At 40.2% G+C, this 72,089-nt stretch overlaps 2 protein-coding genes and 3 long non-coding RNA genes across 11 annotated transcripts; 2 read left to right on the top strand and 3 right to left on the bottom strand.

Annotated features, from left to right (window-relative positions):
- Positions 1-1,675: 1,675 nt before the first annotated feature.
- Positions 1,676-10,643, top strand: gins3 (GINS complex subunit 3). Its single transcript, XM_079685563.1, has 3 exons — positions 1,676-4,416; positions 5,373-5,606; positions 10,138-10,643. The coding sequence occupies exons 1-3, from the start codon at positions 4,246-4,248 to the stop codon at positions 10,366-10,368; spliced, it is 636 nt and encodes a 211-aa protein (XP_079541689.1). The 5' UTR covers positions 1,676-4,245; the 3' UTR covers positions 10,369-10,643.
- On the bottom strand, positions 5,618-10,264 carry LOC307041949. The gene is made up of 3 exons (XR_013808950.1): positions 10,127-10,264; positions 7,123-7,250; positions 5,618-6,884 (listed from the first exon to the last, which is right to left on the bottom strand). It is a non-coding gene; the product is annotated as an uncharacterized lncRNA (long non-coding RNA).
- An 8,722-nt stretch (positions 10,644-19,365) lies between the features above and the next one.
- On the bottom strand, positions 19,366-32,053 carry LOC307039431 (uncharacterized protein). 7 transcript variants are annotated; one of them, XR_013808224.1, is made up of 14 exons: positions 27,216-32,053; positions 26,462-26,596; positions 26,125-26,259; positions 25,689-25,757; positions 25,490-25,584; positions 25,076-25,202; positions 24,463-24,580; positions 24,252-24,328; positions 23,216-23,817; positions 22,132-22,177; positions 21,856-21,950; positions 20,854-20,964; positions 20,325-20,601; positions 19,366-19,482 (listed from the first exon to the last, which is right to left on the bottom strand). XR_013808224.1 is itself a non-coding variant. In XM_079681518.1 (8 exons), the coding sequence occupies exons 1-8, from the start codon at positions 28,164-28,166 to the stop codon at positions 24,225-24,227; spliced, it is 1,734 nt and encodes a 577-aa protein (XP_079537644.1). In that variant the 5' UTR covers positions 28,167-32,053; the 3' UTR covers positions 24,087-24,224. The 7 variants fall into 7 exon arrangements, 1 of the variants encoding a protein (XP_079537644.1); XR_013808223.1 differs by lacking the exon at positions 22,132-22,177; XR_013808226.1 differs by having other exon boundaries at positions 22,132-23,817.
- A 4,825-nt stretch (positions 32,054-36,878) lies between these two features.
- Positions 36,879-39,172, bottom strand: LOC307041969. Its single transcript, XR_013808956.1, has 2 exons — positions 38,074-39,172; positions 36,879-37,853 (listed from the first exon to the last, which is right to left on the bottom strand). It is a non-coding gene; the product is annotated as an uncharacterized lncRNA (long non-coding RNA).
- A 19,359-nt stretch (positions 39,173-58,531) lies between these two features.
- LOC307041554 lies at positions 58,532-61,366 on the top strand. Its single transcript, XR_013808788.1, has 2 exons — positions 58,532-59,016; positions 59,720-61,366. It is a non-coding gene; the product is annotated as an uncharacterized lncRNA (long non-coding RNA).
- The last annotated feature ends 10,723 nt before the right edge of the window (positions 61,367-72,089 follow it).

Consider the following 72,089-nt stretch of genomic DNA (forward strand, 5'->3'; position numbering starts at 1 on the left):
AAGCTAGCCCGGCTACGATCTATCAAGATGTGCTCTGAAGCGAGAAGAGGTGTTTGAATGACGCATGCGACGTAGCGCAAGCTACTTATAGGGGGTGGATTCCCTGATGCTGATGTCAAGATCACCAGCCAATCAGGATTGGCGTAATGAGATTGATGCTTCTGTTTGCTCCGCGATGAGGCGCATCCCATAGTGAGACATCGAACGGAGTGTTATGAATGAGAACATCTCCAGTATCAGCAATACAGGTGGAAATGGGAGAAATGCCTTTAAGGATAAGAAGAGTGAAGTTAATGTTGGCATTAACAACATTGCGTAAACCTTCAGGGGCATAGTGATAGTCATCCTGCGAAAAGTATTTTAAAAGACTGCTGGGAGCACAATGAGTCACATAAGTTTTGGATGGATTGGCGATGTTAAAGCAGCAAGTATAGGTTTGAATCAAATACAGTATTGCCCCACAGTTCCAATCTCGTCCATTCCACCCTGGTTATTCCATTTGCCAAGGGTAGACCTCAATATACAAAAAGAGTTGAAGGAAAAGAAAGAACTACCAGTATGGGGCATAGTCCAGAATTATTTTTGCAAGATATCACTCAGACTCAACGATCATATTTACAGATGGCTCCAAAGATCCAGAGACTGGGCGTGCAGGGGCAGCAGTTTATATCCCAGTGAGTAATACACATATAAAGAAAAAGGTAACAGACCATGTGTCAGTATGCACCACAGAGTTGTTGGCATTGGTGTTGTCATTGAAATGGATAGAGGAGAAAGAAATACATAATAGTGTAATTGCATCTGACAGCTTTTCAGCATTATCGAGTATACGATCAGGCAGATCTTCATTTAGAATGGACATAATAAATGAAATATTTCAAATTTGATATAAAATGCAAATCAAAGGCATAGCTACTCGTTTCATCTGGGTTCCTGCTCATGTTGGTGTGGAGGGTAATGAACAGGTGGATATTTTGACCAAACAAACGAAATGGGTCTGGATGCAGACCGCAGGCAGGGGGCGGTTCATATAAGGGGAGGATCCTATAGGGGGCGTTTCCTAAAGGGTTATGAGCCCCGCCCCCACGTATTTCTTAAAGGTATATAACGCTCTGTTTCTCATTTATTTTAATGCTTTGAATGAATCATAAAGGAAAAATAATAATTATAATTAATTTGCATAAAGAATGAAGAGTATACAACCCACAGAGATTAATGAAATGAATTGACCTATTGACAGATCATAATGAATACAGAGTCAATTTGATAGTTTATCATAACATAGGATACATTAAACTCATAAATTGTAGGGATATCATTTTTTACTGTTTGTGCAGTGGTAGTAATTATTATTCAAATCAATGACGTTTTATGGAAGATATTGCTGTATATAATTTAACAACATGAGTAGAGGTTTCTGTACACCTAAAATACTGAAGTTGAAGTTACTGTCCTGATTTGTATCATTCATTTGTTTATGTTGTGTCTGGTGGTAAGATTAATTAATGAATTAACGTATTTATTATTTTTGAAACATTACAATACACATCAAATACTAAACATGAAATGTATAGTACATACCAATACATTGTACAAAAGAAAATATATACAGTAGCCTACATACAAAGACGAAAGTCTTCATTAAACATAAACATTTTATTGGGTATAATTTGCATTAAAGATATGCCATAAGCTTCAGGATAAAAGGAATTGGGTAAGTGAATTATTAATTATTAGAAAGGCAATCCCTAAAAAATGGCTCCTGCTTCGAAATAATAGAAGCAAAACCCAAAGCTTACATTGACAATGTACACATGGCTCTGACAGGATGTAATTGTAAAACAATATACAAGCAGACATCATACTGTACATACAGACATACTGGGAAGCTGTGCTTCATAGTCCTGTTCAGTAAAGCAAGCTCACACCCTACATAAGAGAATGGAGACACTTGAGTCCTACTATTGTTGAATCCCACATCAACTAGTTCATTTATGAGCATTAATGAGTTCTTATAACTATAATTATACAGTGTTATAAGCTGATTATAATACATTATAAGAATGTTCATAATGCATCAGACATTGGGTGCATCACAAGTATTAGTGTATTACCACTTCATTTATTATGCTCTGATTCTTCCTCTGAATAAGATTGCATTGACAATGTATACATGGTTCTGACAGGATGTAATTGTAAAACAATATAAGCAGACATCATACATACAGACTTACTGGGAAGCTGTGATTGACAAACAGCAAGTCAAATAATGTATGGCAGCTACAGACAATTTCTCCAGAGGGTCAATTGCCAGAATTCAATTTTCAAATATTACATGACATTCTTCCAAATATGTAAAACTGGTACAAATGAAAGCTTGTCCCTACTCCTCTATGTGCTGTTTGTTTGGTCACAGAGGAGACAGACAATTATGTTTGTTTCATGTCAACTCAAGTTGCTGCCCTTATCTTGTCTCTGTTCAAAGTGGAATTTACACAGAAATAGCCAAATATCATTCTGGGTCTTAAAAAACCCCATAGTGAAATATATAGCCTAGTGTAAACCTTATACTAATAATAGCAAAATTGTCCATCTACAAAACTTGGATGATATTCAAAGATGACCAACAAAAGTTGTATAAGGCAGACAGTGTTTTTTTCTTTCTGAGTTCATGTTAAATATCAAAATTGATCTTTTGGTTGATGAAGTCAGAGATAATGAAATCTTGGCACATATTTTGTGGTTGCTGAATTAGAACACCCAATAAAATGTTTATGTTTAATGAAGACTTTCCTCTTTGTATGTACTATATATATTTTCCTTTGTACAATGTATTGGTATGTACTATACATTTCATGTTTAGTATTTGATGTGTATTGTAATGTTTCAAAAATAATAAATACGTTAATTAATTAATTACTGTAATCTTACCGCCAGACACAACATGAACAAATGAATGATAAACATCAGGACAGTAACTTCAACTTCAGTATTTTAGGTGTACATAAACCTCTACTCATGTTGTTAAATGATATACAGCAATATCTTCCATAAAACGTAGTTGATTGATTTGAATAATAATTACTACCACTGCACAAACAGTAAAAAATGATATGCCTACAATTGATGAGTTTAATGTATCCTATGTTATGATAGACTATCAAATTGACTCTGTATTCATTATGATCTGTCAATAGGTCAATTAATTTGTCTTCTCTGTGGGTTGTATACTCTTCATTCTTTACGCAAATTAATTATAATTATTATTTTTCAAAGTTCCTTTATGATTCATTCAAAGCATTAAAATAAATGAATAAACCCTTTAGGAAACGCCACCTATAGGATCCACCCCCTTTAGGATCCTCCTTGCTGTGGTCTGCATACAGACTCTATTGAAACAAACACTCAGAATATGAACACAGACATATAAGTTCCACTTAGCAAAGCGGAGGTTAAAACATTCATACAGAAATATGCAACATGGCAAGAACATTGGGACCTTACTTAGTAATACAGGAAGACATATTTATACAATTCAAAGGTATGTGGGGGATGAAAGGAATGTGGGGTTTAAAAGAAGGGAAGAAAATGTAATTTCTCGGATGAGAATAAGTCATACAGGTCTCGATCATACATTAAATATAATTGGAAAGCATCCAACCGGAAAGTGTATACACTGTAGCAAGCCAGAAACTGTTGAACATGTTTTTTACTGCATTGCAGGAAACATAGTACTCAGAGAAAAGACCAGACACCAGACACTCAAGAAAGCAAAACATCATGAGTTTTCGCAATCAGGGCTGTTAGGGAAAACATCAGGCAATATGTATTGTGAGATTATTGTGTTTCTAAGAGAAATCGATACATTTAAAATAATAGAGTTTTGGTTGTTTTCTTTCTTTTGTTTATTGTTTTCTGCATAGTTTCTTGTCCACACTCCAGTCCAGTTGGTGGCGGTGGCACCTACAAGTTGGTTTGCCAACCGCCAATAAACACAAAAGAAGAAGAAGAAGAAGAAGAAGAAGAAGAAGAAGAAGAAGAAGAAGAAGAAGAAGAAGAAGAAGAAGAAGATTGAATCGATTGCTCTCGTCTGGCTGTCACAGCGTCGCTCTCTGATTGGTCCACATTCCATGGCGCCAAAACAGCGAAGAGGAAGAGTTGAAAACACAACAGGAGAGACCTCTGCTCAATATTTTGATTATATAATTTGGCATAAAGCTACTTTTGGCCTAATTTGAGCACAAAATGGACACACAGTCATATTTACCAGTAAAACCTGGGGTGGGTATGGAGGAGAACTTTTTGTCTCTCGACGATATTTTGCTCTCACATGAGAGACTTCCTATCCGAACAGAATGCAGCTTCCCCCGGCTGGGATTCCTGGAGAAGTCGAGTGACTCGCACGACATACCGGAGGTGAGTAAAGCTCTGAGGAAAATGTTGCCCTGATCGTTTTTAATGTTCATTCAAGGTATTTAGAAATAACTAAGTAGCCCCAATAGAGGTGTGTGTGTGTGTGTGTGTGTGTGTGTGTGTGTGTGTGTGTGTGTGTGTGTGTGTGTGTGTGTGTGTGTGTGTGTGTGTGTGTGTGTGTGTGTGTGTGTGTGTGTGTGTGTGTGTGTGTGTGTGTGTGTGTGTGTGTGTGTGTGTGTGTGTGTGTGTGTGTGTGTGTGTGTGTGTGTGTGTGTGTGTGTGTGTGTGTGACTGAGTGACTTTTGGTACTTTAAGTATATTTTGATTCTAATACTTGTACTTTTACTTGAGTAACATTTGTATTGCAGGACTTTTACTTGTAACAGAGTATTCCTACACTCTGGTACTTCTACTTTTATTTGAGTACAAGTTCTGAGTACTTCTTCCACCTCTGGAAAGAATGTAATGCCTTTAAAGCAGGCATGACTGTCATTACACACGTCCCATGATTACACTCACAATAAACAACAACAATCAATAGCGAGGACACAAATCAGGAAACTAAGATAGAAAAGGCTAAAACTTGAAATGAAAACTAATAACGCTTCACGTTGTCATTGTCATGACAACTTTAGTGGTTACATCACAGTTCATCGAGGAGTCCAGCGGTGACATTACAAATAATTGAGCATAATGAAATGTGTTTGGTGGTCCTTATCTGTTGGCTGAACTGATTCAGAACACTTTACACTACAGAGGAGGCCCCCTTCATAAGGCTGGTCATTATATATAAATTGATATTATATTGGTACCAGGATATGAGATTAGATATCGTTAAGTGTCTTTTCCTGGTTTTAAAGTCGGCATCACAAAACAGACGTAACCTATACAGCTGCACCCCAGGGAGAAGGGGTCTTCACAATGACTCCCCCCTCTGAGGACTCTTTCTGATGTCTCAGGGTACAAAGATGGAGCTTCCTCTGTGGCTGTCGAAGGGTCTGTACGAGAAGAAGAGGAGGGTGCTGTCCGTGGAGCTGCCCAAGGTGTACAGAGAGGGCTGGAGGACCGTGTTCAACGCTGACCCCAACGTGGTGGATCTGCACAAGATGGGGCCCTACTACTACGGCCTGGGCTCCCAGATGCTGCACTTTGACAGCCCAGAGAATCCTGAGATCGCACAGACGCTACTGCAGGTGAAACACTCACACTCACACTCACACACACACACACACACACACACACACACACACACACACACACACACACACACACACACACACACACACACACACACACACACACACACACACACACACACACACACACACGGCCTGTCACGATAAATAATTTTGTAGGACGATAAATGTTCCTGGAAATTATTGCGATAAACGATAATATTGTCGGCACCATTGTAAGACCATTTTAGACCACTGACATACTGATAATATATCATAATAATTCTAGTACATCCTTTCAAACAGAACATTTATTGAATATTCAACATTGCAAATGAAATGTGAAATAATATTAAAATATATAAATGATATATAATAAATAAAACAAATTAATTAAATTATAATAAATTAATTAAATCACACACAACCAAAACAATAAATTAAATAGACTCAGGCTGGAAAACAGAGCTCTCAATCCATCTATCTATCCATCTCTATATAGATGGATAGATAAATATATATAAATATATATATAAATAAAACAATATGAGCACACATTGTCTGACAAGCAAAAAAAATCTCCTTAAAACAACAGTCATGTGTACAGTCCACTGTCCATACAAAGGCCCAGATGCCTCAACAGGCCATATCCAAATCTGTTTTTCGAAGTTTTCGAGCAAGGAACACCAACATGTTTGCATTGCCGGGCAAATGCATCTTTGATTGTAAACTGTCGGGAAGGTGGGGGCTCTCCATCTCCAGCTGCCGTGTTTGCTATCAGCTGGGAAAACGGAATGGAGTGGTTGTGTTTTAGGTGTAGTTTAAAATGCGTGGTATTGCCTGCTTTTGTCGCTACCTTTTTTGAAGAAATGCGACACACCGCCCGGCTCATTCAAGTCCGTAGGTTGGCCTCGTTGATTTGGCTTGAATCCAAAATACTGCCACACCGGAGAATCGAGATGTGTAGGTTTTGTAACCAATTCCATTTCACTTTAAATTCCCCGCGAGTAAGTCACACGTTGTCTCCCGCTTGTCGCTATATTATTAATTTCGCTGCTACGCTGCTGTACGTGCACACAGAGTGTACTGACCTGGCTGTGTGTCAGCCCCGCCCCTCACAGTGCGCATGGACGGCAGCCACAGCTCGTCTGGCAGCCACAGCGCTCCTAGCTAAAATGCTGGTCACATCCTTATGTAAACAAACACGCATGTAAACGGCAATTTATCGAGCTCAGAAAAGTCATCGAGTCCATTTTTATCGTACGATAAGTCAATTTATCGATTATCGCGACAGGCCTACACACACACACACACACACACACACACACACACACACACACACACACACACACACACACACACACACACACACACACACACACACACAACCCGGTATTCGGTATGAAGTGGTATACCGCCCAGCACTACTACTTAATATTAGTTTGTTATGCTTTGTATGAATGAGCTTCATTGCTCAGTCTGACAGCCGTAGAAAGGAGGACAATGCGCTTACAGAGATAAGTCGCACACTCACCGGCAGCAACATCCAGGGTCCGTCCGGCCAATCCGCTGAAAGCAATTCACTTCTCTGTGTTTGTTATTATAGAAACGGCCAAAACAAGCTTCTTATCCAATTTGCACAGGAACTTCAACAGCTCTTTTCTGAAAAGTAAAAAAAAAAGTGAAACTTGAATGAAAGGCAGGGACATTATTTGGTAATGGTGGAACACTTGCCGATATCATGTTCATGCATCGATAAACAAACGATATGCGGTAGGCAGGCAGACAGAGCTATTGTTTAATTGTGTTTTATTAAACATGAAGTCAATTGAAACAGGAAGAATGTGCTACACAGAAAGTGGATAATCTTCCTTTCTTTTTTGTGAGCTACATGTGCATGACTGTATGTCAGAGGGCTTCACACTTTCACAAATCCTTTCATACCTTACTCAGGGGGGATTAACAGCATTACAACAGTCAAGGTACAGTCCAGATTAAAGGCAAAACTTACAAAGAATACACAAGCACACATTTATAAGTCCACTTCCCAAAAGAAAAGCAGCATTTTAAAATAAGAAATCCAATAAAAGTCTTGAAGGAGCAATTATTACCTTTCCAACGTTGCAAATAAGCAGTGGCTGTGATGCACACAGTAGGGTTTCCGGCATATAACAACATTCATTTTTACTTAGTTTTTTCCTGAGAGATAAACAATAACATGCTTTACAAACTTGCAACACCCTACACCCGTTTTCAGTTTCTCATTCACAATGTTTTGCAAAAGAAGTCAGATTCACAACTGAACAGCCAGTGTCATTCCAAACGTCACAGCTAGAGGGAGCAATCGGATCAGAAACATGGCGGCCTGCTGGGTGTCTGCTGCAGCTGTTACAGGCAGATGTTCTCTAATCTCACACACACTATACGACTTCTCCCAACAAGGTCATCACACACTTAAAGTGGAAAAAGTGTCTGTCTGGTGTTAAAAAACAATCATTAAAGTAACCAGCTGGATATCGGATCCCCATTTCCATGTGATTTATTATTAAAAAAGAACCAAATCAGTAGAAACTGCAGAAACTTCTAAAACATCCCAAAAGTAATCATTCCAAACATTTGCTGGTGCGAACTATGATTTCCATTTGAATGCAGGTTTATCGACTATATGCCAGCTGTACTTGTCAAATGTTAGAACTAGCTGAACACAACTTTGATGTTTTAATATTTGTAGGAATATTTTGAGAGCTGGTTTTCCCTGAAGGCGAGTAACCTGAAGTTATACCTATCTGAAGTTTGACATATCAAAGGTTTTCCAAACTAGGTCAGTCAGAAGAGCGCCAGCAGGCCTCATGTACCTTCATTAACTCATCGCGATCACTTTCACTGGTACTGCACTTGCATTGGAGACATTGATCATCTTTGCATCAAATCTATATTAAAAGGTTTGTAGTGTTCTCTTGAGGTTCTATATGTAAAGTTAAGTCTGTAGACCAGGGGTGCCCAACCTTTTTTGAACCGAGAGCTACTTTTAAAGTTGCCAGTCTGCCGAGATCTACCAGTCCAAATAGAGAGTCGTAGCCATTACTGACAGCCTACTACCAGGTAAATACACACTTCTACTTGTATAAAACTGACCTTTGTACGATGAATACTTCATAAAATACTGCAGATCCTTTATCTTACCTCTTTCTAATCTACACACATACAAGTATTTAACTGAAGTTACACAACAATGTTGTTGATACAGAGTTGGACTTTATTCACACGTCACATACTACAGTGGGTAATGTTTTCAAGAAACATTGAACATGCTGCCACATATGACACAGGAAAAAAAGAAAAGACTCTGAACCTTTTCTTTGCCATTATTTAAAAATAGTGTTGCTACAAAAGTATAAATTAGGCTTACTAATAAGACAACTCAGATCTGAAGCTACACAGGAAAAGTGCAATAAAAAAGACAAATTAATAGAATCAAACCCTTTTTTTGTTGCATTTTATTAGAGTATAAAAAGAAATGCCTTTTTAAAATAGGATGCAAGCAACACTAGTTTCTTAACCTGAATTGATAATAGACTATAATCAATTTAAGTTTGCATTCTTATACAATTTTTTACAATAATTATAATGAATAATTTCAAACAAACTAAAACTTACAGCTGATTTAATAACGGTATCTATCTTGATTTTTTATTATATCAAAAACCTGTTGAAATGCTACTGTTATTTTTACTGTCCCCCAAAAGCGCGTCGGCAGCCTCCATGCTTCTTTCACAACTTCGCCGTCTTTGAAAGGCTTCATGTGTTTGTTGGGAGCGTAGGGAAGAATTAGGAGGACATTCCGTCTCGTAGCGTTTGTGCACTGTTTTGAAATGCCGCTCCTAAATTACCCTTCTTCGATAAAGCCACGCTCGCATTGCAGATGAGACAGATGGACTTTGAATTGGAATAGATACAAAAATAATCATCCTCCCACTCGGAGTGAACATTATATATTTTAGGCTTTTTTGCTTCTGCCATAATTGGGGTCTTGTGTGTGTGCTTACTGTCACTCCTGTTGACACGGACAACGTCAGGGAAATAGTGCCCACTGCCCACCAGCCACGCCCCGACACATGGGGTCACGCCGGCCAATCACAAAGCTTTGATGCGTTCAAGTGCATTATTCTGGCACAGGAAGATTATGTTATAGGACATTAACGATAAAACAGAATATTGTTGTTCTATTTTTAGACACATCTCGCGATCGACTGGGAATCTCCCCGCAATCGACTGGTCAAACGTGATCGACTGGTTGGGCACCCCTGCTGTAGAATATGATTCGAAGACTAGAATATCTCTGTTTCTCCACAATTCTTAATTCAATATGGTGTTTTAACAGATATTTAAAACAAAAGATGCTTCCTGCAGTTTAAAACATGCACTAGTCCATATTTTGATTTCAATTAAAATGTGAATTGTTCAGCCCTAACCTGAATACTCCCTCAGTACCCTGTATGTGTGTGTGTTTCCTCCCTCTAACTTGTGTGTGTCCTTGCCTTTGGTCCAGACGTTCATCGGGCGCTTCAGGCGGAACATGGACTCGTCTCAGAACGCGTACAACGAGGACACGTCGGCGCTGGTGGAGCGTCTGGACTGCCTGGAGAAGGCTCTGTTCTCGTCAGGGCAGAGTGGCCTCAACAGCTTCCAGAGCTGGGAGAAGGGCCGGGCCTCGCAGCTCACCGCCTCCAGCCTGGTGCTCAACTACCGCAAGAGGAAGATCAACGACCTGCAGCCCTGACCCGTTTCAGTCCTCTCTGGCGCCTCCTGTCATTTCCTCTCCCACAGACAATCCCCCTCCCCCATCTGACCCCTGCTCTCCAGGGTGGGACGCCCTCCCCCTTTGTAGAGTATACATAATATTTATTTTGTCACATTGTACACGTCATCTTGACCATGGCTGCACCACTTGGAAAAACTGCGATTATGACTGGTCGCAAATCCTGACAATATTTTTAGAGATTTAACTATTTTGCATCGTTACTCTCAATGTTATTAAAACATATATTAAAATGATCAAGGTGTTATTATTTTTGGCAGGAAATCTCTGCAGCTCCTCAATACCTCATACTACTGCTGATAAAACTGCTAAAAATAGAATTCTAGAACATCCTTAGCCAGTGTTTCCCCAACCATTGTCTTGGGGGGGCGTTATTGATCATACATGGATTTAAGTGGAAAAAGCCTAACAAACATGATGAAGGGGTGACGGGCGGGGTAGCTGCCTGCTGAAGTGTTAAATGTGGGTCAGAGGGTAGACAGCGAGAATACAGAGGTCACTGCTGATGTAAATATTGACCACGTCTCTGAGCTGTGTATTGATCCTGATATGGGATTTCATGACACACAGAGGCACACATGTGTTTACTTTTAGAAACAACAATGAATATTTACCCTCGTAAGTACTGGGGATAATTTTTTATCAGCAGCAAGAAAGAGGTTCACCTGTGAAAGCCAAAGTCAATCTGCTGCACATAAATGCATTTTTTGCACTGTTTTAGATCAGAATCAGAACACTTTATTAATCCTGGGGTTATTGGGTTTATTGACAGTTGCTACAGTTTAAATTGAAATTAATAAAAGGTAAACAAAAATACAAATACTTTCAAAAACATTAGATGTTAAGTCAAAATGTGTAGATTATGAGTATTAAGAGTTCAACCTTGAATCATTTTGACATACATTTATATCAAACATGTTTTAACAGTTGTGACCTCTGAGGGAGTGCAGAGCTCCCTGCTGCTTGTGGTGGCCGACAGGTGCAAACGCACTACAACAACCCAAAGCTTCGGAAAACGATGCAAATATAAAAACACATGCAATTACCGAACATCTAAACCAACTTGACAATACGTTTGCAGTGTTTACAAACAAATTAAAAAGGGATTCAAATTGCTGGGGCCGAGACCGGAGCGCTGTCCCCGTTTCCTTTTCCTGGAGAATATTGGCTTGGAAATCACTCAAATTAGAAGCGTGGCTGCTTCTGGAACGTCCACTAGTTTGAGAGCATGGAGGGAAACTTGAAGCCGACCTGCTGCAGTGTTTCCTCTTACAACGTGAACCATGAGAGCCTTGGGATCTTGATGCTGCCTTCTGCTGTGGTATTTCAAAACCATAGTAATTGGGGGCCGTCTATGTCTTTTGGTTCTAGCCACTAAGTCATAACTAATTGGCTTTGTAGGGGGTTTGGCTAATACTTCCAGAGATAATGATGACAGAATTTAGTGCTCTCGATGAGAATTGGCAATATGGGTTCAGGTGAAATGCTAGGCTCTGTTTGATGAGGAGGTGTGGATGGCCTAGGGCAGTGGTACCCAACCTTTTTTCCCAAGAGCCCCCCCAAATGACTCCTGTTGGAAGTTGCCCCCCCCCCCCCCCCCCACACGCAACAGCGGTAATTAAAGTTTGAAAGTCTCAAAATGCTACAACTACTGTCACAAACTGGATGAATGTGAAGTATTTTGTTAAAGGAGGATGAAAGCCTAATTAGAGCACTATTGGAGTGACTTTGATGGTTATTGGACTCAGGATTAATTCATTTGGATTCCCGCTGTATGATTAAATTGAAGGACGGCGCAAGTGGAAACAATTCACAAAGGGATTAAACTGTTTAAAACACATGCTCAAAGTAAGCCGGATTTTGCCGATGTGTTTATGTGGATTCAAAAGTCGTAAATAATCTAGAAAATGGAGGAGACCGATCTGATCGGAGCAACTGTCCTCCCCTGTGATCTTTGGCGCCCCCCCAAGGGGGGAGCGCCCCCCAGGTTGGGAACCACTGGCCTAGGGGATGTTGGAGACAATCCCTGGTTAGCCTCATCTAAGTAGAGCTGGGTTTAGTCTGTAACTCATTGGGAGTCATCCAGGTTCTCACTAAAACGAGCCTGACCTCCATTGTTGGGTCTGCACGCCATCAGTCGCTGAATCAGCCATAGTGTGGCTCAGTCTCCGGCTCGAAGGGCCATTTTGTTGGGGATGAAGTGTTCAAACTGGAGTCACAGACAACCAGGAGACAAGAGTTGCAATTTTCCTTGCGGAATTATTCCGGATAATTCAGTTGTCAAGATGGTTGCTTTTGCCAATGGTTTTAGTAAAAAGTTGAAAACAAACTAATTACAGCATTTGCACATTTAAATAATACTTATATTATTTGCCATAACTGATATGATGCCATAGAGAGGCGAAGTCCCGCCCATCTACTTCCGACCCATGGGACCCCGGAAGCGGAAAATTATACATTGACGTCAATGGAGAGAGAAAAGTCATCTTTCGATCCCGTTTGAATTGTGCCACGAATGACACATATGATGTTTGTCAAATTAAAAGAACATTTTGCAAGTCAAAAAAATAAAAATGTGTCCTAAAACTGTGAAGTTACAATTTTTTTTTTGTGAAACCGCTCAGTGAACTACAGGTCTCTGGTCTCGCACAATACGCATCACCATCACAAAGATGGCTGTCACGTTAGTAAATTGCACCTGTTTCTTTCAGAATGAGGCGAAAAAGTATAAAACGAGGTAAAAATCACTACAAGTCTGGGCATGTTGAGAGCTGTACATACACGAAAGGACCGCGGTGAATTTGGTTTTAGGTTGGATATTCGACGGACATTCGCGGAACCGCCAGCAGCGTCAGTTTCCCGGACCCGTCAGCAGCGTCAGTTTCCCGGACCCGCCAGCAGCGTCAGTTTAACGGGGAGATCTTCTCCGCAAAACGAGGCTTTCATTTAGGGACCATCAACAAATGACTTTTACAATTACACAAGAAAAATGTTCTTTTTAATAAATCGACAGCTTCTCGATCATGATGCGAATATGAAGCAAATTCCCTCCAGAGCATACAGTTATTGAACACACATTTTAATACTTTAAATACGTTTTATTAATAGTTTTGATGGAAACATTTAATTATTTCTTCAATAACTTCCAGGTCATGTGACCTAATCACTCAAAATCAATGTTGGGTCAAAGAACTACATTGGCTAAATAAGACACACCTCTTTTTATTGCATTTTAATACTTAAAATATTTTTATATTAATATTTTAATGCGAAAATGAGCTTATTTCTTCAATACCTTCCAGGTCATGTGACCGATTCACTCAAAATCAATGTTGTGTCAAAGAACTACACTGGCTGAATAGGACACACCTCTTTTTATTGCATTTTAATACTTAAATAATTTGTATATTAATATTTTGATGCAAAAATTAGCTTATTTCTTCAATACCTTCCAGGTCATGTGACCGATTCACTCAAAATCAATGTTGGGTCAAAGAACTCCACTGGCTGAATAGGACACACCTCTTTTTATTCAATTTTAACCTTCTAAATATTTTATATGAATATTTTGATGGAAAAATTAGCTTATTTCTTCAATACCTTCCTGGTCATGGGACCGATTCACTCAAAATCAATGTTGGGTCAAAGAACTACATTGGCTAAATAGGACACACCTCTTTTTATTGCATTTTAATACTTAAAATATTTTTTATTAATATTTTAATGCGAAAATGAGCTTATTTCTTCAATACCTTCCAGGTCATGTGACCGATTCACTCAAAATCAATGTTGGGTCAAAGAACTACACCGGCTGAATAGGACACACCTCTTTCTATTCCATTTTAACCCTCTAAATATTTTATATTAATATTTTGATGGAAAAATGAGCTTATTTCTTCAATACCTTCCTGCTCATGTGACCGATCCACTCAAAATCAATGTTGGGTCAAAGAACTACACCGGCTGAATAGGACACACCTCTTTTTATTCCATTTTAACCCTCTAAATATTTTATATTAATATTTTGATGGAAAAATGAGCTTATTTCTTCAATACCTTCCTGGTCATGTGACCGATCCACTCAAAATCAATGTTGTGTCAAAGAACTACACTGGCTAAATAGGACACACCTCTTTTTATTGCATTTTAATACTTAAAATATTTTTATATTAATATTTTAATGCGAAATTGAGCTTATTTCTTCAATACCTTCCAGGTCATGTGACCTAATCACTCAAAATCAATGCTGGGCCAAAGAACTACACTGGCTGAATAGGACACACCTCTTTTTATTGCATTTTAATACTTAAATAATTTGTATATTAATATTTTGATGCAAAAATTAGCTTATTTCTTCAATACCTTCCAGGTCATGTGACCGATTCACTCAAAATCAATGTTGGGTCAAAGAACGACACTGGCTGAATAGGACACACCTCTTTTTATTGCATTTTAATACTTAAATAATTTGTATATTAATATTTTGATGCAAAAATTAGCTTATTTCTTCAATACCTTCCAGGTCATGTGACCGATTCACTCAAAATCAATGTTGGGTCAAAGAACGACACTGGCTGAATAGGACACACCTCTTTTTATTGCATTTTAACACTAAATATATTTATATACATTTTTTGATGGAAAAACTAGCTTATTTCTTCAATACCTTCCAGGTCATGTGACCGATTCACTCAAAATCAGTGCTGGGTCAAAGAACTACACTGGCTGCATAGGACACACCTCTTTTTATTGCATTTTAATAGTCTAAATATTTTTATATTAGTATTTTGATGGAAAAATTAGCTTATTTCTTCAATACCTTCCAGGTCATGTGACATAATCACTCAAAATCAATGTTGGGTCAAAGAACTACACTGGCTGAATAGGACACACCTCTTTTTATTCCATTTTAACCCACTAAATACTTTTATATTAATAATTTTATGTGAAAATTAGCTTATTTCTTCAATAACTAATGACTCAAAATCACTTTATTAATTGAATACTAGTCTGTACACAATAGAAACGGCTCTTTATATCGGATAATATTACATCCTCTATTTAATATTAATATTTCTATTACAAATTCAGGGTTTTTTCTATAGCTTCCCTGTCATGTGACCCAGTGATTAATGATCAGAAAGTAATACAAACAAGGCTACACAGGACACATGTTTTACTAATCGTCATCATTGAGCACATTTCAAGTATTACTTGCACAAAGGACATTTCCAATATCCTGTCTCTGCCTTTTTAAGGTCACTGCTGTCCATTGCCAGACACTTATGGAATCAAATTAGGGTCAATAATATTCACAAATTATTTCACAGTCTGCAGTTGTATATCACCTGTTGTGCGCATGTGAAAAGATTTTGTGCATGTGTAAAAAAGTTTTGTGCACACAGATATAATTTGCTCGTGTAAAAACATGTTGCAGCTGTAGAAATATTTTGTGCGTGTGTGAAAAGTTTTTGCAGATATAATTTGCACGTGTAAAAAAGTTTTGCAGGTGTAGAAATATTTTGTGCAAGGATATTTACAAGTGAGGTTTCACAAAGTCTGAGATACGGACACACAAATTTCCTATCTGTGTGTGCGAACCTGAAGTTACAAGCTACAAGCTGCTATTTACGAGTACGAATTTTGACCCTGTTTTTACGCCTGAGTATGCTAGCCAATCAGCACGTTGCCCACTGACTAGCCAATCAGCACGTAGCCCACTGACCATCCAATCATAGGACACAAGGTTCTAACGCGTTCGTTTTGCTGACCTGCGCCACTTGGAGCGTGCTTGCGGGAGTCAACATGGAGGAGCCCGAGGCGAACTCTTGTGGGACACAGGTGGGTTAATTACATGCTACCACGGAGCATGCCACTACAGTTTTAATTAACTAACGTTACATCGTAATTAACTAAATATATCAAGACAGCTGTGCGTGCATCCCGGAGTTACTTAAATTGTATATTTAACGCTAGCTAGTTGATGTGGTCTTTGCTAATACTACTTTGTGCCACCCTCCTTTTTTGGGCTCAGTACTATCCCAACAAATTATTTCCATTTATCTATATATAAAACAACATGGTAAAGCAGTAAAATACAGCTCATCTTTAAAAACGCAAATGTCATTTATTTGATGTATTTCCACAACCTCTTGTTGTCTTTGAATGCAGCCTCTCCATCCCAACTCGAACAGCTGACAAAGTTCTGGGTAGGGTGGGAAATCCCTACAGACACCTTGAAGGTCCGAGTTGTGAAGGGGGCGTACCTGAAGTCTTCCACATGTTTTGGCACATTGTATGTACCTGGGCACTTCCAAAACTATGAGGACTTGCATGTGGAGAGCTGCCTTGCAACCTATGTTACAGGCTTTGGTCTAGTTTAGATACTGCTCATCAGTATGATTCTGTTGCAAAAAAAACATTATTTCAGTGTTATGGAGCTTCTGCTTTTGTTCATTGGTGTAAAAAGGGATTTTGTCTTTGGTATTCTTTCACCTGAAAAGAGATCTCCATTTTAAGAATATCGACTCACAGAAACGAAACCTTTTGAGATTATTACTACTTCATTTGTTCCAGTGGTCAGCTCAAAATTGAACTTGAACATGACATTTTGTGACAGATACTATAACCTTTGCCTGGTACTCTTTTTGTACTGCATTTTGTTGGAAGGGCTGTTTGGATTGTGCCATATGTAGTTCTGGCACCTGGTTCAGGTAGTTGTAACCAATGGCATCATTCATTCTGTTAATAGAGTCAATATTTTGAAAATGGTCTATTACAGTACTTGTTATTGCTGATGTATTTACTTTAGGGATGTGCATCTCCATCACTGAGGCCGATGCGATGCGCATCTCGATACGTTGCCACGATACGATACATTAACGATACCTTTGAAACACCAGGCGATACGATACGATTCACCCCTGTTGCGATACAGTTCGATACTATTTGATTCAACATTATGCGATTCGGGGCGATACGATGCGATTCAACACGATGCAAAAATAATGATACTTCAATATGGTACGACAGAGGATTTTTGTTTTATTCCTTATATGCAGCAAATCATACATTAACAAAAAAGTGCTTTACATATTTGGTACTGCACATCCCATCATGCCGTTTATTTTTGTACCTTTAAAAGCTCTCCAGAGTACAATTGTATAATACCTCACAGTTAAACAATGTAAAGATGCATTGCTCATGATTAACAATGTGCAAATAACAGCTACCATAGAGCAATGCCCATACAGCTGCCAGCCTGATGTGCTTAACACTCAGAGGCTAACTCACCAGTGAGCAGAAAGCAGTGGTTTCTATATGAACAATAAAGAAAACAAATAACCTTTCACAAACAGGTATTTCATAACTGCTTACAGTAAGGAAGACATTTACATTATTATTGTCCGTCACAGGCTGCTGTAAGCTAAACACCTCTCTGACAGAACACCTCACTGAGTGATTTAACTCATATGTCTCACTTTCAGGTTTCTCTTTTCAGCCGCAGACCCCACGTCGCCTCTTTATGTGCGTCGCTAAGTTCTTTGAACTACTTGTGTACTTTAAAGCGGCTCGGCATCGTTAACAATTTGCGAGTGATTTTTCAAGTTGACCGTCTGTAGTAATAGTGCCGCGCACATATACCATCAGGACGTTACTGATGGGGTGCGGCTGCGGAGTGATACTGTGTGTATGCAAGTCCGCATCTAGGACGGATCTATGTATCATGGCTGTAGACCTGTTAAGTAATAAAGATACCTCATACAAAGGTCTACGGATACCTTATTACTCTCCATGACCTGCGGTCAACTATATAGCATAAATGACTATTACACCGTCTTTCTTGAACAATCCGAAGTGTTGCCAAACGTTTGATTTGTAGGTATTTTTCGGTGCGCTGTGTTTCTCTTTCTCCTCAACTTCCGTGTGTGTTGATAACTGAGACTCTCGTTCTCCGTAGTGGCGAAGCAAATATCAAAGATCGTCTCTGCTGAACGTTGACAAGATAAGGGGATTTTATATGAATGAATCGTTTTTTTACCGATGCAAAGACGCTACGCAATCGATGCATCGCGAGTTCAACCCAAACTGTAGCCGATGTGCACTCTTTCAATCGGTGCACTCGCATCTTGAACGTTTATGCCGGTGCACCGATGCGAATCGGTGAATCTTAACATCTCTAATTTACTTGAATCCTACAGCTCTTGTATCCAAAGATTCTAAGAAATAAACCATTGACCAGTGACTTTGGATGTTTGCCTCATTTCAATTTACCCACATTTTACATTTTTCACAACAATCAAAATTTGAATTATTATATTATATACCTTAAAATGTTCTGCGGCTAACAAAGTAATTTCCATTCATTAATTCAGTAACATTTCAGGTTACTACAAATAAAGTAGGCCTCTAAAATTGAAATACATTTATTTTCCTTTTCAAAATGAGAATATAACAGTCATGCCCTATATATATATATATATATATATATATATATTCCATCATCCTCTACCCAACCACCCCCACAAAAGTACCACGTATCTCCAGATGTGTTGGTGTTGAATGTTTGTGATCAACTGAAGGATGAAGTGTTACTTAAATTCTTCTTCAGCTAAATAAACTCTTTAAAAAGCCTCTTGGATCAGCTTGAAAAGTAGTCGTCACAAAGCTGAAAACTGGCTGTTTTTCTGACTTTGTAGAGATACGTGGTTCTCACAGGACAGAGACAAAGATACAAACACATGATGATCTTATAGAATATGATGCATTGATGGAGATTAAACTAGCCAACAGGATATAAAGGATTTATATGCAACTAATTACTGAATACTTCTTCCACTGCTGAAAGTTAGTATGCATTGTGCCTTATGCTTCCTGACTTGATTCAAGGACACCCTCTATGTAGTGAACTACAGCACTATAGATGTCTGCCCCAAAACACAATGAAGGAGCAGTAGGATTAAAAAGTTGATTCAGTCCTTCCAGTTCTTCGATGCCCAGGGGAGATACCAGTTCAGGAACCTGTACTCCAATTTGATCCATGTCTGCAATTTCCACATCTGGAAAATGGATCCCCTGAAATAAAAAAGTAATCGGGTTTGTTAAAATAATTACATGGGTTGACACCCTAAAACAGTGGTCAGGAACCTTTTCTAGAAATCATTTGGCTCCCAACAAATACAAATTCTAAATGACTAATACAGTCCATTATTTATTATTAAATTATTTCCACCCCACTGATTAAATTGTTGTTTTGTCAATCTTGACATGAACACTAAACTAGATTTCAATCACTTGACATGCATTACTGAACTGTAATTTATTAAGCCATTTATTTAGTTTAAATGTTATCCTTGTACAGACTAAATAGACTAGTGCACTGCATATTCATTGCAGTTTTCAGGTGTTAATTTACCAGTGAAAGAAGTCAGCATCTTTTTTTCCTGCAATATTCTTTTTGAGGCCTACAAATTTAAAGACAAATAAAATGAAAACAACTACAACAGTAGTTGTTTTCATTAGTTTTACATTTTTCGGATTGTGGCCTATGTCTTTGTATATCAACAAAACTATTCTATGCAACTGAAACTCAATGTTACATTGTGTTGCATAGCCCATTGTTGGCTTTGACACAAATTGTAATTCTGCTGTAGCCTGATTATGCATATGGTTATTGCTGTGTACTATTGGAAGATGCCTGGTAAAGTGAAACACAGTGGTCCTGGTAGGCTAAATTCCAGTTCCCGTGTGTTGCATTTTCATTATAATATTAAGAACAGTGTAAGGATTTTGTCAAATAAACATATAACCAAATACTAACATTGTTATGACTTCTAAAAGAAAGCAAGGTGTGCTAACATTGGCTTCCTCCACAATGGTGAATAAAACACAGAACTACAAAAGTTTTTCCCCTTTACCTCGAAGTTGTCAGGAGGGCTGACAGGGCTCTGACTCTTCCCGATTTCCCACAGCTGGTTAGGAGTGAGGTTACGTTCTGTTCGGAGTGAATGGTTATTCCAGGCATCTGTGAATGTGTCAAGATCTTCCTGAATTCGGGGCAGAAAGACATACTGAGCACAGAAAAGGTGTGTGCAATTTGCTGGGCCGAGCAGGCCATCCTCCTCTAGGCTGTGGAGCAGATCGTAATAAATACTTGACACGACATTCCACACGTCACGCCACAGGCGCTCTATCCTGAAAGACAATTGACAAAAATAAATGAATAAATGCAGTCCGTAAACAATTATCACACCAACAAAAAATGCAAATAGTAACTCAATGGATTTTTCCCCATCCCTAATAACACTAATATGTACATTAATCTCAGCAACAACTTTTAGCACCATAATTAATGGCAGCACGTCACTATTAAGCGATACACTAGCAAAAGATATTTTGACCAAAGAAAGCTTTATGACAGAAGCTACAACCATACACTGATATTACCTTTGATTATGAACACTTTTCCCTGAGATGAAGCTTCCCCTGCCGCACCCACCAACGTCAAACATATGTCTGGCAATGTCCACATTTTCCACACCTTGGTCTCCTCTGACCCTTGACATGTACAACCATACAGATACCATGTTAAGTAATTTGACAATGTGAAATTTGAATCTCTGTACTCTTAGAGCTGGCTGTATCTCCAGTTTTCTAAGTACAGCTATAGCCATTTAACAAGCTTCACTATTGGCTACTGGCTAATCCCCCAGGGAACCAGCAGTTTTAAAGATTTTGTTACCACAGAAACAAGAGGTTTTAGTATGAGACTGAAACATTCTTTATGGGCACATCACTGGAAAGACCTACACATAATATTGGGAATATGTCATGAGGTCATGTAAAGTAATATAAACAAGGAATGAATAATCCAATCTCATTCTAAGGCCATCCCCATAAGTGTCATCACTGGTAAAGTGTTGTTTCAGAAATGACATATAGGGGGTGCTAGGGCTTCCTGGGCCTTTGCTTAATAGGCACTATATCCCCAACTATCAATTTACAACTTTTCTTGTAAAACTTAGTGAAAAATCTGTTGATCATGTAGGCCTATAGACCTTTTTGAAAAGCAGCCATTTTGACATAAAATAGTAGGGTAAACACAGGTGTTACCAGTGATACTAATTAATGTTCTGTTCCATTCAGATCAAACAGTCAGGGTGCTGCTATTGTGCATGTTGGCTCACTGGAAAGGCTCTACTGCACTAAATAGAATGGAACCTTAATCAACTTAATTAATTTAACCTGTATTTACCTGCTAGTTCATGTCAATACGGCTGCCGTGACAAAAGTCTACCTTATTTTTATAAAATGGCCTAGACTGATACAAATCAGTGTTCTTTTAACTGTATCAAGTGCACCTGACATTTTTCTTCATATTCAGTATTTCAAATAATCCAATGTTTACATGTAAAAAAAACACACACAAAACAAGAAATAGCCTGTTACCTGGATGGAAATCCGTGTTTGTCCACAGCCTCAAGGAAGAACTGCAGAGCTGTTGAAGCCGCCTTGTTGTTATTGGCTACTTGTAGGTACATGATCTATGAGAGCATTTATAGAAAGGAAAAAGTAAGCACCACAGAAACACAGTACTCAAATAACCTATTAATGAATTAAATACTGACCCCATACTGTATGTGCGTGATAATTCACTTTAAAAAATATCATTTAATATCAATTCACTTTTGGTCAATTGTAAAATAAACTCCAGGAAGCACTAACCTTTCTTGAAAATCCATCAATTCCACCAAATATTACAATACCATATCTGCAAAATAAAAAGGTATTAATTGCTTGATGTATCCACACCACATCTTGTCCCACCAAGTCCTTTGATGATTGAAATAATCTTCGTGTCCATCGTCAGACCCCTTTTTGTGGTGTTGTGCTGAATAACATGATGTGGTCGGCGCCTACATAAGATGACCCGCACAATGTATAGTGAAATGTTTATCTTTGGCTACAATACTGCTTGTGTTTACATTATATAAAACATAGCTGAGGAAGAGCATTTATTGTTATAAATATGTTATTTGTGTCCTAAATATTGCTGATTGGTCTTTTAAATGAATGAAGTAAGGCTAATTTTGGCCTGAACTCGAGTAGTGAGGCATGTGTTTCAGGTTAAAGCTTTTGAAATTCTGCCCTTTTCATGCAAAAAAGTATAATGCATGGACTGTAGAGTATATGAAAAAAATATAGAATTATATTTAAACAAATAAAATAATTAATACATAAATCAATCATATACTGTAGAGTATATGATTGATTGATTTTTAAGAAAACATGAATCGCTCATCGTCTATTGCAGCGGGTTGTAAGGAGCATTTGTGTTGAGTAGGCCATACAGTTATTTATTATTGATTATGAAGATCGTATGGTTAGCCCACTTTATCGTTCCTTTTCGGTTCACTTGCTTTATTTTCCAGCTGACGTGAACACAAGTCGGATTGGAAACTGAACCTTTTCGACCTTTGGCTAACTAACGTTACGTTACCTTCCTCTCCATATTAAATGCCCGGGGCATTATGTCAGGAAGCACCCGACAAAAGTGTTGCATTAATTTCTTTAACATTAACGTTACTCATTCAAACGGCACAACAACAACAAACGTTAATTTAGCCAACAGACTGTAGCTAGCTAAGACAATAGCAAAGACCACATCAACTAGCTAGCGTTAAATATAACATTTAAGTAACTCAGGGATGCACGCACAGCTGTCTCGATATATTTAGTTAATTACGATGTAACGTTAGTTAATTAAAACTGTAGTGGCATGTTCCGTGGTAGCATGTAATTAACCCACCTGTGTCCCACAAGAGTTCGCCTCGGGCTCCTCCATGTTGACTCCCGCAAGCACGCTCCAAGTGGCGCAGGTCAGCAAAACGAACGCGTTAGAACCTTGTGTCCTATGATTGGATGGTCAGTGGGCTACGTGCTGATTGGCTAGTCAGTGGGCAACGTGCTGATTGGCTAGCATACTCAGGCGTAAAAACAGGGTCAAAATTCGTACTCGTAAATAGCAGCTTGTAGCTTGTAACTTCAGGTTCGCACACACAGATAGGAAATTTGTGTGTCCGTATCTCAGACTTTGTGAAACCTCACTGTTGTAAATATCCTTGCACAAAATATTTCTACACCTGCAAAACTTTTTTACACGTGCAAATTATATCTGCAAAAACTTTTCACACACGCACAAAATATTTCTACAGCTGCAAAATGTTTTTACACGAGCAAATTATATCTGTGTGCACAAAACTTTTTTACACATGCACAAAATCTTTTCACATGCGCACAACAGGTGATATACAACTGCAGACTGTGAAATAATTTGTGAATATTATTGACCCTAATTTGATTCCATAGACACTGGGCATGGTACCATCGTTCGCAGTCATCACACTGAACCTGTTGAAGTGAAAGAAATAATGTATTTATAATATATTTGTACCTTAGATTACCATTCAGTTGTCTTAATACTCAAGTGTTAGTGAGGAATCAGCTGACACAATCATCTACTCCTTAAAACCCACTCCCTGTGTTTTAACATGCTCTATTGTTTTGTTTTATTTTTTTATTTTTATTGTTCTGTCTTTTACATTTTTTGATTTAAGTATTCCAGTAGTGAGTGTTGCATTTTTTAAATGTATTGTATTTAGTTGTTTAAAATTAAATGTGTTTTAAGTTGACTTTTAAAATCTGTCCAGGGACTACAGATGAAAAATAGCCTCTTGGCTAACTCTGGCATATTTACAGAAATGTTCATTAATGTGCACTGTCCCTGTTAAATAAATAAATAAATGTAGACATCACAATTACACATTTTCTTCACAACAGCTCACCCAGTCTGTGATGGGAGATCCAGATCCTGGAGGCCTTAAGGCAGCACACATAGCACAATAAGTGTGCTCATCAAAGACTGAAACAAGATAACAATACATGTATGTCAGCTTCTATATAAATACATATATATATATATATATATATATATATATATATATATATACATACAGACACCCATATATACATATACATATATTCATATTTATTTACCTGATGCCTCAAGGATTTCGAGAGCCAGTTCTCTCCTCTCCTGTGTCATGTATTTCTTTGAACACTCGAAATTCACATTCGGGATCAGAGGGAAGGATTCCATGACTGCCTTTGCCATCTAAACAAACAACACGTATGTTATGGAGGGTTTTTCTTCTTTATTGTATAGTAATACAGATACAGACAAAAACATGAGACACATTATAGAAAACATCCACCCTTGACTAGAATGCCTCCCAAAACCTTTGATTATTGATATAGACCGGTCCTATTATTGGAATTTTGAGATATTCAGAAGCAAAGTTTTGTCAATTAAACTTTCTGTATTCAAGTGAATACTAATTTAAGTTCAACAATGTTGTGTCATAATCCAATTGTTGTCAGTTGTGAAAAATACAATAAACAACAACATGATATCGGCATTATACTATATATTGTCCATTGGCCAACCTGCCTGCTAAATATTATGGGGATCAGCATCGGCCTTTAAAAAACCTTTATCGGTCAACCACTACTTTTGACAGCTTTTTTAAATCCGTCCTTGCATTAAACTGTCTTTCACATTAAAAACTCTGCTTGTTAACTGGATGAAAACAGAATCTCTTCAGCTCACCTTCACAACAACGACACCACAGCTACATCCATCCTTTTGAAGTGGGTGACCCATAACGCCTCCCTTCCACTTAACATCCACCCAGTCTGTTATGCTGTGGCGTGTCCTCCTCATCCTGAAGTACTCCCTGAGAAAGGATAATGTCAACACACTTTACATTTCTAATTATGTGGCTCCTAAAGATAATGTAACAGAAATTCATACTGTTTGTATTCACCATATGACCATTTATTTGTATAAGGGGCAGCCACAGGTCAGCTATAGATATCACTGTCTGAACACAGACTGTATCAGACTGTTTAAAATGCTTTCAATGCTGTCTGTGAGTATGAATGTAACTAAATGTGACACATTTTTTACGTTTAAATATAGTTTTTCCTTGAATTTTCAAATATCTATTGAATTTTGATTTACTGTATTCTTTTGGCAGCATGTTCGGAGTCATCAAGCTCTTCGATGCTTTGAGCTGGATCCACCAGGAATACGGTGCTGGTTTTGGCATGAATGTACTGTGAAAAAGTAAAAGCACTTTTCATCAAAAAAGATTTTTGGTTTCACCATGTAAGTCTTGTGCTTTAACAGAAATAATACAATAACAAAAATAATTACAAACCAGCAACTTCCAGTGGTTGTTGTTGACAAGTACAAAGGACAGGACAGCTTCATAGTTGTCAAATTTTACCTATAATGCCATCAAATAAAGGATTAAAACAAACTTGAAGGCTAAGGTAAAAATAACAACAACATTAGTCTGACAATTTTGTTCTTGTGCCATTCATTTGTCGTGCTTAAAACAAGTGTTGGTATGGAAATTCAAAAGTAAGTAGATTTATCAGGTGATTTAACTAATGACTATAGTTTCAGAGAGGATACAGTAAAATAATCTCAGTTAATTTCCTATTTAAGATCTCAGCCAATGCTTCACTCCATGTACCTAATGGGTGAGTGTGAGCCCACATATCAAATCCACACCTACTTCCCCCTAAAGTATCACCATGCACAAACACAACACACCACACACATAAACATACACAGACCACACACATTACCTTTGGTAAACTGTGAGATGTTAGCTGAGTTCTGTCCCCGAACAAAATGACACCTGCTGTGTAGTGATTTAGCAAGTACATTTTGTTCACAACGCCGAATTTGTCGGCAGCAACATGAAACACGCCTTCAATTACCTGGCAAAAAAAATCATAACAATTTGCCAATTAATGCATATTCCCAGTTATACTGAACTTTCATTCCCTGCAACTTTGAGAATCTTGTGACTGACAAAAGTATCTAGACATTTTTTTTTTGCAGAAATCGTTAAATGCTAGATAAAGAAAATGACACAGTGTAGAGTGAAACTTCAGACACTTGAAACATGTAGTAACGTACCTCCCCTGTCAACCACTGGTGGGGTCGAAGTGAGCATAGCTCACAGTGGCGGATAAGTAAGATGCGTCCTTTCATCTGTGAGGGGAGCACTGCCACGACCACCTCGGTGTCCTTTTTTTTCCACAGCCAGGTCAACTAAGTCAAGATTGAGGGGAAATAGATGCATTCTGTTTAATATGGACACTTGAGGAATCTTTTAACCCTCCGGTATCACTCTGGACATTTTTGTCCCGAATGACTAATTAGGGTAGTGCATTTGAATGATACCAGAGGGTTAACAATCTTGAATGTTTGGGTGGAGGCCTTGTTTTTGTATATCATATACAAATATTTTGTGTATGTAGCTTTGATGGTGCATATAATATGCACCATCAAAGCTACATACACAAAATATAATTAAACTGTCCATGTGTATGCATTTAACCTCAGTCCCTTTTAGAGTTTTCACTAAATGACATTAAACAGGCTGCTCAGGAACAGAAACTGTAATTGCAGTTTAAAGTCTGATTTAGAAATCTAGTTTCTGTTATAAGTTTGTATGCTGTATTTACATTTTTCATCTTCATATTCTCCCCCTACAACATGCACCTAATCATATTGGGTTATAATACTTCATGTCCTTTGTCCTTCACCTCACTCACCAATTTAGTCCATGCTTTACTTTCTGACAATATTTACTTATTCCATTGTTACAATTAAAATGCTGGAGAACAATTTACACACTCTGAACATAGTAAGTCTTAGAGAAACTCACATTTCCCTGTGCATATTTTTCCTGTTGGTCCACTTTTCTTTTCTTCACCTTTGTGGCAGGTGGGCTCTTGGGGTTGGGTAGTGTTTTTGGTGGATTGAAGTACTTGGACTTGGGCTTGGTGTGACCAGCAGAACTTGGCCTGCTAGGAGGTCCAAAGTTTTTGTCCAGAATATGCATTGGCAGATTGTGTTGCTCAATGTGCTCTATATATCTTCCTTGTATTGAGGCATACATTTTGGAGACAAACTCAGCTGGTCTCAGGTACTTTTTTTTTAAAAGGATGGAGTGTTTGACCAACCCAAACCAGAGCTCAACATGGCAGTTGGTATCCCTGGTTTTATGACTTCCATCTTTTTTAGAGGTACCTTTTCTATGTCGCGACAGATCCCCAAGCAACAAACCACTCCACAATGGGAAGATCCCCATGTAGTTTTTTAACAGTGCATCAATGGCACCAGGACAGAGGTAGTGGTTTTTTACATGAACAGCATCGTCAGAGAGAATGTCACACTCTGCTTGGTCCCGTCTGACTTGAAAAGCTTGTGTAAAAGGGGACTTTCCAATAATGTTATGAGCATTTTTTTCCATTTTGCTTTCCTCCTCTCCCATTACATGTCCACTTTCCTCCAGTTTCACGTCCCGAGTTTGCAAAATGCACTTGTCGAGGTACATTTTGCTCTGTTTCACCAAATTAGTGTACTCCTCTGCATCAAAAAGCACACACATATGATAAAAAACATCAAAGGCTTCCTGCATACTTGTGCAGTTCAGGATGTACGCGAAACAGAATGTTGCATATTCCTGTGTGCCTCTGTCTACAGTTTTTTTTCCAAATGCTTGTGACACAGCCTTCATGATATGAGCAGAGCACAGATGCAGCACAGTGAAGTTAGGAATCAGTTCAGTTTGTCCAGACACTATCTCAAATGCTCTGTCAAGGTACACTGACATATTTTCCCTGTTAAAAGACAGAAGCACACTGTTTATCAGAGCCCCAACTATAATCTGTCTCAACCTGTGCTATCTTTCTTTTTGTTGTGTAAGACAACTTTCTCTTAAATTCCATGAGCCAATGGGAAATAGATGGAATGGAATGGCTATTGGTGATCAGTTCTGTGACAGGCAAGGGAGGCTTATCCTTACCCATTCCGGGCAAAACCAAAGCATAATACAAGACCCGCTTATTTTGATCAGGAATTTTCTGTATCACGCTGCCTGTGGCATCAAGGTAGAGGGCCGTAGGTGTTGGCTTTTTCAAGTGCTCAGTCAATATCTTTATTCCAGCATCTGTGTATAAATGCACAGCAAACGGATCAATTTGTAGGTGCTGAAGATAGCCTTTTGATGATGCATGACTGCTGCTCTCTTTGATTATTTTTTGAGTCAACATGAGTTCAAGCATCATGTCATCGTGGAGCCTTGCACTTTTCTTCACTTCAGAGGATATTTTCTTTAATACGTCTTTGGTGAGGCTTCTGCTTATGTTACCAGCCATTATTTCCTCTACTGGTGTCTGTCTCAACATAGTGTAATAATAATTGCTGACACCACTGGTTAAGGTTTTGGAAACTGTTCCTCTTCTGGTGTATTTTGCTGGTCTAAATCGCCTTTGATTTTTATGGTGTATAACTTCACCAATGCGCATGACTTTAAAAAATATTTTTTTATCCGTTGATTTTGGCCTGTTCTTTTTTGAGAAACTGTAGACAGCGTTGCATCCATTAAATGTGCATTTTGCAGAGGCACAGAAAAATGGCGAATTCTTTTTACGGCTATCATTTGTCTTAACATGCTGGTATTTGAAAGCAAGTGTGCAGCATGGATTATTTTTCAAAAATTCCTGATAAAATGTATCAGTCCAGGGGGGACGGAGTTTTTTTTTGCAATGTTTAGGTTTAATTTTGTTCCATTGTTTTCTTGTCATGGCAATTTTGAACTTTTTTGGCCCTGCTTTGCACTTTCTGTTCATTTTTGTTGTCATTTTGGCGGCTGTCTCTGTACTTTGTTGGTCTGACTCTTCTGTGTCTATCTCAGACTGTGGCTGTGCGTTACTTATTTCCCTGTCATCCTGACTTGTGTCCTCGTCTTTCTCACCTGTAGGTGCGCTGTAAGACTGTTTTTCTTCATCGTTCTTATCTTCATCTTTCCCCACAGGCTCTGTCCCTGTTTTTCGTTTGTTTCTTTTTCTTTTTTTATCCTTTTCTGGCCCTTTCTTGTCCTTGCCTATTTGTCCCTTTCTGTTCATTGTTGTTGTCGTTTTGGTGTCTGTCTCTGTACTTTGTTGGTCTGACTCTTCTGTGTCTATCTCAGACTGTGGCTGTGCGTTACTTATTTCCCTTTCATCCTGACTTGTGTCCTCGTCTTCCTCACCCGTAGGTGCGCTGTAAGACTGTTTCTTGATACTGTGCTGTCCATCTCTCCCTCTTTCACTGACATATTTTTCTAAATACAAACATTACAAAAGTAAAAAATCTCATTTAACTACTGTATCTCTTATTGCAAGACTACAATGCAACTTTAAGCAATCTGCCATCCTTGGGTCAATTACAGTAAATTATGTTAACATCCTACTGTGATGGCTGTAGTATTTAATTAAATAAGAACATTAACCCTTATGCCTCCCTAATGAAATGTATTATCCAGGTTACTGTTTAATTTTGCGAGCATTCTGATTGTGTTAAGAATATGACACGGCATTTGGTAAAGATGTTAGTGTTTTGGAAACATGTTCTTAATAATGTGTAATCAAAATAGTGACTTTCAAATCCCTAGCGAAAAAAATAAAAGTGAATGAACATTTGATAATTATGATCAGCACTGAATTGGGTTAAAAAATGTAAGTAATTGAAAGTGGAACAACATTATTAACATAGCCTATAATATCTTTATTACAGTATTTTTAGATGCAGACATTTTTGTCGTTAGTGTTTTCAGAGTAATGTTTTTAAAAAGGGATTCACAAGGGTTAAGCTTCAACTTAAAAGCCTCTTGGGCAGAGTCCTGCATGGGTCCAGTTTTGCAAATCTGCAACCACCCGAACCCTCGCAGCTCAGTAGCAACTGCGAACCGACCCGTTACACGCAATTATCTTCAAGTCAAATCTGGACCCGACCTGTTGATATAAGACCCACGACCCGACCCGTTGTGAATTTTTGGGGGGGCTAGTGGAGTACTTCGTGACCACAGAGCGTGAACGTTGTGATCAGCTGTTTTAGCGCAGTTCTCCAGTGAGTCTCCCTCCGCAGCCGGTTGGCGTAGTTTTTGGCACAATTCCGTTGTACAGACCGACGTTAACATTAGCCCCGTCTGTGCACACGGAGACCGACTCTGTCGTCCGGTGATCGAACCGCCTTCTGGAAAAGCTTCACAAGTACCACGGTACGCAAATGCGCTTTGTGACACAAGTGACGGTACGCAATTCAGATTGTTTCCGCGCATGCGTACCTGCGTACCAGTTATGTGCACCCCTGGAAATGGGCCTACGTGTATGTTTTGCCCGTTACCAGACCCGGCGTCATGGGCGAGCCCCATGGGGCCGGGCCCGCCCATCCAGGATTTGGGCCCGCCCATCCAGGATTTGGGCCCGCAGTTTTAATCAGGGCTGAATACAACATTGTAATTGTTTTATTATTATGTTTATGGTTGTTATTTGTAGGGCTCTGTCCTAATATTTATTTTTGTTTTAAACTATGTTGAAAGATTAGTTTAATATCATTTTTTTTATTTTGCTATGAAATTCTGAATGAAATTCTGAATGAAAGGCTGCGCGCGAGACTGGTTTTTTGCTGGGTTGAGTCATGTGGGTGTTTGAGTGAGATGCGGCACAGCAGCCTGACAGTATACTCTTGCTAGGTTAGTTTGTCTATTATCATTTATATTTATCTGCAACAATGGATATCAGGAAGTGGTTCATGAAAGGAATATGGCAACTCAGAGAAATTGACTCTCAAGCCGGCTCTCTCACAAACTCCGGTTCTGTGCGCAAACAGACCGCTGCACACGCTATCTGCCCCTCGCTCAATCTCTCTCTCTCTCTCTCCCCCTTTCTCTTTATCGCTCAACCTCACTCCACCCTGTGTACGCTCCTCAAGTTTGCCTGCGTGCTTGCCCAAGTCCCCACCCCCGTTGACAATTCAGATTTCCCGGGAAATGTAAGTTTCGGGGTGGGCCGCCCTGGCAAATCAAATGCCCGCCCAGAGACGTATGTCTGCCGCCGGGTCTGCCCGTTACACAACTATTTTGCGGGTTATCCGCCGGGTATCCGAGGCGGGACTCTGCTCTGGGGCTCATCAAAATTATTTTTTAACAGTACCTGCTTGAAGCACCTCAGTCCGGACTCCACGTCGGTCTTCACCCCAGATGACCCTCAACCACTTAAGATGCTCTTTCTTATTACCTTTAAACACTGTAAGTGTAACTGAGGACCACTGCTCAGTTGTAACATTAACTTCACTAAAACCATGAGAAATTAAAGACCTGGTGATGAAATCTCTACCTCCTGCTTGTTGCCACAGGTCTAAAGCTTTCTTTGTCTTGCCTTTTTTGAAGCGCACCATTTTTAGATCAAACAATGTGATCTGGTTTCCAAAATATCTTCTTCGTGTTCTTCTTCTTCTTCTTCTTCTTCTTCTCTCGATGTTTGGCGTATTGCAAACAACTTTAAAGGTGCATACCGCCACCTGTACATGAGTGTGAATCATCATATCATGTCTTAACCATGGTCTTAACTCATGGACGTATCTATGATCTAATCAAAAAATCTATATAAATAAATCAACAAAAATGATATGATACATTATTTGTTCAACCTCACACTCAATGGCGTTGGCTAATTTTCTGTGAAGAACTTATATCAAAGCACATTTAAAATGACCACCCACTGTACTACACATTTATATTACAAACAGGAGGTTCGGGGCTAACACGAATGTGGAAATTGTGTGTGTGTGTGTGTGTGTGTGTGTGTGTGTGTGTGTGTGTGTGTGTGTGTGTGTGTGTGTGTGTGTGTGTGTGTGTGTGTGTGTGTGTGTGTGTGTGTGTGTGTGTGTGTGTGTGTGTGTGTGTGTCTTATCACAACTGATCAAGATGGCCAAATTATGCTCTGCTCAGAGGGGCCTTGCAAATGATTTTGGAAGAGAGAGAACCATTTGACGATGATGTAGAGGAAGAGGAAGGTGTATCAGAATGTGTGGGTCACATTTCTGAGAATTCTGAGTCCGACAGTGACTTTGAAGAACAGGATTAGATTGAGCATCAGCTAGTTACAAAAAAAAGACGAGCAACAGGACCAGCCTGTCAGCGGGCAAAACAACAAGTAGCACTTTAATTCATGAATCAAGGTTCAAGGTTTTTATTTGTCATACGAACATAGCTACAGTGTGGTTATGACGATGAACATCTTAGGTCACAGGATCCTCCATTGAAGCAATAAGCTAATTTTTCCATCAAAATATTAATATAAAAATATTTAAAGTATTAAAATGCAATAAAAAGAGGTGTGCCCGATGCAGCCAGAGTAGTTCTTTGACCCAACATTGATTTTTGAGCGATTAGGTCACATGACCTGGAAGGTATTGAAGAAATAAGCTCATTTTTCCATCAAAATACTAATATAAAAATATTTAGACTATTAAAATGCAATAAAAAGAGGTGTGTCCTATGCAGCCAGTGTAGTTCTTTGACCCAGCACTGATTTTGAGTGAATCGGTCACATAACCTGGAAGGTATTGAAGAAATAAGCTCATTTTTCCATCAAAATATTAATAAAAAAATATTTAGAGTGTTAAAATGCAATAAAAGGAGGTGTGTCCTATGCAGCCAGTGTAGTTCTTTGACCCAACATTGATTTTGAGTGATTAAGTCACATGACCTGGAATGTATTGAAGAAATAAGGTAATTTTGCCATTAAAATATTAATATAAAAATATTTAGACTATTAAAATGCAATAAAAAGAGGTGTGTCCTATGCAGCCAGTGTAGTTCTTTGACCCAGCACTGATTTTCAGTGAATCGGTCACATGACCTGGAAGGTATTGAAGAAATAAGCTAATTTTTGCATCAAAGTATTAATATACAAATTATTTAAGTATTAAAATGCAATAAAAAGAGGTGTGTCCTATGCAGCCAGTGTAGTTCTTTGACCCAACATTGATTTTCAGTGATTAGGTCACATGACCTGGAAGGTATTGAAGAAATAAGCTCATTTTCCCATCAAAATACTAATATAAAAATATTTAGACTATTAAAATGCAATAAAAAGAGGTGTGTCCTATGCAGCCAGTGTAGTTCTTTGACCCAGCACTGATTTTCAGTGAATCGGTCACATGACCTGGAAGGTATTGAAGAAATAAACTAATTTTTGCATCAAAGTATTAATATACAAATTATTTAAGTATTAAAATGCAATAAAAAGAGGTGTGTCCTATTCAACCAGTGTAGTTCTTTGGCCCAGCATTGATTTTGAGTGATTAGGTCACATGACCTGGAAGGTGTTGAAGAAATAAGCTCAATTTTGCATTCAAATATTAATATAAAAATATTTTAAGTATTAAAATGGAATAAAAAGAGGTGTGTCCTATTCAGCCAGTGTAGTTCTTTGACCCAACATTGATTTTGAGTGAATCGGTCACATGACCTGGAAGGTATTGAAGAAATAAGCTAATTTTTGCATCAAAATATTAATATACAAATTATTTAAGTATTAAAATGCAATAAAATGAGGTGTGTCCTATTCAGCCAGTGTAGTTCTTTGGCCCAGCATTGATTTTTGAGTGATTAGGTCACATGACCTGGAAGGTATTGAAGAAATAAGCTCAATTTCGCATTAAAATATTAATATAAAAATATTTTAAGTATTAAAATGCAATAAAAAGAGGTGTGTCCTATTTAGCCAGTGTAGTTCTTTGACACAACATTGATTTTGAGTGGATCGGTCACATGACCAGGAAGGTATTGAAGAAATAAGCAAATTTTTCCATCAAAATATTAATATAAAATATTTAGAGTGTTAAAATGCAATACAAAGAGGTGTGTCCTATGCAGCCAGTGTAGTTATTTGACCCAACATTGATTTTGAGTGATTAGGTCACATGACCTGGAAGGTATTGAAGAAATAAGCTAATTTTTCCATCAAAATACTAATATAAAAATATTTAGACTATTAAAATGCAATACAAAGAGGTGTGTCCTATGCAGCCAGTGTAGTTCTTTGACCCAGCACTGATTTTGAGTGAATCGGTCACATGACCTGGAAGGTATTGAAGAAATAAGCTCATTTTTCCATCAAAATATTAATATAAAAATATTTAGAGTGTTAAAATGCAATAAAAAGAGGTGTGTCCTATGCAGCCAGTGTAGTTCTTTGCCCCAGCACTGATTTTGAGTGAATCGGTCACATGACCTGGAAGTTATTGAAGAAATAAGCAAATGTTTCCATCAAAAATATTAATAAAACCTATTTAAAGTATTAAAATGCAATAAAAAGAGGTTTGTTCAATAAATGTATGCACTAGGGTGAATTTGCTTCACATTCACACGATCGAGAAGCTGTCGATTTATTAAAAAGAAAATTTTTCTTGTGTAATTGTAAATGTCATTTGTTGATGGTCCCTAAGTGAAAGCCTCGTTTCGCGGAGAAGATCTCCCCGTTAAACTGACGCTGCCGGCGTGTCCGGGAAACTGACGCTGCTGGCGGGTCCGCGAATGTCCGTCGAATATCCAACCTAAAACTAAATTCACCGCGGTCACGAACCGGAGCGGTTCTGTAAGAGCCAGCATGCGGGACCGGCTTTACAAGGTTTCAATGAGTAATATGAGTGCAATGTTTAAGGTTAATGTCAGCTAGCTAACAAGGTACACTAACGTGTTTTGTTTTAGCAACTAGTTTTCTCCTTAAGAACTTTGTGGTGTCTGTGTATGCTGTGGATAACATTAGTGTTCACAAGAACAAGATACACTCCCGTGTTTTGTTTTAGTTGCTCTTCAGATTGAAGCGGCCAGTTCTATATCGACTATATGTGTGATCTCCTTTTTACATCTCGTTGTGTCATTTGAGTTTATTTGCTGTGTGTAGATTCAAGGATTTTGGTTATCTTGTCCAGGGATGCAAACTTGTCACCTTTCGGCGAAATTCTCCGTTTTGAATCCAAAATAGGTCGTTTTTGTGATTCCTTTAGATCTGCAATACAAATATTTTTGGGGTATGGGAGGGGGTCTGGGACCCGGATTAATGTGCGGCCGCGAGCTTTTTTTTATATATTATAATGAAGCGCGAGCTGTGTGCTCGAGTCTTCCTGCCTGTCGGCTCTGCTCATGATGTATAATAAGCCTTTGCTGCTCGGCGATGATGGTCTAGCTTCAGCAACTACATTACCTACGGTGCGTTCGTTAATATTAACTGTGCGTCCGGAGTCACTGTGGCACAGACTGGACCGCTGGTGAACAGCTGTTAGAACGGGCCGTTCAGGTGTTCACAGTAGAGCTCCCTGTCGGAGCGGCAGAGCGTGATGTGCACTGAAAAGTTTTTTTTTTCCCGTCGCAATATTATCGTTGAGCTAGCCAACTAGCATACATTGTCACTATCTGCTAACGTTAGCTTTAGCCTTCGTTTTCTAATCGTTTTTTTCATAGGCTATAAACAGAGGTGGTATAAGTATATATCTTGTAATTGATTAAAAGTAGAATTACTCAGTTCTTGTACTTGAGTAAAAGTAGAAGTACCAGAGTGTAGGAATACTCTGTTACAGTAAAAGTCCTGCATTCCAAATGTTCCTCAAGTAAAAGTAGAAAAGTATTATTATCAAAATATAGTGAAAGTAGCGACAGTAAAAGTAGTCATTTTGCAGATTGGTCCATTTCAGAATAATATGATATGTTTTATAATGACTGATCATTAAAGTGTTATCAAAGCTGGTAAAGGTGCAGCTAGTTTGAATGACTTTGTATACTGCAGGCAGGGTAGCTTTTGGATTTACTCCAGGTGGAACTAAAGTCTGATTTAACACTTGATTATATTTCACATCATTCATCCACATCTGTAAAGTAACTAAAGGTATTACATACATGTAGTGGAGTAAAAGTACACCATTTACCTCTGAACTGTAGTGGAGTAGAAGTACAAAGTAGCAAAACATTGAAATACTTAAGTAAAGTACAAGTATCTCAAAATTGTGCCCAAGTATAGTACTTGTTGAGTTTATGAACTTAGTTACTTTACACCAGTGGCTATAAAGATAAAAAGACTTAAGCCTTGCACAGAGGCCTGAAAATACATTTTCAAAATGCTCAACAGTGCTGCCAAAATTATAAACTGACTGCTACACAATTAAAATAAATGCTTTTTATATATTTATATTAGATGTGACTCTATGGCGTTTCTGTTAATATTAACACTGCTGCTTTAGTTTTTCTGACTGCTAAAATCCTCTGTTATTCCTCATTTTAAAGCCGATATTCTGTGGGGTCAGGGGGCTCGGATCCTTGTCACCTTTTTCATACCTGATGAGTTTGCATCCCTGTTGTCAATTTGTTTGGTTATCTAGGCACAGCTGTGTGTGACTCCCTCTGGTACACTGGTATGTGTTTTCCTAATGTAGAGAGCATTGATTAATTAATAAACTACACACTGACTCTAGATCCTGACCAAATCCTTATTTTTTGATCAAATGTTTTTCAAAAAAATGTATTGTATATTATATAACAGCTGCACATCACAGACCGGAGTCTCTGCTACTGTGGACCACGAAGGAGGGGATCATCATCCCCATCCCCAAAGACCCTGCATGGCATGGAAATCTCCTCCTCCTGGAACAATTCTACACCCAGCATATGCTCCCTGTGTTGGCCAGTAGAGAGGAGGACATTTAAATAAACATACTCTTAACATCCTCGGACTCTGCGTTGTGTTTCGTATGTGTGATGGGGTGTTATGCAGAGGGGAGGAAAACAGGACCCAGCAGATTGGGATTGTGGTGGAGATGCTGAGCAGTTATTTAATTGTTGCGTGTAATTATTATTATACTGCGTGCTTCTTAGTTATTCCATCTTTTGCTGTAACATGGATCTGTATGTAACTCTATATTTACTTGTTATCTACCACACTTCCTTCTACATCATACACCATCATTATACATGATGGTGTATATAGGATATATATTTATTTGTATACATATCTGTAAATTGTATAATTTTATTTTTCGTATTTGGGATTTCTCTTTTGTCCACTCAAATACACTTGGCCCTTTCTCTTTTCCATGTGGAAAATGGCAGCTGCATATTCTGCTTTTCTCATCTGCTCCCTGTCTGCTCATCTACAATGATAAAATTATATAATTAATTACTAATAATCATTTAAACCTGTTATTACCAATATTTCACAAATTCTTCATGTAAACTTAAGAGCACAGCTGTATGTTGAGTGTCAACTTTGCTTGGTTCATCTTACTGGGGGGCAGCTACATGGATGTCGGTGCAGTCCACAATAATTTTGCAGCTGAAGGCAGAATGAATTTATTATTGACTCAGAATGAAGCACAACTTCATGTCATACAATACATTGACTTTATTTGTAATTGTGTAAAAAAATATGAGCATTGATTAGCAAGCAGGACCTGCAGGAACAGAGAATGGTGATGGATGGAGCTGGGAAGAGAGAAGAATAAAGAAAACAGATCAACTTTATTATCGGATATTAAAAATTCAATTTCAAAACAAGTTGCCGCTCCTACAGTTTTCTAGTATGTAAAGATGATTTCACATGACCAATGCAAAATATCACACTCAATACATGTGTGTCTCTGAGGGGTATATTGTGCCTTTGATGTATATAAATAATATACCATAACCAAATACTATTACGTACAGTGGAAATCAGGGTTGCCAGAACAGGTCAGTCCAGTGTGCATGTTCCTCAGGGTCTCAGCAGTTACAGGTGAGGTAAAGAAAATAAAAGAGAAAAAGGTCAGTAACAACACTTTAAAGTAACAACACTGAATAATTATCTCTTTTAATAATTTTCTCTCAGTAATCACTCAACTACTGTCTTTCCAACAAACAGATTGACTCACTCTCAATATCATCACAATGAAACACGTCCAGAAGAATGTCATGCAAAGCTGCCTGCCTTCCTTCGACTCTCCCTGAACTGCCTGATCTTTTAATGGTCAATGTTAACCATTTGTGCAGATAGCATTAAGTAGAAAAGATCGCTGATACTAATGTGGCATTAGCCTACCTCCCGCCCCCTTAGGACCTGGTGGAGGGGGCGATAGGCTACTCTTCAAATGTTTCACAAAATACTTACCATCATGACTACTCTTACTGTTTAACATTTTGGTTTACTTCATGTTAAGGCTAATACAAATGACAAGGCTAAGTAATGTAATATAATGCTAACTAACATGCTCGCTACTAGCTAGGTAGCTAACTTGACTATGTTCCATGCAAAACATGTATATTACCTGATATGTTTGGTCCGACGACTCCTGGTCCTTTCATCAGACGGGAAGCGATAGAACGAGCAAGTGGTATGATCTCTTTTGTGATTACAACCTCGTACAAAGCACACAGGCATCTTGTAAAAGTGAATTTATTGGAGCAATCTCTTATATTTATTGGAGGGAATAAATCAGTCTTCTTCTTCCTCTTTGCTTTGCGAATCACAACCAGTCTTGGAGCATTATCGCCTATGACATCACTTACGCGACCCAGAATGCATTTGGGATTTGTAGTCTTTCTAGTTGCGTATTATTCATAGTCTTATATTTCAGCATTTTTACGACAAACTGTGACTTTTTTTGCATGGAAATGATTGTTTAAGATTGACAAACATCATATGTGTCATTCGTGGCACAATTCAAACGGGATCAAAAGATAACTTTTCTCTCTCCATTGACTTCAATGTATAATTTTCCGCTTCCGGGGTCCCATGGAGGCTCCCGGAAGGGGAGGGACTTCACCTCTCTATAACTGCAGCACCTTTGTCCCAATGGAAATGTTTTGGACCGTTGCAAGTTAGCACTTCTCAGCCACCGTACAAACAGGATGAATGGGGCCAACTGCACTACTGAATCAGAATTGATTATTCTATGGCTTAACCTGGGTCACCACAGCAACACTCCTCAGGATTATATGAACATTTATAAAATAGAGTATGCATTCACAATGAATACATCCTCCTCATTGAAGTTCTACCTCAGTCTGCAGTCCCACCCACAGTTAGGGTTTTATGGTGAGACACCTAAACTGTGAATTACGTGGATGTAACCATTACTGTCTTGTTGCATGTCTCTGCAGGCAGAGCTATGGCAGGCCTTTCATTACTTCTGTATGTGTGTCCTGGTGGGCATTCTCAGCCAAAGCAAAGCAAAGGGCAGACTAAGGGCGAGCGGCCAGGAAGCTGACACACAGGACACTAATGCTGCCTCTGGCTTCTGTCCACTGTAAGAGCCTCTGACATTTGGTATTTGTTGGGAAACCATTTGATAAAATGCTGAGAGGAGCAGGTATTTTCCTTACTCTAACCCTCTCATTGTCTCTCATTTAAAATATATAGGTACCTGTAATGACATTTCTATTAATTTCATTCACATTCAAGCCCTGTATCTTTGAGTCAGCCCTACATCTAATTTCCTCCCTCTTCCTCACTGTAAATCTTTGTGCAGACAGCGTTTGTTCTGAGCTAATATAATTACTGTATATTGAATTTATATACAAGGTCGACTTTTCATCACCTTATCCAATTAGTTTTAAATTCATAAGAACCAAGCTTATGTATTTAATATACATAAACTCTATGCATTGAAACTCATAACAACCAGGTTTATGTTTTAAAATGAATAAAGCCCATTTGTTAGAATTGTATTTCCAAGGTTTGGGTATTGAATATTAAAGGGACCCTAGTGGTTACTTATTTTACCCTTCCCATTTGAAAATGTAAATGGTTTGCAAAGGCTGAAATCCCTGTGTTCCCTCCAGAGGGAGTTTCTCTCCCACACACTCCTTTTGTTTGCTTCTGTGACATACTGACATCACTATGTAACACATGCACTTCTATTGGCTAGCGCTCCGATACATTGTACGTGATCGGCTAATGGTGCGTTCACACCAGACGCCAATTGCTCGAGTTTCACCACGGCTTTCAGCTGTGTTTACTCGCGTCATTCAAACAGGACGTGCTGGCGAGGGGGCGGGATTATATCCATTTCAATACTATGGTACATACCAACTACAACAAAATTAACATATTTTATCGTGATTTAATTGTTAATACACATTTCAAAATGATGCCGAAGTAACAACATACTGATATCGGCAGGAGAAACCGTTTTAAATGTGTGTTTCAAGTATTGAGATCGGATCGATCAGGATAAACTAACCTGTATATGCTCCGTCCACACTTACAACGTCACAAAGACATAAATACAACAGCGACTGTATTCGCCATATCACAGACAGTCTGTGGTTTGTACTTGTGTAACGTCCGAGGTGTTAAGGCTTCAAAGATACTTCTGTGTAACAAAAACTCAGGAACTTAGTACTTCTTGGAGCATCCCAGATAGAACCTCCGTTTATTATTGTCGATTCACACCACACTCCCCTTTACCACTCCAGGACAGACTGCGCATGCTCACAACACATGACCTCTCAACCCAATGCTTACACTTGTTTAACTTTTGTCCAGTTTCTGAACAGATATGAGGAGCTGTGTGCTCTGTGGGCTAACAGCTAACGGCTGAAGTTTTGGTTATCAGATTCAACGTCAGTGACGGCAGGCTGAGATCCTGAACGCTGATTGGCTACCACGAGAACGCGTCACGCAAATTTGATGCTCGAGTTAAACAAATTGAACTTGTGATTCAATCGCCTCATTCACGCCGTGTCAATCGCTTAACTCGCGCCACCTGAGCAAAATTCGTGTCTATTAGCGTCTTTGCATTGACTTTACATGTAATCGCGCCAAGCCCAGAAATCGAATTGCGTCCGGTGTGAACGCACCATAAGATGCGGGAAATCTATAAGCGGTTGACCAATCACAACACAGCCGGCCAGCTAACCAATCAGAGCAGACTGGGCTCTGGTTTCAGACAGAGAGTGAAAAGAGGTGCTGCTGCACAGGCATTGTGAGAAAAATAAAGAGCTTTTTGAACATCAAAGCATGGAGACATATCCCAGTAGAGGTACATAGCATCTTTTATTTCCCAGGTTTATATATCTGTCTATAATTCTTCCTTAATCCAATTTGTTCAACTGTCTGATCACCTGGTTTATTGCATTATTCCAAATAACTTAAAAGGCATCAATGTATTTGAAATGTTTTACCACATTTGTTCCCATTCTGTTGATTCATGTTTCCCGCTGTGAAGAGCTTCAAAGACTCCAAACACACAGCTCAGTGAGATCACATGTTTTATGAGTTTTTTTGAGTGTGTCTGTTACTCAAATGAGTTTTTGCCAAAAATAAAGTGACAGCTCACTGCACTCGACTTAAAAACACCAAGCTGGTAGAATCTTGACAAACAGTATCAACCATCATTTGTGACCGGTAGCGACCGTGTTTATGGGAGAAAGTGTCCAGACTGCAGCTGTACCAACCCAAATATATTACATTTACTATAATAGAAGGGACATCATGTTTTTATCTCGTGCTGTGCACTCCTCTTTTTAATCCACTTCCCTTATCTTATCTTTTAAATCCTCTATTATCTTCTCCTTTCTAATAAGTGCCCCACCCTTTCGCCTGTTGCGCTCATGTTCCAAAAGAAAGGGGATAAGCGCAGGAGGAGAGGAGAAGAGGGCTTAGAGATGAGAAGGACTGAATGTCAAGAAAGAGCAGAAAGAACAGAAAGAGGAAGCACTGCAGCATCCAGTCACATCTTGGCGATGAGGTGTTAGGATTAGCTGTATCTGAAGCAACGCCCCCGCTATGCTATCCAAATGAGTAGGCCTATAACCCCACCCCCCTGCGCTGGCACAAGAACAACAGCTTGTACAATGCCATGTTGTCAGGGCAGGGGGAGGAGAGGGTCCGACTTGCTGGGGGCCTGCTCCAATATCTGTGGCAGGTGGCAGGAAAAAATAGTCAGCTATTTGGTCGATGTGAGTTCTGAGTCTGACTATGCAGCAGAGTTTGGACCGGGCTGTGTGACTGCTGCTGACTGACCATTACAATCTGTTTGTGTTCTGGTGATCATTCTTAAGGGCAATTAAAACATCCCTTGATTTCACATTTACCTGGAGATGACTGACCAGACAGACAAGATCTCTGTGGCCAGGATACGTTTTGACCCTAGACTGCATTTAATAAATGGTCACATGCAGATAAAGGGTGCAGAGTTAGGTTTTCATTATTGTCAATATGTTTTCCTGACATCTAATGCATTTTCTCCATACATAAAAGTGGGGACAGATCAGACCCTACTAACCACTGTGGCCCCTGTGTCAGCAGTGGTTCTAGTACCCCATTTCTATGATTCAAAATGGTAATTGTTGCCCAGCACTATAAAAAACATATAATTGAACATGAGCTCTCTTGGTACAACACCAAAAACATCAGGACATTTCAAATGAAAGTATATGGATTAAAAGAAAGATGTGTAGACATCAAGTGTCAGATAATCTCCATATTCCAATTCAATCCGTCATAAAAATATTTCATAAAGTCATCCAGCCCAGAATATGGAGTCCACTCAGTCATCAGATCATGGACATGGTCAGCGGGACAAACCTCCTGCAGAATCTCAACATGCAGAACTCTGCAGAAACATTTTATGCATTCCCAGAAAAACACCAACTGCATGCAGAGCAGAATCAGGCACTACTGGTAATTAGCATTCATTAGAGCACTCTCATCTTTTAACCGCTTTAAACCGGCCCCCCAGACACCCTCCACTCCAAAGCCCTCCAAAGCCAGGAGCCGAGCCCAGAAAAGAGTCCCCTCTGTCAGCTGCTGCTGAGGCTAACTGCCCCCCCCCCCAGACTCACTGTGAGCAGTCTCACAACAACACTGCTGTACTAACACCAACCACAGAAAAACTCATGATAACACAATGTAAAGAAAACTATTAATGAATAATGAAAATCTGAATGGAGATCGGATCGATCAGGCTAAGCTAACGTTGTATCTGCTCCGTCCAAACTCACAACAACATGTTACAGACACAGATACAACAGCGACTGTATTCGCCATTACACAGACAGTCTTTGTTTTGTTCATGTTTAACTTGTATCCAGTTTCTGAACAGATATGAGGAGCTGTGTGCTCTGTGTGCTAACAGCTAATGGCTGATGTTTTGGTTTTCTGATTCAACGTCAGTGATGGCAGGCTGAGATCCTGGTGGATGTCAACAATCCTCTGGCTGCCATCAAAGAAGTAGTAAAGTGAGCGTCAGGCAGAACCACAGCAACAGGGAGAGCCACGACTCAAGATGCAGGCGACGCCTCAATGCTGACAACTGCCAAGTGACAGACATTTAAAAAAAATATTTAATATATTTGGGACATGAGAGTATACAGGTACAGATAAAGAAAAGAAAGAAGTAACATTAAAAATACGATACCCTCTGTCAGGGGCGGACTGGGGGAAAAAAGTGCCCCGGGGATTAATTGACAGACAGGCCCACTTAATGTGCGGCCTGTATCGGCCGGCCGGCGACGAAAGTACAGTATGTTACTTAACAAAAAAGTTATTTTGGACCATTATTCATATAGTAATCACATTACCTGAGCCCTTGAGTTGCCTAGAGCAAAATAGTTACCGTATATATTTATTGATTTTAATGTTAACCGATCATTGATGCAATAACATTTGGACCCAATTTGCCTGACTTGACGCATGGAATAAAACATGGGCGTAGGAAGCATCCTCAATGTGGGTGAGACAATTTAACAGGGGGAGTGGGCAGGTGGTGGACCTCACCTCCTCTAGGGGGGTCCGGGGGCACGCTCCCACGGGGCAGATTTTTTTTTTAAATGCATCAATCTGGTGCACTTTGAGAGCAAAATTAGGGACTAAATCTATGGATACATCTCTCAACACTCATATGGAACAGAACTGTAAACAGATTAACCTTTTCTTTCAACATTTATTTGAACAGCAAGTGGAGGCAAAAGTGACTGCACCCAAAACAATAAACCTGCTAGCTAACTAGCCTAAACTCAGTAACAGAATGTGGGCAACACGTTCTTCTCCACAGCCGCGCGACCTCTGAGTCAGACGTCACTTCCTCCTTTTCTATCCCACGGGTACAGCCACTCCCCCCGAACCCCATGTCCCTGCCAACCCCCCCCCCCCCCCCCCCATGCAAGCTCCTCCCTCTGAACCCAGGGCTCGCTACAATACTGTATACTGTATACACAAACTATACAAAAACGCCTTTACGCTTTTGAGCTTGTTTATCCATCTGTAAGCAACTGCCAGCTAGGTCTCTCATTCACTCACTCCTGATCGTTCACGTTTTTTTTAATTAAAAAAATATGTTTTTGGGCCCTCCGGCCCACGCACAGCACCGGCCTACCGGGGAAACTCCCGGTATTCCCAATGGCCAGTCCGCCCCTGCCCTCTGTCCTTGGAACCTGACATCAGAGAAGAAAGAACTTCCAACAGAACCCCACAGTTGATGGGGGAAAACGGACAGTCCTCAGAGCCAGAGAGGAGGGATCCCTCTCCCAGGACGGACAGACACACAATAGATGTTGTCTGTAAATGATAATACATTTACAACATAGGTAGAAGATAGGAGAAGATGGTAGAAGGTAGAACATGAAGATCGATCCAGGTGGATGTCAACAATCCTCTAACTGCTATCAAAGAAGCAGTAACGTATCGTACGTCGCATTGAAGCTTGCCGTTGGGCAAACATTCACTGGGGGCCCCTCGAACCAGCTTATGTTCCCCCCCCCGGAGCGGAGCAAGGCAACAAAACTTAAGATAAGAAGCAGCATTTTACGGCACGCTATGCATGGTGCCGCCTTGAGGGAGTTTCCCGACATGTCGTTGCAGTTAATTAAAAGGTGTTTCATGTTGTGGTTGCAGTGCACCTTCTTAATTTACCTTTGGGGGCCCCCTTCTTTGGGGGCCCCCTTCTGGTCCGGGGCCCCAAGTTAGGTGCCTTGCTCAAGGGCACTTTGGCAGTGGCCCAGGAGGAGAACTTGTTCTTCTCCAGTACCAGTCCACCGTCCGTATTTTTTGGTCCGATCGGGACGTGAACCGGCGACCCTTCGGACCAAATTCCAATCCCCTACAGTTCTCTGCATTTGACCCATCCTATTATTAGGAGCAGTGGGTAGAGCACACAACGAGTGCTTTTCCGACTGGATCGATGGAAATACACTTTGGAGACAGACAAGCCGGGAGGCTGGTTTTAATTCCCTGATTCTGTGCTCATTGTTCATACTGTATTTCTGTGTCTGACAGGTTTTATTTAAAGATATTCATGCATAAAGTCATGATGTGTTGGTGGGCAGATTTTTAGTCCAGGGAGACTTTGGTGGAACTTTGGAAAACATAACAGTACACAAGCAAGAATCCAAATATACTATTATATATGCTTCGCCTGCTGAAGTGCTTCACATTATAGTAAGAGATGGAATAGTACTATCAATATGGAATGAGAAAGATTAAGGTGGGAGAGAAACTCCCTCTGGAGAGAACGCAGGGATTTCAGCCCTTGCAGACCACAAAAACCTATATAAAACTGATGATCTCAAACACATTAAGAGGGCAAGTAATTCCACAAATGGACTCTTGACAAGGCACATGTGTTAATTGAAAAACATTCCATGTGACGACCTCATGAAGCTGACTGAGAGAAGCCAAGAGTGTGCAAAGCTGTCATCAAGGCAAAAGGGGCTACTCGAAGAATCTAAAATATAAATCATATTCTGGTTTGTTCAACACTTGTTACTTTACTACATAATTACATGTTTGTTCTTTCAAAGTTTTGATGTCTTCAGTATTAATCTAAAATGTAGAAAATAATTCAAATAAATAAAAACCTTCGAATGAGAAGGTGTGTCTGACTGTTTGACTGATACACACATACATGTTACAACACACAAATTACACTGTACATAATCAGGTTCCTTTAACAACCTCTCAAAGAACATGATCAGTGCAGATGTCTACACATATGATATGAGCTTATCTCTTTGAATGAGTAATATCTCCTTCAGTATTGGGATATAATATTTGTCAGTGTGTTATTGATGTTTTCATACACATCACACTACTGTCACATTATACAGTATCACTGTGGATGACTGTGACTACAGTAGTGGACTAGTCTCAGTTAGTTGTGGGGTTGAAGCTGTTTATGAGAAAATAACCATGTCTTATTTACCAGGCAGTGAACAAGTGTGGGCTTTGATCTAAAAACTTGTGACAAGTTTCAACAGATATCAAATGTCAGGAGAATCTGCTGCGCCTCTCGTCCTTTAGACCTCCACTTTTCTCACAGGAAAGTAACGTACATGTCGTTACCATTTCGTAGTCACCATAAATATGGAAGCCATACTTTTACAATTTTATTTCATAATGTATGCATTTAGCTGTAGTCTAGAGCAGTTTGCAGTAGTGGTGGTTCAGTGCTCTGCTGTGTGGAGGATCATGTCTGTTGACAGACACTTTTGGAGATGCAGAGATGGAGCCTGGGGCTGTAATAACAGAACAGTCCCAGTCTGCAGCCTCACTGACGACATGACTAATGGCTAAATATTGCTACAGTTTAATACGAAGAGGAGCAATGACCAAGTGGAGAAGAACTTTTCTGAATTCAGCTTTCTAACATTTAAAAAGTGGATTAAGTACAAATATTTATAGCCATACTAAATTAAAGTACAGCAAAACAATAAAAAAGTACTCACACCAAACAGCTTCAAACAACACAAAACTACAAATGATTTTTTAAATTATAATAAAGTAAATAACAGTCTAAACGAAATGACTAGGTTAGCTATGTTAGCTAGCTAGTTTACAGCAGATCTGCAGTAACATCACAATGAGGTATGTAATCACATTGTTAAAATAAGACAATAAAACACTTGAGTTAAATCACTGACACTGGTAATGTAAGTAGCAAACAGCACTACAAAGTGGTTACCAGGTTGTTCTGGTCTTAAGGCCCGGACCGATTTTCAGCGTCGATAGATATCGATAGATATCTGGCCGTCGATGAGCGTCCTGTCGCCCTACTCAGATTGGTGTGTCCTGCACTGTCGTGTCTTTTCAGACGTGCCGACACCTTCCGCCGCTGATTCAACATGTTGAATCGGTAGGCTGTCGGCTAAAGGCCGTCAGCCAAAGAAATCACTCTGATTGGCAGTGAAGGACAGTTTGTTATCTAGGGTCACACCCAGATTCCTTGCAGTCTGAGTCGGGGAAACAACAGAGGTGCCAATGTGGATTGTTAGGTCAAGAGTGGGACAATCTTTTCCCGGAAGGAAAAGCAGTTCAGTCTTGTCAAGGTTGAGCTTGAGGTGATGAGCAGACATCCACTGAGAGATGTCAGCTAGACAAGCAGAGATGCGTGCGACGACCTGGGTCTCTGAGCGGAGGAAATGACAGAATTAGTTGGGTGTCGTCAGCGTAGCAGTGGTATTAAAACCATGCAGGCTAATGACTGATACGAGCGAGTTTGTTTACAAAGAGAAGAGGAGGAGACCAAGAACAGAGCCCTGAGGGACTCCTGTAGTTAATTGACAAGGGTCGGACTCTGACCCTCTCCAAGTTACCCTGTAGGTGCGGTCTTTGAGGTATGAGGTGAGGAGGGAAAGTGCAGAGCCTGAAACTCCATGTTCTTGGAGAGTGCGAAGGAGGAACTGATGGTTCACCGTGTCGAATGCAGCAGACAGGTCCAGAAGGATGATGACAGAGGAGAGGGATGCTGCTTTAGCAGTGTGTAGTTCCTCAGAGAAAGCCAGGAGAACAGTTTCTGTTGAGTGACCTGCCTTGAAACCAGACTGGTGCGGATCCAGAAGGTTGTTCTGATGGAGATAACAGGAGAGTTGTTTAAAGACAGCGCGTTCAAGTGTTTTAGAAAGGAATGGGAGGAGAGAGACAGGCCTGTAGTTTATAAAATCAGACGGGTTGAGAGTGGGTTTCTTTAGGAGAGGGTTTACTCTTGCCTCCTTGAGACTGTTTGGAAAGTGACCAGAAGTTAGAGAAGTGTTGATGAAATGGGTGAGAAACGGTAGAATATCAGGAGCGATAGTCTGAAGGAGGTTTGAGGGGATAGGGTCCAGAGGACAGGTGGTAGGGCGGGCAGAGGTACTGAGGGTAAGAACCTCACTTGGAGAGAGAGGGGAGAAGGAGGTCAGTGTGTGGGTGAAGGGAGGGTCTGGTGAGTAAAAGTGAGTCAGAAAAAGAAAAGCGAATATCATCAACCTTTTTTTCAAAGTGGTTAACAAAGTCGCTTGACAGAAGGGAGGAGGGGGAAGGGTTTTTTGGGGGGTTTTAAGAGGGTGGAGAAGATAGAAAATAGTTTTTGGGGATTGGAATAGGAAGAATGGATCTTATCTTGAAAGAAAGTGTTTTTTGCCTGAGAGATCGAAGCAGAGAAAGAGGAGAGGAGAACCTGATAGGTTAGGACAGGGGTCTGCAACCTTTTTGACCAAAAGAGCCATTTTGCTCCTTTTTCCCCAACATTTTTTTGTCTGGAGCCGCAAAACATAGTTCATAGCTTGATAGCTAATAAAGTTGTATTTATTGTTATATCAGAAAAAAACTACAGTTTTTTTGCATTTATTAGGCTATTTATTACATTATATACAACTGTTAACCTCTAATAAGAAACAAATAACTCCTATAAGGAGAATTACAAATAATACACAGGCCTACTTTAAAATAAATTAAACACAGCACTTGGGGAGTCCTCTGCACATTTGAAGGGAAAAAAAATATTATTAAAATGGGCCCACTTTGAAATAAATAAAACATATAGCTGCACCCTAAAAAGAGTTAAAGGTAGGGTAGGTAAGAATGGAGAAACCAGCTCGTGTGCGCTAGAATTTGAAAATACACAACCGGGAAAAATATGCCTCTTCCTTCAGACTTTCTTACAGATTCCCTCCTCCAACACACACGAACGCGCATCATCAATGAGGCCATGAGATAAGTTTGTGCACAGATGGAAGGCTGACAGGCAGGTAGGCCATCCAGTTATTTTAGCCGGGCCGGCTAAAATGATTGTTCGTGCTTTTTTTTTATATATTCATTGCTATCGGGACGTTAAGAGCATTCCATGGAATATAACAAAAAGTGTTTTCTGAAATAAATTACATACCCCATTGAATTATGACTGAAGATTGTCTGCTGTCTTCCTCTCCCTTGTTGTTCCTCGATACGTAAAGGCTGCAGCACCGTTGACAACTTCTCTCTACAGATCAAACATACCGGTAAACCAGCATCGTTTGCTGTGAAAGCATATAACTCTGTCCACACAGAATTAAATCCTGTGTTCCTCCGGTACTTTTCTTTGATTTATCCATAGTTCGCTCATCGAGCCGGGGGTCCCCGCGCGAGCGCCTCCAAGAAAATGCGCTAGCGCGGGACCGTAGCAGGATGTGACGCATATTTTAGTTGACCTAATTAAAACTGTTTTGTTTTTTATTTATTTGTCACAGTATCACCTCAAAATACAAAATACGAAACATTTTCAACCGTGCAACAAAATATAAATAGTCCTACAAATACTTTTATTTTATTTCCTTCTCATTTTTGTCTAAGCTCAAGGGAGCCAGAGCAGAGGGCTTAAAGGGCCGCATGCGGCCCGTGGGCCGCGGGTTGCCGACCCCTGGGTTAGGAGGTCGTCACGGTGTTTGGATTTCCACCATTTCCGCTCAGCTGCCCGAAGGATGGTTCTATTAGCACGCAGTGCGTCATTTAGCCAGGGAGCAGGAGGGGACTGACGAGCCTTCAGAGATGTGAGAGGAAGGAGAGAGTCCAGAGAGGATGAGAGAGTAGAGAGGAGAGTTTCTGCAGCAGAGTTTGGAGGCAGGAGTTGGAACGAGTCAGAGGAGTTGGAGGGCTGAGAGCACCGATGGGGCAAAGGTAGAGGGGGAGAGGGCACGGAGGTTGCGGTGGACAGGTGCAGAATTAGAAGAGATTAGTTTGTTATGTTTGGAAAGGGGTAGAGAGAATGAGATGAAGAAGTGATCGGATGTGTGAAGAGAGGTTACAGAGAGGTTAGAAGTAGTGCAGTTCCTTGAGAATATGAGATCAAGGACATTGCCAGCTTTATGGTGGGGATGGAGACAGTGAGAAAGCAAAGGTGGTTAAAAGAGATGTTAGTTCAGATATCTTCCCTGTCTGGAGGTTGAAGTCTTTGAGAAGTACAGCGGGAGGGCCAGTTTCAGGGATGTGTGAGAGGAGATTATCTAATTCCTTCAAGAAGTCCCCCAAGGCGCCTGGTGGACGGTAGAGAACAACAATGGTTAATTGTATAGGATCGGTTATTGTTACAACCCGGCTCTTGGGCTGTAACAAAAAGCTGGGAGGCGAGATGAGGGTCTGAAAATATAACAATCCTTTATTTTTGTGGACACCAAAACAACAGCCGTGACACGAAGCTCACACGGGGAATGTGCGAGAGGAATGAGAGAGAGAGACGTATCCGGCTGGGCTCTCTTCTTATAGCCTTTTCGTCCCAGATGCAACTCATCAGGTAAATGCCGGCCCCACAGCACCGGATCCTGTAAACAGAGAGAGAGAGACCACGGAACGCCTAGTGGTGTGGAGGGGTCGTCACAGTTACTGTGATGGCATGGAATTCAAAGGTGGAAGGAGTGAAGTAGGTAGCTTGAAGAGGGAAAAGCTCCATTTGGGAGAGAGCAAGAGACCAGTGCCACCTCCTCTGCCAGTGGGTCTGGGTGTATGGGTGAAGGAATATGCTGTGGAGCAGGGGTCACAAACCTTTGTCACCGAGGGCTACTTCAAGGGTACTGAGTAATACGAAGGGCTACTTGTTTGATACAAACTTCCTGAATAACATAATTGCACGGTTCACCTTTAATGATAATATTATTATTAATAATAATCAGAATACATATTAATTTACTGTATGTGAAGGACTGTCTGATCACATGTTAATGTTAATTATTCCTCACAATAATTATTAACAATGATTTACCATTGCTATAGCAACCCCATTGTTTTGTTATGAAAATGTATCTATATTTATACACATTCTCGCGAGATCTATCAGGGGTCGTTGTAATGCTGCGTTCACACCGGACGCGACTTCGCTCTAATCGCTCGAGTTTCACCACTGCTGCCAGCTGTATTTACTCACCTCATTCAAACAAGACGCGCTGGCTCGGGAGCTACAACTACAACAAAATGAACATATTTTACCGTGATTAAATTGTAATACACGTTTCTAAATGATGCCGAAGTAACGACATACTGATACCGGTTAGTAAAAACCATGAATTAATGCTTGACAAGTCTGCAGACAAGACGGCAGGCGAAAAACCTTTTTAAATGCTTGTTTTCTGAATGGAGATTGGGTCGACCAGGCTAAGCTAACGTTGTATATGCTTATTCCACACTCATAACAACGGCCTACAGACATAAATAAACCAGCGACTGTATTCGCCATGACACAGACAGTCTGTGGTTTGTACTTGTTTAACTTTTGTCCAGTTTCTGAAAAGATATGAGGAGCTGTGATCTCTGCTTGCTAACTGCTAACAGCTAACAGCTGATGTTTTCTGGTTGAACGTCAGTGGCAGGCTGAGATCCTCACCACTGCTGTGTGTGTGTGTGTGTGTGTGTGTGTGTGTGTGTGGTGATGATGAGGCGGCCCATGATCGTAGCTGCTCATGCTAGCTTGTCTCAGCTAAAGGTGGAACGGAGATTTGGTGCGTGGAGTTCAACTCTGAACCTATCTGGGGTCAGAGTTCAATTTCACGCACCAAATCTCCATTTCACTTACGACATACAAAATGTGTGCTTTTAAAATGTTATATTCAATATTGTCATTTTAAAAATAAAAATGTATTCAATAATTTTTTTAGACGGAGCTCCATGGTGACTTGTGCTATTTTTAGAACATGCACGCGGGCGACCAATTTCCCCCCTGCGGGCGACTTAGTGCCCGCGGGCACCGCGTTGGCTACCCCTGCTGTGGAGAGAGCTGCTGGGGTGGATGTGTTGGATTGAGTAATCCAGGTCTAGGGATGGGTATCGTTTGAAATGTATCGATTCCGATTCCGGTTCTGCTTATCGATTCCGGTTCTTATCGATTCCCCCTTTCAATTCCAAAATTGTAAAAGAAAGAGTTTAAACGTTTAGATAACAACAATATCTTTATTCATTGAAGTTTTAACTGACATTTTTACAAATAAAAAATATACATGCAATACAAATGTATTGCACAATAGCTGAGCTATGCCTGTGGCAAGCTATTAACAGGCATTACATTGTGCCTTGTCTTTTTCTTTTTTGGTGTAGTGGAGCCTCACTTTAGAGCGTTTACCGCGATCCATCTTTGGTGTTAGTGACTGAGCTCGTGAACTGTCTACGGGAGGGCGGGGGGAGCCCCGCTGCGGGGCAACTGTGGACCTCTGTCGCCTGTCAGCGCAACTTACCTGATGCCGTTTAAAAAAATGAAGGGCGGTGCCGGCCGCCAGCGTACCGAGCCGGCCGTCAACAGCCCGCTGAGGACCGGCCGTTCTGTGATTCTCCAGAACACACAGACGGCCAGTCCGCCGCTGAATACCACCGGGTCACCGTGGCGCAGACGGACCCGGTGGAATACAGGGTCTAGCACGTTTAGGAACCGTTAAGCAGAACCGAAATTGTGTATTTTTTATGGGTAACCGGTACCCGGCATTTTCTTATCGGTTCTCATCTGGAACCGAGTTTCGGTTCCCAACCCTATCCAGCTCTCAGTGAAAGCAAGGAAATCCAGAGACTGCAGGGAGGCGTAGCCAGAGAAGAAGTCAGCCTTAGGAACAGCTGACTGGCAGTTCCACAGGCCCCCTGAAACTAGATGTTGGATCTCAGTGGAGCATGTGGGATAGACGAGAGCAGGCCGGTTATAACGATTAGGAGAAGCACGGGTCCAGTAATAATTGCGAGAAGACACATGAACAGGAATGGAGAAAATACACATGATTATAGCATGAGGGGCTAAAAAACAACAGCTATACTTAGCTCAATCAAAGTAGGATTTGCCTCCTCTTTGCATCCCTCGTGACTCCCACAGACCTCTATTGTCTTTGTCAGTCTTACTCCTGCAGGACTCTATCGTCTTCGTCTGTCTGACGCTCCAGGAAAGAGCTGCCTAAAATGGAAGCTTGTCCTGATTGCTGATATGACACAGCTGTGGGCCTACGCCCCTTTAATTAATTAACTCTCTACAGCTGATGGGCACCAGCTGTGCCTTCCAGTCTATTGTAAAGCACAATTTGAGACAAGTGTCCCACTGAACCCTGAGTAACCAATACACTCTCACTCCATAAATGTCCACGAGCGACGCTTGGTCAAGGTCCTGTGGCGTGCAGTTGTGACGCTCCTAGGCTCCTTCAGCTTCATAAAGGGACGCAAATAGCTTTCAACTGATGACGCTCATGGAAGCACGGCATTTGTTTGTGTCGGCTGCCCTTAAAGGCAATGTGAGCGTCCATTCCCATTGGATAACGGAGAATTGTACACCCGGAAGTAAGTATTCCCCTTACTGTCGATTGATTTTACAGTGATATCTGCACTACTCATCGACTGAAAAACACCTTATCCTATTATCCTTGTTAATTACACAACATTGATTGGTTTAAATTGTGTGCAATGCTTTTGTATTTTTCCCCTTAGATTTGGAGAAACAAATATTTTTTCGGAGTAAAGGATGGCAGAAGACACTACACTACCCAGAATCCCCAGCTATCGTTTAGGACTACACCATGTGCTCTGTTTGACAAACCCTGTGATTAGTTCTCAAGCTCTGTGATTGGTTGATCTCCAACTGCATTCCATTCATTCCAATGGCTGGCGTCTATGTCACGTGATCTTCAAATTTCTCCCTGCAGAAAAAAAACATGGCCGAACTTCGTTTTATTCTGGAAAATGCCTATTTTAAAGTTAGTTTGGCCATTAAAATGCGTTTTGATTTCATTTGATGCGAGAAATATGAGTTGTTATTTCAGATTATGTGTGCAGTGGATGTACATGATCTTTAGTTTGCTAGTTATTAGGAAGATTACTTCAGGAAACTGCGTTCATAGAACGTTTTCATTGTTACCGAGGTGGTTGCTAGGGACGCTGCTATCGATATTATTTCTGTTATGTTGTGTAACTGTTCAATGGTGTTATCTTTATTGCTACCCCCTTCCCCGTCAATGTATAGTGTTGGTCCACAGCACAAACGTATTAGTTTAACAAAATCCGCATCTAAAATTGTGGCATAGATACGTTATTTTCCCCTGTGCAATTCCAGTCTCACATCTCACATCACATCGTCATTAACAAATAGACCGAAAACATTTTAAAAATATATATATATACTTTATTCCGAGTGTGCTTGCTTTTCTCTTTGAAAGTCATCACATAACGGCATTGTAATACACGGTTCGGCTGCATTAAATATTACATATCTGCTGTAGTTCTCTATTTATAGAGCCCTGATGAGAAGACTTCTAGACAAACATGAGGAACTGCCGCCAACACTGAAAACGTGACGTGGATCATAAATATATCAGCAATTAAACAACATCTTACATTTCTTTTCACACAATACGTCTCTTTGCAGTATCAACACTAATTCGGCTGACTTTTATATTTGATCCAATTGGTATATAGGCTGTATTTACACCATAACGGTGCACAGCTGATATAAAGGGACACCTAGTGGTTAAAGCATGTTATTGAATTTCATTATTTTTATTATTACATATTAATAGGATCCCTATAAAGTATATTCATTACTTGTTATTCTCTACTAATAGTTAATTAAAGAATGTATATAATGACTATTTTGCACATCCCTTTCAAGATTTTCTAAGGTTTATTGACATATCAAATTCACAAACGGTGTAGTTATGCAATGAATGAAACACTTGGGTCGCAGGTTCCTCAATAGTGCATTACAAGACAACTATGAATATTTGTGCATACCTCCAGCAATGTTAACTATGTTGAAGCACTTATTTTAACTGATATTATACATATGTATTATACTCTTATAAGATGTATGTAGATATTTCATCTCCGGCCTTGTCAGGTATTGAACAATCAATAAATAAAGAACACAGAATTATTAAATATAAAACACAGAATTTGTGTGATTATACTAAATGATTTACAAATAAACACCACTGCATATTTACAACTGTTACACATGCTGATGTAATGCAAATGTTTCCAACTTGGGATCAATAAAATGTATCTTATCTTAAGATGATCGATGGCTACTGCCATATTTGCAAAATGTGCCTCTGAACCTTGACAAGTGCATGTTTCAGGCTTATCAATTAACAACAGGAGGGGTCACAGACATAAGACCAGCTGTTAAATTAAGCTCTTCTGACCTTAGCTGGCATGTGGGTGTATATATTAATGCTGCCCATTATGGGCACAAGCAATTTTCACCGATTTATTAATTATATGTTTTAAATTTGAGTGTTTCCTATCCCCTAAACCTCCAGGGATGTACACAGTTTAATACTGGCAACTTCTTATTATGGGAAATACAAAAACGTCTTTTAAAACTACAACTCCCAGTAGAGACGTGCCATAGATAGAGAACATGTTGCGAAACACAATAGCCAGCATGTGTAGTTCTGGGGACGGGGTGGGGGAGGGGAGGGGGGAACGGGGTGGACCCGTTCAAATCCAGTTTTGGACAGTCTGCCGTGGTTCCATCCCATTTCAAGTGCTGTTCGACGCTCGGCGTAACCCTCGGAGCACACTCTCCAATCACAGAGCTTGAGGACTATCACGGGGTTTGTCAAGCGAAGCGGAGAGAATACTTACTTCCGGGTGTAATATTCTCTAAAGCAGGGGTATTCAACAAAAATTCAACGAGGTCCAGTTAGAGAAAATCTCCCCATGCAAAGTTCCGGAACAACAAAATGTCTAAGTTGCTTTATGAATTAGTGTGATATACCGTATATTGAAGTAGCCTGTAGCTTGATCAACGTCTGCATGTAATCAACAACTGACTGCCAATCAAATAAAGAAAGTACAATTCAAAAACTATATTTATTGTCAATTAACATTAAACTATACAGATATACAGTAAATACTGTGGATATGTGTAATGTTCCTCTCTGGCTGCGTTTAAAAATAAAATAGAGAAAATAAATAAAATAGCTTTTGAAAATATGTGCATCTTAAAAGTGCTTCATTTTAGATAAATAAAATAAAGTGTAGCAGCAGCTTGGGTTTCTCTTTTTCTTTGTTAACCGTTTCACATCATGAATTAACAGTTTCAGACGATTATAGAACAATATCAGTCTTTACACATCATAACAATTGAACAGTTTTAAAGTTTCTCTTTCTTATTTCTTATATACTGCAGTCCCTCACTCACTTTGTTTTAATTCAGTGCGAGAATTGAGTCAAAAGCATCAATCTCTGGTGCACTTTGAGAGCAAAATGAAGAGATCTATGGATACATCTTTCAACACCCATATGAAACAGAACTGTAAGCAGATTTTTCTTTTGGGATATTTTACAAATCACTCACATTTTAAATTATATTCTTGTTATTTTTAACAACTTTTTTGTTACTGTCATATAGTATTTTATACCTGTTTTTAATTTAGTCTCATTAATAACTATAATGATATTATCAAGGTGTGTCTTAACCTCACTGAGCTGAGGTTATTTGAGCCTCTCAGGAGAGCTGAGTCATTCTACAGAAAAGGTGGATACAAATCTGCTGAAATATATTCCTTCTAAACACATCTAAAACCTGTTAAATAGCAATAACTAACTCTTAACTTGATGAATCCACAACAAGTAGAGCTTAAAGTATTTTTTATTATTTTTATACAATATACAAAGCTTATTTGTATAGGAATGTCACTGGTGTTACGTGTTACCAGGAAGAAGAGTAACACCATGACGGTAACACCTGTGACAATTTGGAGAAAACACTACCATTTTAACAAAATGGCTGCAATGTTTCTGTCAAGTCCTTCAGGGTTTAGTTTAGTTTAGTTTTTATTAGGATCCCCATTAGCACTAGCATGAGCATTGGCTATTCTTCCTGGGGTCCTCACCCACACAAAACATACATAATACAAACCAGAACGGAACAACTCATCATTTCATGAAAAGTGCATGGTAAGGAAGTGAAAGCAAAAACAAAACAGAAAAAAATAGTCATCACATTTTAGCCATCATCAAGTCAAAACCTAAACAAAATTTTACCAACAATATAATTTACATGATAATACTAATTACTAATTACTAATTCTACAGGGTTTTGGCCTGCATCAGTGATTTAGCCTGACTTGAGAAGCTGGAGGGCAAAAGAGGACGCTTGGACAACTCGAATTTCCTTATTTTTGTCTTTATTTCTTTAAGACAGCTCCAAGAATTAATCAGGTTGAAAACCTTCAAAACACAAAAGGACAAACAAATGTTAGCTCACATGCTACACAAATTTCAAACATTTTGCAGGCCTCACTGCATTCTCAATAATACCACAAACCATGTTTTAATAAAAAGGATAAATTGTTATTTTAAAGCCACATCATTAACTTAAATGAATTAATCAGAGTGTTTATCTCGAAACTGGAAACAAGCACCAGAGAAAACCTCATCTGAACACCTGCGCTGTCTAAATTACACAGCAAACAACGGAGCACAGGCAGACCGCGCTGCGTAAAAAGCAGACGATTGCACAATAGCACTCTCGCAACAACAACAGATCAAGTACATAAACACAAAACACAATAAACCCCGGAGAAACATACTAACGGCGTCTCCGGAGCCTCACACACTGGCCCTTTCTCATTTAATCAAATCCCCCTCCTCGACTCCTCGGTCCTCAGGTAGTGACCCGGGCCCCGTCTCAGGTCGGTTAAATGAAATCCTTGCTTCCCTCACTTGCGTCGTTTCCCTGTGTTTAGTCCCTCCCTCCAGGGAAGCATGGAGGGACGCAAGGAAACCACGAGAAGCAGGGAAATGAGTTTTAAGAGCAATAGAGAACCGCAGTGACGCGTCGTAAAACCCGGAAGTAAGTTAGCATTTTTAGCACTTCCGGTTCCTTCCTCAAAAAGAAATGCATTTTTTCCATAGGGTTTTGGAAAATAGCTCGAAATAAGGTCTGTGGTTGACACAAATTTAAGAGATGAATCAGGTTTTGTTCTACGACATTAAATACATCAGCAGTGACCCCACTGGGGATTTTTGAAGAGTTTACGTGTCTGAAAAACGATGGTTGTTACCGAGTGGCTGAATAGGACTACAGAAATTGTCGAGGCCGTTTTACGTCATTACGCCGAACACGTAAACACTCCCGCTAAGTTTGTTTTCCACTGTGTTCTTCTTGAAAGCAAGTACCTGCCTATCTTTAGTATCTGTATATCTATATCTGACCATTAGAATCTGCATTTTTTAAATTGTCGTTTTTAACACCGTAGTTTTACAAATTATAGAATAATTAATTACCAGTGTTTTCCAATTTTACTCGGCAGTTCGTTTCGTTAGCTTACGTTAGCTAAAGCTAGCGCTACTAGTTAGCTACGCAATGGTTTGTTGCTTTGCTCCGGGTTGCAGCCACAGGTCTTCGCATGAAACGTGCTTGTTCTATCGTTTCCCGGCCGATGTTTTCCAAAGGAGAGTCTGGATTCGTGTCATGAGGTAAGCTGACGTTACATTTTTGTCCATGTCACGGTGAAATGTAAATGATGGGTAGTGACTGTATCGCCGTTTTAGAGATGGCACTGCCGAAAAGACCGCAACATAAGTAAAGATAATGAATACATCCTATTAAAACCTGTGTGGCTTATATGATAAGTCTTATTAGTACAAGCAGCATAACGTTTCACCATGTAACTAAAGATTGTAGTCAGGGAAATCAGTTTGACATATTGAACTAATAACAAATCACCTCTGGCTGGCAGAGAACTCTCTGCTCCATAGCTTCTCTTGGACGTAAAATCACATGTACATTTTACATTTATATTCAATTTAATATTCCATCCCTCACATACTTTTGTATATATAATAACTTATATTTTGTTTTTCTTGTTATGCTGCTGCAACACAAACATTTCCCAAATTGGGATCAATACAGTAATATCTTATCTTAATTAATTAAGAAATATAACTATTATAATTAGTGTAGCAGCTGATTTTCAATATGGATTAATCTACCATTTATTTCTTTAGTTCAATTTTCATCTATAAAAATGTCAAAATAGTGAAAATGTTCCCGAGACTTATCGAAGTGCAAGGTTATATCTTTAGATGTTTTGTTTTAGCCTATGTACTGTATGTCTTAATGCTCTTATATGTGACGGTGTGACTTCCATGAAACTAATATTTTATATCTTCCCAACAGACGAGCTGACAGGAAACCTAACACTCTAACAACCACAACATTGCAAAGGCGAGTAAATGTAAATTAAAAAAAATTCAATTTTTTTTTATTTCTTCTTCTTTCTTGCAGTGAGGTGAAGCTGACCTTGCAATTGGTGACAGTAAGGATGTTCCTCACGCAGGCTGAATGTTTCTCCTTCCTTACTGATACAGAAGCCCTTGATTTGCAATGCTTCACTAATTGTCATTTTCCTGACTCTGTAGGGACCCTTTACCTCCAGCACAGCGGAAGACCCTACCAGACCATCTGGAGATGCCCCCAACAATCCTGATAGGGAGAGCCACAAATCTGACTCATGGACCTGCATCTGGGTTGCAGTGGTGAATGCCCTGACGCCCTCACATTCATTCATAGTCCCCCACTGTACAGACAAAACACCATCCAGGGCCTGTTGTTGCCCTAGCACCCTGGCAATAAAGGAAGCAGTCACACGCTTTGACCTCAGGACAGCTCCAAAGTTGCTGGCAGTCAACCTTCCTTTCCTGAACAAATGCCAGTTTGGGTTGGTTCGCTGACGAGTGGTAGCCACCTGAATTGCCCTCTGTTGCTCCTCAGACAATGCCATGCTTGCCACAATTGCCTCAGGTCCCTGATGTCCAACAGATTTGATAATTTCAGGAACAGTAAGTGTTTCCAGGCTGCAGTGTTCCTCTTCTGGCTCGGGGGAGAGAAGCCAATAAATTCCTGAAAACCTGCCCCCGAGTCTGTCCCTCAGCCAGTCACGATCTTCGGAGGTGGGCTCTCTTGTGAGCGGGTTAAATTAGTTATTGGTTTAAACAGTCACATTAAAACAGTTACTAAATCAGCCTATTATCACCTAAAGAACATATCTAGGATTAAAAGACTAATGTCACAGCAGGATTTGGAAAAACGTGTCCATGCTTTTATCTTCAGTAGACTGGACTACTGCAATGGTGTCTTCACAGGTCTCACTAAAAAATCTATTAGAAAGCTGCAGCTGATTCAGAACACCGCTGCTCGAGTCCTTACCAACACTAAGAAAGTGGATCACATCGCTCCAGTTCTGAAGTCTTTACTCTGGTTCCTCACTAACACTAAGAAAGTGGATCACATCACTCCTGTTCTGAAGTCTTTACACTGGCTTCCTGTGTGTCAAAGAATAGATTTAAAAATAATGCTGCTGTTTATAAAGCACTGAATGGTTTAGGCCCAAAATACATTTCTGACCTCCTGCTAAATTATGAACCATCCAAGTCTCTCAGGTCTTCAGGGACGGGTCAGCTTTCTGTCCCCAGAGTCAGAACTAAACATGGAGAAGCAGCGTTCAGTTATTATGCTCCAAATATCTGGAACAAACTCCCAGAAACTTGCAGGTCCGCTAAAACTCTTACTACTTTTAAATCCAGGCTGAGGACTTTTCTTTCTGTCGCTGCTTTTAATTGAACTATTCATATCTTAGACTGCACTGTAACTTTTATCCATGTATTTTTTCTTTTAATGTTTATTTTATGAGCTTTTCTTTTTAATGACTGATTTTAAATGCCATTTTCTTAATGTCTTTCATTTTTTGTAAAGCACTTTGAATTGCCTTGTGTTGAAAAGTGCTATATAAATAAACTTGCCTTGCCTAATAAAGATTTAATGTGACACATACAATTGATTTGTTGATGGGAATTAATGTGAATAAATTTACTCTAGGTTAACAGTACTCTTGCTATCACTACTCACCGACACTATAAACTTTGTCCCTCATGCTAGCTCTGACAACACCGGTAAGCACACCTTCATCTAGGCTGCACTGTTACGTGTCCTGACTTGTAGTGGTTCTCTCCTCTGTCTACACTCTTCTTGTCATCTTTGTAAAACGATATCAGACTGGTAATTGACACAGCCATGACTTCTAGTTAAATTCAGTGTGGCTAAAATGAAAAGCTTTGTTAAAATATGCAAGCACGCGAAAGTCAAATTCAGCTTTATTGTAAAAAATTCGACGTGTTATACATCCAGAAATCTCGAAATATCGTTTTCCACAGTTTGACATGTAAAACAAAAACAAAACGGGCCTAGATAAACGTGGTACACATTAAACAAAACAAAAAGGGCCTAGATAACCGGGGTATACAGTTTAAAATGTTAATATATTTAAAGTGTTCAAAGTGTAGTTTCAGTACAAGTGAGTTGAAACGATCTTAAGTTGGCGTGACGTTGAAGTCGTGCGACCCTGCTGCTGTACTGGCTTGTAGTTCGTTTATAGCATAACGTTAGCATTTTGCTTCTGGCGACTAGATTTATGATTCAAAAATTATAAAAGTAGGGTTGACATGTGGAGATTATCCGGCTGAACAAAACGTGATCCCTGTCTTAAATGTGTGTCAACCCCAGACCTTATTTCGAGCTATTTTCCAAAATCCTATGGAGAATTTGCATTGGTTTTTGACAAAGGAACCGAAAGAAGTTTACTTCCGGGTTTTACGACGCGTCACTGCGGTTCTCTATGGGACGTCCTTTCCTCCGGAGCGTCACGTGAAGCAACGTCCGTTTGTGATGACGCCGCACAGCTGTTCGTCTGACAGCAGCTCTGTCCCCGTTATTTTCACAAACACCCCTGCCACACATTTACTGACACAAACATTTGTATCATCTGTTGTAGACCCCAATAAATAAAATCAAATAAGAACTCATTCTCAAAAAAGATAAACGCCATTCTTAAAATATATAAACGAACAATAGTTTGATTAATATTGATTAGAGTGCACCATAGAAATAAAATAATTGAGAGAAGAAAAAGATATATATTTTATATCAAAACTCAGTTAGATTAACATTCATTGGATTGCACACTTTGTTTGTTTGTGTGGATATGTAGCACATTAACATTTTAATAGCACTTAATGACTGACTGAATGGAAATGACAGTAAATGAAAATATAAAACGAAAAAAGCAATTATGAAAATGTTTCCAATAAATGAATAAAATTATTTTTGACCACTTTGTTGTTCAGATATATCACTGTAACTAAAGGATACATGAATTGAAACAAAACACAGTTTAAACTGAGGAGTGACTCTCGTGAGTTTCATTTATTTTCTTCACTCCGCTGGGGTACTGCTCTCATGTCAAGAACAAGAAGCATGAGATCAGTGCATGCACTGCATCGTCCAATCAGTGAGCGATACACAGTAAGGGGGCGGGGCGAGTATCTGAGGATTTCATCGGAGGATGGACTGGTGGTTCCTCGATTATCGCTCCTCCATTATTGCTCCTCGCTCCTCGGTCCTCCGGCAGAAATAAGAGCCATGGGACGGTACTCAAGATGGCACAGACAAATCAACTTCCGGTGAGACCGAGGACCGAGGAGCGAGGACATGAAAATAGTCGACCTGAGACAGGGCCCCGGAAATGAATTTCAGCGCGCCATGTTGAAGGACATCTCATTTCTCTAAATGCACTTCGAAGACCGAGGATCGAGCGTCGAGGAGGCTCTCTCGGAGCTATAACCGAGGATACACTGATGGGTCCTCCACGTTCCTCCACGGCTCCTTCATAGATGCATTTCCGGGAACAGAGATGTTTCAAAGAGTCGTGACGCACGGCCGGACTTATCTCAGCCAATGACAGCTCTGCATGCATCCCCTGGATATTATTTTATTAACTGCTTTCATCGCGACGCAATGTTTGCAGTGAGAACAGCTCTGAGGTCCGTGCAGAAAGCAGAGCAGTGTGTAAAATATATATCACTCAGTATAACAGGCTTTGTCTCTTTATTTGCTTTAGTTTAGTAGATATCTATAAACAAAGAGTCGATATTTTTCTAAAACCATTTAGTGCTTCACATAATAAAATACACAACGGCTGTAGCCTGAATATGCTTTAGGAGCTGTAGGTGCGTTTGGTACAGTGTGTAGGTGTGTGCGTGGTACAGTGTGTAGGTGTGTGCGTGGTACAGTGTGTAGGTGTGTGCGTGGTACAGTGTGTAGATGCGGCGGACAGACGGGTCTCAGTTGGTTTGGTGTCCTATGCTTACTTTTAATACTTGTAAATAAAACTTTTGGCCCGTAATTTATGTTCCTTATTGTAGCGAGAGGGAGGGGGGGGGGGGTATATCCAGTCTCTGATAGTGTTACGTTATTATGAGAGTGCTCTTTTTGGTTCTGAAATTGTATATATTTATATAAAATATATACATATATATATATATATATATATATATATATGTGTGTGTAAGTGTGTAAGTGTGTGTGTCCGCATCTGTAGCCTGTTATTGTCTCATTATACCGCACTGTGAATGAATTAAAATTAAATATATAAGTCGTCATGAACACATCTGTCCATCAGACAGAGGAGTGCTGTGCCTCCTGTCATCATTAATGGACGTCTCTTTAAAATGACCGCTCAGAGGAGAGGAGTTCTCATTTCTCTAACCGCCTGCTGCTTCCCCTCGTCTCTCCTCGGCTCCCCTCCTCGGCTCCTCCGCTCGCATCTCCTGTGGGCGGGACTAAGTCTCGAGGGTAGGAGTCGAGGATAGGAGTCGAGGAGGGGAGTTAAAGAAATGAGAAAGGGCCTGTCGCCTGGTTCTCCCTCCATGGCTTTGAGAACAAGAGACTGGCCATCACAAACTACGCCCCTTTTGTTGCCGTGTTTACCGGAAGCGGCATTCATATTTTTTCAATACAGCTGAAAGGTAGCCTTTCAAAATAAAACGAATACCCTCTCTTGGTATTGAACAATACTACAATAATAATAATACTCTAAACGAAAACACATACATTTTTTATCAGTCCGTTTTTCACAGATATTATTACATTACTTTCGTCTCGACAGTGTCAGACCAAATATGGCTTCAGTCAATATCAAAATCGTTTAACTCTTCAATCCAATACATTTTCCCATTCCAATGTTCACCCCTAGGGCTATGAAATGAGTAACACTAACGACAGACTTGAAAGACGCACGTACAATTTGAAGATAAAATGACACCTTTAACAAACAAAGTAAGAAGTATCTGACTTTCCTTATGTCTTTGTCCACTGCACTGTCTCAAATGATCTCTTGTTACAGGAGGCACTTCAGAGACAGTACATTATTTCAAAAATAAAAGCGTTTTGTGTAGCACAATGACGTAATTTTGGGTGACTGACATTTATTTGATATTATTAATAATAATTTGCGTTTTTTGTTACCATTTCAGTGTTATATTTAATGCTTGTAATGTTATGTAAATATAAATTAGATGTATTTATTTAAAAAAAAAAATCTTTTAAATTAAAACTATAGGCTCCACTTCCTTGGAACTGCTACCTCCGCGACCCGACCACGGATAAGCGGGAGAAGATGGATGGATGGATGGATGGATGGCTCCACTTCCATGTATGATCAAAGTGACAAGGCAGTTCCTTGAACTTGGCATTTTAAATAAATTGTAATTTATGTATAAAACCATTTTTTATTTATGTTTTATTTAGTACCATTGCAAAGACAATCTCTATTTATTCAACATATATAATTAATGTGAGTGTTAGGTCAACGTCATGTATTTGGTGTCTGCAAAAGTAAGTGACAGTACTTCCACCTTTTCTGTAGAATGACCCACCTTTCTTCCACCTGGTTGTAGAAAAGCTCTTTAAATTCGTTAGCATAGCTAGCTCACCAGATGCTAATAACAGATTGCCACTGTGCTTACAACTAAAGACACAGCCACGTAAACACTGCGGTGTGTACGGCTCCTATTTGAAGAGTTGGAGCGGCGTTCCGGTGCTCTCTGTCAGCACTCCTTTCAGATGAGAAATATACCACGTGAAGACACCTTACGCTCGTGTTGTGTTCATGGAACCTGTCCTTGGCCAGGAAAAACAAGTACTCGCTTTTTTGATAATTTTTGCGGTCTAGATTTCTTCTTCTTTTTTGAAGTGAGAAGTTGTCGGACTGACGGACGGACTTCCCCCCCCCCCAAAACGAAAACTCTTCGGTTCTCCACGAATTACACAAGTCACCCAAATCAGCGTTAAAAAAGCGGGAGGCGCCGAAAAATCCCTTATTAATGTATTGATGTCCGGGTCCGTTTAGGTCGGCGTCTGGGTCTGGATCCGGACCGCGGTCCGCCTGTTGCCGACCCCTGCTCTAAAGCAAATTAGCTGCTCCGACCCTCGGTCCTGACGGACTCCAACTTGTGTTTATTAATCAAATAAATAACCACAAGGATAATTATGTGTTATTGTTGAGTAAATGGAGAATTGCACAGGGGAAAATAACGTAGGCTATCTATGCCACAATTTTAGATGCAGATTTTGTTAAACTAATACGTTTGCGCTGTGGACCAACCATGGGACCAACACATTGACGGGGAAGGGGGTAGCAATAAAGATAACACCATTAGACAGTTACACAACATAACAGAAATAATATCGATAGCAGCGTCCCTAGCAACAAGTAACAAGTAGTTAATAATAATAAAAGACATTAAGAAAAAGGCATTTTAAACAGTCATTAAAAAGCAACACAATCTACCTGCATTGCATTACTCTAAACGTGTAATAACGGTCTTTAACCAGTAGGTGGTTTGAGTTAAAAAGCTCTCAAGTTTACAGTGTTAACAAAATAAAATATATTGCTGTTTCTGGTTTAGTTTACGACAGATATATTTAGTTATTGTTTTGATATTTGTAACACAAAAGCGATGGAAAAAATCCACAGCAACACAAAAAAGATGGTCTTAAAGAGCATCTTGCAGGTTGTTGTTTTTTCTACATTTATGCTTAAACTTGCTTGAAAATTACAATTAAAAAAGTGAATGTAGGATTTGATATGTTTTACGAGACATAAGGGCAGGAATTCAGAGGGAAAGGAGTAACTTTGAGCTCTGCTCTTAAAAACGGCTTTTTTTTTACGGTCATACGTCAAACGCGTCATATTACATCACAAAGGGGAAACATCTCCGCTCTCTGACCGCGGTTATAGTTAGTAGTTGCGTTGAGTTGAGCGGTTGTGTTTTAGTGAGCTGGTATCTTTCGGTAATTTTACATTGTATTTCACCATTTGTAATCATGGTGCAGTATTGTGTTTGTGCAGGTTGCACAAATACCAGCCTGTCAGGACATCGAGTCCACAGTAAAAAGGACCGGAGCTATCGTTTGTTCCTGGGTGCGTTGTGCATCCAACTCCCTGCAGCACATACTCTCCACAGCTTTATCAGGAAACCGTATTACTTCTCTCTCCCCCCCTTCGCTGCTCTCTCTCTCCCCTCCGGTACACGGCACCGTAAGACGTAGTGTGGAGTTGCATTCGGTAACGCTGTGGTGGCTGTACTGCTCCAGCCGTCTTCTTTGTGTTTGTGTTTCCCCCTGTCTGTGTTGTTTGTGTGTGCTTGGTGGCTGTCACTCCTGGCTCCCGGCTCAACCTCCACTCACCTGCTGCAATCAGCTGTGCACCCTCCCCGACTACACACCTGCTTTCCATCAAGCCATTTACAACGGCATATCAACGGAGGCTCCACATCCTTTCTCCGCCAGATTGTCAAGTATCAGCCATATCTCGCGTCTCTCCTCCGGTACACAGCACCGTAGTATGGAGTTGCATTAGGTAACGCGAGATACGGCTGATACTTGCGCATTAGTAACGTTACTATATTATCAATGCTACGTTAGTTATAGCCTGATATATGATAACTTCACAATGTTGTGATGTGACGTTAGCTAACATTCTGTAGCTAACGCCGGTCACTCACCAAGATAGCTGCCCAGTTCTTCACTGGTTCTCCTCACACCACAGCTCAATTTCTCTCCGATGGCCGTTATTTCTTCTAATCCTTGGCTGCTCCTGGTCTCTTGGACGCCTAGCAGGCTCATAATTATAAGGTTGTGGTCCGTCATATGCATTAGAATATTCATGTTCAACTTCTTCTGTGTCTTCTGTGTCGAAACTAGCATTGAGATCCATGTTTATTAATACGTTACACCGGCCGCTCTCCCCCTTGTTTCCCTCATGTTACGTCACACGCGGGAGGTCACGTGCCGAGGCTTTTTTATGAGGAAGTGAAAATGTCTTACAAAAACGACGCCACATGTCACTGTAGTGTATATTTCTGTATATCTTTTTGAAAATCTAGTGTATTCATCATTTTCCTACACATTTATTCACAGGTGTCTTTAACCTGGAAGCTGCTCTTTAACATGACCCAGCGGTCTAGTAGTTAATAAAAAAACTATAATATCAAAACTAAATATTACTACTAACTTTATTGTGAAAATGTGTATTTAATGCAGCCGAAAAATGTATTACAATGCATTCATGTGATGACTTTCAAAGAGTAAAGCAAGCACTGCTGAATAAAGTATGATTTTATCTTTTACGAAACGTTTTTTTTCATATGGAATGCAGTTGGAGGTCAACCAATCACAGAGCTTGAGAACTAATTACGGGGTTTTTCAAACAGAGCACATGGTGTAGTCCTAAACGATAGCTGGGGATTCTGGGTAGTGTTGTCTTCTGCCATCCTTTACTCCGAAAAAATATTTGTTTATCCGAATCGAAGGGGAAAAATACAAAAGCATTGCACACAATTTAAACCAATCAATGTTGTGTAATTAACAAGGATAATCTGGTGTTTTTTAGTCGATGAGTAGTACAGATATCACTGTAAAATCAATCGAAAGTAAGGGGAATACTTACTTCCGGGTGTACAATTCTCCGTTATCCAATGGGAATGGACGCTCACATTGCCTTTAAGGGCAGCCGACACAAACGAATGCCGTGCTTCCATGAGCGTCAAATCCCGTCGCAGATGGGAATACATTGCAATCAGTTGAAAGCTATTTGCGTCCCTTTATGAAGCTGAAGGAGCCGAGGAGCGTCACAACTGCACGCCACGGGACCCTGACCAAGCGTCGCTCCTGGACGTTTATGGAGTGAGAGTGTGTTGGAGTAACAGGTTATTTTAGCTGATCTGAGATTTCAAAAGCACACTTTTAGCTAGAAAAACTACAGAACAATTATACAGAGTAGAATAAATGAAACAGAGAGGTCTATTTAAACAAAAATATAACTTACAGAGATTACTGAGTCAGCAGGAGCGTCCTTACCTGGCCAGAGAAGCAAACAGTATATGATATATCAGGATACAGCCGTTGTGTATTTTATGATGTGAAGCACTAAACCGTTTTAGAAAAATATCGACTCTTTCTTTGTAGATATACTAAACTAAAGCATGCAAATAAAGAGAGTAATGTAGACCTGCTATACTGAGTGCAGGGCCGTATCAACCATTGAGGTCACCGAGGTCCGGACCTCGGTAATTTTTTCCGAGCTGTGTATATCACAAAACTTGTGAAATAACTGCACTAAACAGGGTTCTTTGTAGTACTTCCATTTACTGACGATGGGGGGGGGCGCTGCATAACTACGTAGCCTTGGTTAAAGCAAACAGAAGAAGACGACATGTATCAACAAATCCCCGCAGCCCGGACTTGTATTGGAGCAACGGAGGAGTGATGAGGTAGAGATCCGAGTCCAGAGGAGGAGTGATGAAGTATCCATAGATCGGGAGCATGGGCTTCAGGAACATGCTACTCGAACGCTGCGACGCAGCACCTGAGATTACTTCCAAAACGTTTTTGACGTTCTCAATTTTTTACATTTAACGTTATATTAGTTCGGTGCACTTCGGTACACACGTGTACCGAACCGAAGGGCACGTACCGAATAATTTCGGTAGGGGTACGTATACCGTTACACCCCTAGTATCTAGAGATCTGAGTCCAGAGGAAGAGTGATGAGGTATCTAGAGATCTGAGTCCAGAGGAGGAGTGATGAGGTATCAAGAGATCTGAGTCCAGAGGAGTGATGAGGTATCAAGAGATCTGAGCCCAGAGGAGGAGTGATGTGGTATCTAGAGATCTGTGTCCAGAGGAAGAGTGATGAGGTATCTAGAGATCTGAGTCCAGAGGAGGAGTGATGAGGTATCTAGAGATCTGAGTCGAGAGGAGGAGTGATGAGGTATCTAGAGATCTGAGTCCAGAGGAGGAGTGATGAGGTATCTAGAGATCTGAGTCCAGAGGAGGAGTGATGAGGTATCTAGAGATCTGAGTCCAGAGGAGGAGTGATGAGGTATCTAGAGATCTGAGTCCAGAGGAGGAGTGATGAGGTATCTAGAGATCCGAGCCCAGAGGAGGAGTGATGAGGTATCTAGAGATCTGAGCCCAGAGGAAGAGTGATGAGGTATATAGGGATCTGAGCCCAGAGGAAGAGTGATGAGGTATCTAGAGATCTGAGTCCAGAGGAGGAGTGATGAGGTATCTAGAGATCTGAGTCGAGAGGAGTGATGAGGTATCTAGAGATCTGAGTCCAGAGGAGTGATGAGGTATCTAGAGATCTGAGTCCAGAGGAGGAGTGATGAGGTATCTAGAGATCTGAGTCCAGAGGAGGAGTGATGAGGTATCTAGAGATCTGAGTCCAGAGGAGGAGTGATGAGGTATCTAGAGATCTGAGTCCAGAGGAGGAGTGATGAGGTATCTAGAGATCTGAGTCCAGAGGAGGAGTGATGAGGTATCTAGAGATCTGAGCCAAGAGGAGGAGTGATGAGGTATCTAGAGATCTGAGTCCAGAGAAGGAGTGATGAGGTATCTAGAGATCTGAGTCCAGAGGAGGAGTGGTGAGGTATCTAGAGATCTGAGTCCAGAGGAGGAGTGATGAGGTATCTAGAGATCTGAGTCCAGAGGAGGAGTGATGAGGTATCTAGAGATCTGAGTTGAGAGGAGTGATGAGGTATCTAGAGATCTGAGTCCAGAGGAGGAGTGATGAGGTATCTAGAGATCTGAGTCCAGAGGAGGAGTGGTGAGGTATCTAGAGATCTGAGTCCAGAGGAGGAGTGATGAGGTATCTAGAGATCTGAGTCCAGAGGAGGAGTGATGAGGTATCTAGAGATCTGAGTCCAGAGGAGGAGTGATGAGGTATCTAGAGATCCGAGCACAGAGGAGGAGTGATGAGGTATATAGAGATCCGAGCCCAGAGGAGGAGTGATGAGGTATCTAGAGATCTGAGTCCAGAGGAGGAGTGATGAGGTATCTAGAGATCTGAGTCCAGAGGAGGAGTGATGAGGTATCTAGAGATCTGAGTCCAGAGGAGGAGTGATGAGGTATCTAGAGATCTGAGTCGAGAGGAGTGATGAGGTATCTAAAGATCTGAGTCGAGAGGAGTGATGACGTATTTAGAGATCTGAGTACAGAGGAGGAGTGATGAGGTATCTAGAGATCCGAGCCCAGAGGAGGAGTGATGAGGTATCTAGAGATCTGAGTCCAGTGGAGGAGTGATGAGGTATATAGAGATCTGAGCCCAGAGGAGGAGTGATGAGGTATATAGAGATCTGACTCCAGAGGAAGAGTGATGAGGTATATAGAGATCCAAGCCCAGAGGAGGAGTGATGAGGTATATAGAGATCCAAGCCCAGAGGAGGAGTGATGAGGTATCTAGAGATCTGAGTCCAGAGGAGGAGTGATGAGGTATCTAGAGATCTGAGTCCAGAGGAGGAGTGATGAGGTATCTTGAGATCTGAGTCGAGAGGAGTGATGAGGTATCTAGAGATCTGAGTCCAGAGGAGGAGTGATGAGGTATCTAGAGATCTGAGTCCAGAGGAGGAGTGATGAGGTATCTAGAGATCTGAGTCCAGATGAGGAGTGATGAGGTATCTAGAGATCTGAGTCCAGAGGAGGAGTGATGAGGTATCTAGAGATCTGAGTTGAGAGGAGTGATGAGGTATCTAGAGATCTGAGTCCAGAGGAGGAGTGATGAGGTATCTAGAGATCTGAGTCCAGAGGAGGAGTGGTGAGGTATCTAGAGATCTGAGTCCAGAGGAGGAGTGATGAGGTATCTAGAGATCTGAGTCCAGAGGAGGAGTGATGAGGTATCTAGAGATCTGAGTCCAGAGGAGGAGTGATGAGGTATCTAGAGATCCGAGCACAGAGGAGGAGTGATGAGGTATATAGAGATCCGAGCCCAGAGGAGGAGTGATGAGGTATCTAGAGATCTGAGTCCAGAGGAGGAGTGATGAGGTATCTAGAGATCTGAGTCCAGAGGAGGAGTGATGAGGTATCTAGAGATCTGAGTCCAGAGGAGGAGTGATGAGGTATCTAGAGATCTGAGTCGAGAGGAGTGATGAGGTATCTAAAGATCTGAGTCGAGAGGAGTGATGACGTATTTAGAGATCTGAGTACAGAGGAGGAGTGATGAGGTATCTAGAGATCCGAGCCCAGAGGAGGAGTGATGAGGTATCTAGAGATCTGAGTCCAGTGGAGGAGTGATGAGGTATATAGAGATCTGAGCCCAGAGGAGGAGTGATGAGGTATATAGAGATCTGACTCCAGAGGAAGAGTGATGAGGTAT

Source organism: Notothenia rossii (genome assembly GCF_949606895.1).
Source record: "Notothenia rossii genome assembly, chromosome: 5".
Lineage (NCBI taxonomy): Eukaryota > Metazoa > Chordata > Actinopteri > Perciformes > Nototheniidae > Notothenia > Notothenia rossii.

Bases quoted from the DNA above. Each gene is read 5' to 3' on its own strand.
- gins3 (XM_079685563.1), top strand. From the start codon at position 4,246: ATGGACACACAGTCATATTTACCAGTAAAACCTGGGGTGGGTATGGAG. The intron at 4,417-5,372 runs GTGAGTAAAGCT...CTGATGTCTCAG, and splicing joins ACTCGCACGACATACCGGAG to GGTACAAAGATGGAGCTTCC. The intron at 5,607-10,137 runs GTGAAACACTCA...CCTTTGGTCCAG, and splicing joins TCGCACAGACGCTACTGCAG to ACGTTCATCGGGCGCTTCAG.
- LOC307039431 (XM_079681518.1), bottom strand. From the start codon at position 28,166: ATGTCAGTGTACCTTGACAGAGCATTTGAGATAGTGTCTGGACAAACT. The intron at 26,597-27,215 runs GTGAGTTTCTCT...ATCTTGACTTAG, and splicing joins AAAAATATGCACAGGGAAAT to TTGACCTGGCTGTGGAAAAA. The intron at 24,581-25,075 runs GTGAGCTGAAGA...TTGTTTGTTTAG, and splicing joins GTGGTGTCGTTGTTGTGAAG to ATGGCAAAGGCAGTCATGGA.